The sequence below is a fragment of the Erithacus rubecula genome, assembly GCF_903797595.1.
Source record: "Erithacus rubecula genome assembly, chromosome: 3".
NCBI classification, from domain to species: Eukaryota; Metazoa; Chordata; class Aves; order Passeriformes; family Muscicapidae; genus Erithacus; species Erithacus rubecula.
Genome location: NC_136689.1, coordinates 161,115 through 228,817, shown reverse-complemented (window position 1 = coordinate 228,817; position 67,703 = coordinate 161,115). Strand labels below are relative to the sequence as shown.

The 67,703-nt window shown below is 54.2% G+C and overlaps 5 protein-coding genes across 8 annotated transcripts in view; 2 read left to right on the top strand and 3 right to left on the bottom strand.

Moving 5' to 3' along the window:
• The window catches only part of AGAP3 (ArfGAP with GTPase domain, ankyrin repeat and PH domain 3), a 115,031-nt gene extending 113,621 nt beyond the window's left edge, over positions 1–1,410 (top strand). Inside the window, exons 18-19 of the mRNA XM_079301195.1 lie at positions 1–75; positions 473–1,410. The exon at positions 1–75 is cut by the window's left edge and continues 173 nt beyond it. Coding sequence (XP_079157321.1) covers positions 1–49 — 49 coding nt within the window. The 3' untranslated portion in view covers positions 50–75; positions 473–1,410. The remainder of the gene's footprint in view (positions 76–472) is intronic.
• An 8,565-nt stretch (positions 1,411–9,975) lies between these two features.
• GBX1 (gastrulation brain homeobox 1) lies at positions 9,976–17,069 on the bottom strand. The gene is made up of 2 exons (XM_079302990.1): positions 16,210–17,069; positions 9,976–10,715 (listed from the first exon to the last, which is right to left on the bottom strand). Exons 1-2 carry the CDS (start codon positions 16,991–16,993, stop codon positions 10,192–10,194), a joined length of 1,308 nt encoding a protein of 435 aa, XP_079159116.1. The 5' UTR covers positions 16,994–17,069; the 3' UTR covers positions 9,976–10,191.
• Positions 17,070–29,799: 12,730 nt separating this feature from the next.
• Positions 29,800–37,929, bottom strand: ASB10 (ankyrin repeat and SOCS box containing 10). 3 transcript variants are annotated; one of them, XM_079302446.1, is made up of 5 exons: positions 37,512–37,928; positions 33,272–33,539; positions 32,349–32,853; positions 30,563–30,676; positions 29,800–30,339 (listed from the first exon to the last, which is right to left on the bottom strand). In XM_079302446.1, the coding sequence occupies exons 1-5, from the start codon at positions 37,792–37,794 to the stop codon at positions 30,154–30,156; spliced, it is 1,356 nt and encodes a 451-aa protein (XP_079158572.1). In that variant the 5' UTR covers positions 37,795–37,928; the 3' UTR covers positions 29,800–30,153. The 3 variants fall into 3 exon arrangements, with proteins under 3 accessions (XP_079158572.1, XP_079158574.1, XP_079158573.1); XM_079302448.1 differs by lacking the exon at positions 37,512–37,928 and adding an exon at positions 34,581–34,925; XM_079302447.1 differs by lacking the exons at positions 29,800–30,339; positions 30,563–30,676 and adding an exon at positions 30,716–30,973 and having other exon boundaries at positions 37,512–37,929.
• An 8,437-nt stretch (positions 37,930–46,366) lies between these two features.
• LOC306799751 (ATP-binding cassette sub-family F member 2) lies at positions 46,367–57,113 on the bottom strand. Its single transcript, XM_079301200.1, has 15 exons — positions 56,955–57,113; positions 56,549–56,716; positions 54,200–54,412; positions 53,118–53,300; positions 52,657–52,828; positions 52,412–52,507; positions 51,276–51,378; positions 50,619–50,714; positions 50,399–50,518; positions 49,741–49,830; positions 49,403–49,513; positions 49,085–49,147; positions 48,503–48,631; positions 47,493–47,696; positions 46,367–46,892 (listed from the first exon to the last, which is right to left on the bottom strand). The coding sequence occupies exons 2-15, from the start codon at positions 56,700–56,702 to the stop codon at positions 46,755–46,757; spliced, it is 1,872 nt and encodes a 623-aa protein (XP_079157326.1). The 5' UTR covers positions 56,703–56,716; positions 56,955–57,113; the 3' UTR covers positions 46,367–46,754.
• Positions 57,107–62,445, top strand: CHPF2 (chondroitin polymerizing factor 2). 2 transcript variants are annotated; one of them, XM_079301201.1, is made up of 4 exons: positions 57,107–57,733; positions 59,512–60,076; positions 60,500–60,682; positions 60,963–62,445. In XM_079301201.1, exons 1-4 carry the CDS (start codon positions 57,456–57,458, stop codon positions 62,223–62,225), a joined length of 2,289 nt encoding a protein of 762 aa, XP_079157327.1. In that variant the 5' UTR covers positions 57,107–57,455; the 3' UTR covers positions 62,226–62,445. The 2 variants fall into 2 exon arrangements, with proteins under 2 accessions (XP_079157327.1, XP_079157328.1); XM_079301202.1 differs by having other exon boundaries at positions 57,209–57,733; positions 59,478–60,076.
• Positions 62,446–67,703: the final 5,258 nt, after the last annotated feature.

Sequence of the window (67,703 nt, the reverse complement as noted above, 5' to 3'; positions counted from 1 at the left end):
CGCCTGCGCCGCGGCGCCGGAGCTCAGCGCCAGCCCCGGCACAGCCTAGCGCCGCCAGCCCTCCGGCCACTGCAGGCTGCTCTCTCACTGCAGGCTGCCCCTGGCCACTGCAGGCTGCCCTGGCCACTGCAGGCTGCTCTGTCACTGCAGGCTGCTATGGCCACTGCAGGCTGCCCTGGCCACTGCAGGCTGCTCTGTCACTGCAGGCTGCTATAGCCACTGCAGGCTGCTATGCCACTGCAGGCTGCCCCGGCCACTGCAGGCTGCTCTGGCCACTGTAGGCTGCCCCGGCCACTGTAGGCTGCTCTGGCCACTGTAGGCTGCTCTGGCCACTGCAGGCTGCTATGGTCACTGCAGGCTGCTATGGCCACTGCAGGCTGCCCTGGCCACTGCAGGCTGCCCCTGGCCACTGCAGGCTGCCATGGCCACTGCAGGCTGCCCTGGCCACCCCAGGCTGTTCTGGCCACTGCAGGCTGCCCAGCCCTGCCAGGACCAGGGCTGCAGGAAGGGCTCTGGAGCAGCACAGCAGGGTCCCACGCTGCTGGCCCTGCCAGACTCCCCTTGCAGCCAGGAGGGGGCTGGGAGCCGGCTGGGAGCCAGCATGCTGCCCCTCTGCGCTGGCTGCAGCCGCCTCCCCGTGCAGCTGTGCAGAGCTGGTGCTGGCAGCTGTGCAGGGGCTCCCACAGAGTCACTGGGGTGGCTGCAGTGCACCCCGTTCCCTGACCGGTACATGCATGGGGAGGCAGTTTCTCCTGCCCCCCCCCCATCTGTAGATAAAGCAGGGGCTGGGGGCAGCTCAGGTGTGCAGCCCCCTGCACAGCAGCACAGGGGGGCTGGTGGCTGCAGCTGCTCCCTCGGGCAGATCAGTTTGGGCACTTCTGCTCTCCCTGCGTGTTGCCTCAGCACAGCCCCAGAGCCGCGGTGAGGGGGCAGCAGGGGCTGCCTGTTCCTCCACTGCACCCCGTGCAGGAGGGGTGCTCGCACCAGTGCTGCTCCCCACGTGCTGATGCAAGGTGGCGTCTCCCCAGCGCAGCCCCTGGACAAAGGCCTCCCCAGCTCTGTCTGTCTGTCTGTCTGTAGAGTCACTGTCCTTCCAGGTTCAAGCTCCAAGCCATACACAGTGTCTCCATCAGAGCCTCCCGCTGCTGCCCAGGTGGGGCTGGTCTCCAGCTGAGCAAGAGGAGAGGAGAGGAGCATCTCTCTGCATTGGGGCCAAGCCTCTGGCTGAATGCTGGAACCTTCAGGCTTTGGACACTGCTATGGAATGTCTCTGTCACTTGTGTATAAAATGTACATTGGAAATATTTATATGGACACTCTGTATATACGGTTTCTTTTCCATGAGTTGCCCTGTGTGTGTTACCTGCAGCCAAGGAGATATAGGCCAATAAAGCAACCCACCTCCTGCCAGGCCAGAGTTTCAGTGTGCTGCCTTTGGGTTTTCCAATGCAGCTCTGGTTTGCAGCTGGATCTGGTGCCTCTCCAGCCCACACTGACAAATGTTCAGCCTCTTCTGTGGCTTGGGCTCTGATCAACAGCAATGCTGTGCTGAACTGTGCCCCTGGGGCATGGCAGAGTGCTGAGGTGTGGAGGGCAGATGTGCCAGCCCTGGGCACTGAGGGACTTTGCCAGACCATGGCCCCAGAGGAGTGCCCAGCTCTGGTGGGATGGGATCCCACAGCAGAGGGCTGTGCTGAGAGGGACATGCAGGGCAGGAGTGCTGGGCCAGCGAGTGTGCAGCTGGGGAGGGGAAGGCAGAGGTGGGCAGAGAGTGATGGGCTGTCACAGCAAGCCAGGAGCTTCGAGTCCCGAGGAGCAGCAGAGCCCTGAGCCCTGGAGGGGCCGTGTGTCTGCTGTAGCAGCCCTCATCTTCCTCACAGCTGTGGGTAGAGCAGGGCCAGGCTGGCAGTCCGGGGCTGGCTGCACCCCAGGCTGCCCCACAAACAGCACTCTGGGGCTGCAGCGTCTCCCTGTGCTGTGCTGGGCTGCAGGCTCTGCTGCATGGGCACAGCCCCTGGGCCCCAAGCCCCTGGCACTGCTGCGAGGAAGGAAGGGGCCAGGACAGCCCCAAAACTGCCACAGGCACTCTCAGATGTCCCTGTCAGAGCCCTGCTGCCTCCTGCTTGTGCCTCTCCCACGGCAGAGGGCTGCCTCGCTGGGGGCTGCAGATGGCCCCAGCCCCTCCGCTCCTTGATGTGTCCTGACTGTGTGTACCTGTGGCATCATCCTGCTCCTCATCCCGGTGCCGGTGCCGGTCCCGGTGCCGGTCCCGCACCCGTGTCACCCTTTCGGTGCCCTGGCGCTGCCCGTGGTGCCCCCGCAGCGCCCGGCCCCAAACCGGCGCTGGCTTTGGTTAATTTCCTGGCGACTGCATTAGCGGGAATGGAAGCCGAGGGACGGCAGCTCCTCTGGGGCCCATTAATCATCCCCCTCAGACAAGCTGCCTTGATTACAAGTGGCAAGAAATTCATTAGGGCTGCGGCTCTGACAACTTTTATCTGCGCGGCTGGATCTGACTCATTAGGCAGCCAAATTAAAGCCATGATGGGCCCTGATGAAATTCACTGCTTGTTTATCTTGTGCGATCTGATACATCTGCCCATACATCATCTCCCGCGCGGGATCCCGCCCCACCCAGCCCGGCGCCTCCCTTCCCATCCCAGCCCTGCCGGACCCGGCTGTGACCCCCGGACACTGTGCTGTCCCCTGACTGTGCCCCGGACACTGAGCTGTCCCCTGACTGTGCCCCGGACACTGAGCTGTCCCCTGACTATGCCCCGGACACTGCGCTGTCCCCTGCTGTCCCCCGGACACTGCGCTGTCCCCTGCTGTCCCCCGGACACTGCGCTGTCCCCTGACTGTGCCCCGGACACTGGGGTGTCCCCTGCCTGTTCCCTGGACACTGGGTGTCCCCTGCCTGTCCTCCGGACACTGTGCTGTCCCCTGCCTGTCCTCCGGACACTGCGCTGTCCCCTGCCTGTTCCCGGGACACTGCGCTGTCCCCTGACTGTGCCCCGGACACTGGGGTGTCCCCTGACTGTGCCCCGGACACTGGGGTGTCCCCTGCCTGTTCCCTGGACACTGGGTGTCCCCTGCCTGTCCTCCGGACACTGTGCTGTCCCCTGCCTGTCCTCCGGACACTGCGCTGTCCCCTGCCTGTTCCCGGGACACTGCGCTGTCCCCTGACTGTGCCCCGGACACTGGGGTGTCCCCTGCCTGTTCCCTGGACACTGGGGTGTCCCCTGCCTGTCCCCCGGACACTGCGCTGTCCCCTGACTGTGCCCCGGACACTGGGGTGTCCCCTGCCTGTTCCCGGGACACTGCGCTGTCCCCTGACTGTGCCCCGGACACTGGGGTGTCCCCTGCCTGTCCCCCGGACACTGCGGTGTCCCCTGCCTGTCCTCCGGACACTGTGCTGTCCCCTGCTGTCCCCTGGACACCGCGGTGTCCCCTGCTGTCCCCCCGACACTGCGCTGTCCCCTGTCTGTTCCCTGGACACTGGGGTGTCCCCTGCTGTCCCCACGCTCTGCCTGTGCCATCGGGGCTGGGGCAATGACTGTGCACCGGGAGCCGTGTGGGGACAGCTCTGGAATCAAACCTGTGCAATACCTTGGCTGGAAGGGACCCACGGAGATCATGAGTGTCCGTGGTGTGGGGCCACACAGCCCCACGCAGCCCCCTCAGGGCACCCAGAGCCCAGGCTCTGCTGGCAGTGGCCCTGCCGTGGGACAGCCCTGTGGGGACAAGCCCCATGCCCTGCTGCTGCCCACGGGCTACAAACAGCTGCCTGGGACCCCATTTGCTGTCCCCTGGGGACAGGGAATGCCACCAGATCCCTGCAGGCTCTGACACCGTCCCAAGGAGCCAAGAGTGGGCCAGAGCCCACAGGTGCAGCACTCGTGCCCTGCCTGGCCCCAGCCCAGCACACCTGGCTGCCAAGGGGAACAATGTGGCCTCAGGTGGCCCCGGGCCAGCACGGCAAGGGATGGAGCAGGAGCTCCATGTCCAGGGGAAGAGTGTGTGCCCATGTCAGGGGCAGGAGCTGTGTCTGTGTCAGGGGCAGGAGCTGTGTCTGCGTTTAGGGGCAGGAGCTGTGTGTGTGTTTAGGGGCAGGAGCAGTGTCTGTGTTTGGGGGCAGGAGCTGTGTCTGTGTTTAAGGGAAGGAGCTGTGTCTGTGTTTAGGGGCAGGAGCTGTGTCTGTGTTTGGGGCAGGAGCTGTGTCTGTGTTTAGGGGCAGGAGCTGTGTCTGTGTTTAGGGGCAGGAGCTGTGTCTTTGTCAGGGGCAGGAGCTGTGTGTGTGTTTAGGGGCAGGAGCTGTGTCTGTGTTTAGGGGCAGGAGCTGTGTCTGTGTTTAGGGGCAGGAGCTGTGTGTGTGTTTAGGGGCAGGAGCTGTGTGTGTGTTTGGGGGCAGGAGCTGTGTCTGTGTTTAAGGGAAGGAGCTGTGTCTGTGTCAGGGGCAGGAGCTGTGTCTGTGTTTAGGGGCAGGAGCTGTGTCTGTGTTTAAGGGAAGGAGCTGTGTCTGTGTCAGGGGCAGGAGCTGTGTCTGTGTTCGGGGGCAGGAGCTGTGTCTATGTTTAGGGGCAGGAGCTGTGTCTGTGTTTAAGGGGCAGGAGCTGTGTCTGTGTTTAAGGGAAGGAGCTGTGTCTGTGTCAGGGGCAGGAGCTGTGTCTGTGTTAGGGGCAGGAGCTGTGTCTGTGTTTAAGGGAAGGAGCTGTGTCTGTGTTTAGGGGAAGGAGCTGTGTCTGTGCTTAGGGGCAGGAGCTGTGTCTGTGTTTAAGGGAAGGAGCTGTGTCTGTGTCAGGGGCAGGAGCTGTGTCTGTGTTTAAGGGAAGGAGCTGTGTCTGTGTTTAGGGGAAGGAGCTGTGTCTGTGCTTAGGGGCAGGAGCTGTGTCTGTGTTTAAGGGAAGGAGCTGTGTCTGTGTCAGGGGCAGGAGCTGTGTCTGTGTTTAAGGGAAGGAGCTGTGTCTGTGTTTAGGGGCAGGAGCTGTGTCTGTGTCAGGGGCAGGAGCTGTGTCTGTGTTTAGGGGCAGGAGCTGTGTCTGTGTTTAGGGGCAGGAGCTGTGTCTGTGTTTGGGGGCAGGAGCTGTGTCTGTGTTTAGGGGCAGGAGCTGTGTCTGTGTCAGGGGCAGGAGCTGTGTGTGTGTTTAGGGGCAGGAGCTGTGTCTGTGTTTGGGGGCAGGAGCTGTGTCTGTGTTTAGGGGCAGGAGCTGTGTCTGTGTCAGGGGCAGGAGCTGTGTGTGTGTTTAGGGGCAGGAGCTGTGTCTGTGTTTGGGGGCAGGAGCTGTGTCTGTGTTTAGGGGCAGGAGCTGTGTCTGTGTCAGGGGCAGGAGCTGTGTGTGTGTTTAGGGGCAGGAGCTGTGTCTGTGTTTGGGGGCAGGAGCTGTGTCTGTGTTTAGGGGCAGGAGCTGTGTCTGTGTTTAGGGGCAGGAGCTGTGTCTGTGTTTGGGGGCAGGAGCTGTGTCTGTGTTTAGGGGCAGGAGCTGTGTCTGTGTCAGGGGCAGGAGCTGTGTGTGTGTTTGGGGGCAGGAGCTGTGTCTGTGTTTAAGGGAAGGAGCTGTGTCTGTGTTTAGGGGCAGGAGCTGTGTCTGTGTTTGGGGGCAGGAGCTGTGTCTGTGTCAGGGGCAGGAGCTTTGTCTGTGTTTGGGGGCAGGAGCTGTGTCTGTGTTTAGGGGCAGGAGCTGTGTCTGTGTCAGGGGCAGGAGCTGTGTCTGTGTTTGGGGGCAGGAGCTGTGTCTGTGTTTAAGGGAAGGAACTGTGTCTGTGTCAGGGGCAGGAGCTGTGTCTGTGTTTGGGGGCAGGAGCTGTGTCTGTGTTTAAGGGAAGGAACTGTGTCTGTGTCAGGGGCAGGAGCTGTGCCACAGGACAGGAGCCCTGGATGCAGCTTCAGCCTGGGAACCTCCCATAGCACAGGTTTGTAGCACTTGCCAGAGAGCCTGGGCACAGCCAGAAAAATCCCCACAGGGTACAGCTGACAGCTGAAGCCCCAGGAACCTTCTTGCAGCCCCAGCTGAGCAGCCTCGGGACCTGCAGGGGCACAGCAGGGTGTGGGCAGCACTGCCCACCCTGCAGGCTGGCATCACATGCTGAGCACATGCAGAGGTGCTCTCAGGAGAGCTGGCCAGAGCAGACCCCCTGCACAGGACCTGCTGTGCCTGCATGGCACAGCCAGCCTCGCCCCTGGGAGAAGGCTGTGGCAGTGTCCCAGCTGGGGATGCTGCCCTGGCTGCGCTCACCAAGGTGCAGCAGCAGCACACTCCACTGCCCCTGTGCCCCTCCCTGTGTCAGGCCTGCGGGTGGCTGCAGACACCCACAGCACAGGGGGCCACAGAGCCCTGAGGGAGCTCCAGCCTGGCTGGGGACACTGGACCAGCTGGCACAGGCTGCAGAGGAGGTGGGCAGTGGTCAGAGGCAGCTCACGACCCTTCCAACATGCCAGCCATTGGGACTTTGTTTCTCTCTTGCTCATTGTTTCTGTCCTGAGCTAGTCCTGGAGCTGCTGGCTAATGAACAGCACCAGCACCATATTGTGGGCCATCACATCTTCATACAAGCCCCTTGTCAGGGAGTGCTGAGGACCAGCTTTGTTGTGCTGAGTGAATAAATGCTCTGAGTAATCCCTGCTCCTTTCCCAGTTCTCTAACAGCCACCATACAGGTCAAGAAGTGAACAGGTCTGGGTAGGGAGAGTTCCCTTGAAAATGATGAAATTTACAGCATTAGGGCAAAATAAGTCTTGTTCAAATAAATGTGTGTGTATATATGTGTGTGTAAGCATATTTATATAAACAAACTCATGCCCATGTATATCCACACTCTATGTATTTATCTGTGTCTGCACTTGTATGCAGCTGTTACTCTATGTGTATGATGTGTGTCTGTGTACCTGTGCACATACACATGCACCAGTGCATGTGTGGGGTTCCTTCCTAAGCAGTTCAGACTCCAGGACACAGGGTAGCAGCCAGAAGCTCGTAGATGGGAAATTCCAAAGAGATGCAAGTGAAAAGACATACTAGGAGCTGGTTGGACACTGGTACAGAGGCCTGGAGAGGAGGGGCTGCCCACACTTGGAGATACTGGCACTCAGAGGGGCAAGGTCCTCAGCATCTTGGATGGACAAGCTTGGAGCTGGTGATGGAGCAGAGACCTGCCAAGGCTCCATCCAGCTCCATGGCTCAATAGCCAGGGTCTGTCTGTACTGCCCAGTTCCTCACTGTGGCTCTCCTTCTCCCACCAGCCCCAGTTTGACCCAGCACACAGAGCTCCAGCTCATGGGGGCCCCTACAGCTCTCCCAGCTGCTTTGGGTAGTGCAGGCAGTGCTGGACACCGTGCTCCCTGTGCAGTGTGGGCAGTGTGGGCAGTGCTGTGTGCTGTGCACTGTGCTCACTGTGCAGTGTGAGCAGTGTGGGCACTGTGGGCAGTGCTGGGCAGTGTGGGCAGTGTGGGCAGTGTGTGCAGTGTGTGCAGTGTAGGCAGTGCTGGGCACTGTGGGCACTGTGTGCAGTGTGTACAGTGTGTGCAGTGTGGGCAGTGTAGGCAGTGCTGGGCAGTGTGTGCAGTGTGTGCAGTGTGTGCAGTGTGGGCAGTGCTGGGCAGTGTGGGCAGTGCTGTGCACCATGTTCACTGTGCAGTGCTTTGCTCTCTGCTGTGCAGGAGGCACCAGGGCTGTCACAATGCTCGGGGTTCACAGGCAGCTCTGCTCTGCTCTGCTCAGTGCCAGGAACACTCTGCTGCTCTGCAGCTCTCTCCAGCAGCGCTGGTGACAGCATGAGTCTGTCACCTCCAGCAGCATTACACAGAGCTGCACCTCTGCAGCATTTGTGGGGATTTTAACATGGTTGTTTGTAGGGTTGCAGTGTGTATGGGCTCTGGGATTGGTCTAACACAAAAACGACAACAACAATATCTTCCATGCAGCTAAAATCTGTAGGTGTTGGAACCACCTCAGTGGCAGTCCATGGATGAGCATGCAGTGGAGCAGGAGTGCTCTGCACATGGATTTTGGGTGAGCAGTGGCCTCTATGGTGGGGGAGGTGGGTTAAAGACACAATAAACCAGTGCTGCCCCTGGGGCAGGACACATAAAGCCAGTGTCAGTTAGAAATGCCTGGTGGGAATAAGAGAGTTCGATGCTAAAATCTGACTCCTTTTAATGCCACTGCCCCAACCCTGGAGCTGTGGACACTTTGTGGAGTGTTGTGGTTAAATGCACTACTGTGTGCTGGCTACAGTGTCACAGACCCCTCATGTGGACACATTTATAGTGGCAGAGCCCCGTGTGTAGCTGCAGAATGGCTTTACCCTCCCACACAAGGTGAGTAGCAGCTCCTGTGCCAGAGCATTGCAGTGGCTGCAAACAGCTGAGTCCCCTTTGCAGCCATGGAGCTCAGCTCAGCTCAGCTCAGTCCTGTCTCAGGCCAACACCCACCTGAGGATGGAGAAGAGGTGCAGGTGCAGGCAGCTCCACCCCAGCCTGTTGAAAAGGGAGCTGAGTTTTCCTGAGGGAGGGCACTGGGGGCTGCTGCCAAAGCACATTTACTCCCCTGATCCAGAGGGAATGCCAGCAGGTGTTGCTACCTGAACAGGGCAAATCCATAGTGGGGATGCTGTGAGCAACACCAGGTCAGGTGTTTCCTGAGGATATTTTCTTGTTTCCAGGTAGGTGGTGCAGGGACAGAGGCAGGTGTCTCCTACAGTGGAAGCCAGCTGTGCTGAGAAACCAAATCCAGAAAAGATCCCACAGAACCCTCTCAGGACCTGCAGCAAGTATTTATGTGGAAAGAAGCACCCATCAAGAACATCTGGAATCCCAGCTTTGTCCAAATGATTGCTGTGATTTGAGCTGTGTCTGTTGGCCACAAAAGCCAGCTGGAGCCAACAGCCAAGGGGCAGGGACAGCCACCCCTCAGTGCTCCAAAACTCCAGGGCACTGCAGGAGCAATCACCTGTACAGGCTGAGCATGGACCCCCCACTGCAGGTGAAGAGAATGTACCTGCCAAAGAGGGAGGGGACATGGGGAGGGAGCTCCAGAGGCAGCAGAGGGATGGCCCAGCCCTTGCTATAGCATCAGGGAGGATGCTCAGGAAGGTGGAGTTAGCTCTGGCTGCCAGGAATATTTCCTGCTCTCCCAAGCTGTGTCTGCCAGGGAAGGTGACAGCAGCTGGCTGGACCATTTGTGACCCAAACTCCCTCTAAAAGCTGTGAACAATTGGTGCCCCAGCAAAGCCTTGGAGACAGCCTTCCATCTCTCCAGGAACCTCTGGCAGCATTGCAATGGGTGTTGCTACCACAGCACAGGCTCCCTTGCCCCGTGGACTCACTGATGTTTGTCAAACCAGAGCAGAGTTTCCTCAGGCTGGACACCCGGCTCTTGTGCTGTGGACTGGGCGTGCAGCTGTGCCCTGTGCAAAACTGGGTCTCCGTGTGTTTCTGGGGCTGGACCCAGTGTCTGAGATGGTTGGCTGTGAAAGCAGCACCCCGTGCCATGGCTCTCGAGCAGGGAATGACTGGCTGGATGTGAGAGCTCCTTCTGTTGCTGTGTGTCCCAGCAGCAGCAGCAGGGAGCGGCTGTCCCGGGCCAGGCAGGGGCCGCAGCCGTGCCGGGGGCCCGCAGCAGCGCACACATCGCCCCATGAGCCGAGGGGGTCCCGAACCAGCCCCGGCCCGGCGGACCTGGGGATGCTCCGGGCGCTTCCCGGTCCTGCTCCTTCTCCTCGCGTCACCGGCAGAGCAGCGGCTGCGATGGAGCCCGCACAGCTCGCCCAGCTCCGGCCCCGGCCCCGGCCGAGCGGCGGCTGAGCCCCCAGGCTCCCGCTCTCCCCGGCCGCTCTCGGGGGTCCCTGTCCCTGCTCTCATCCCTTTCCCGTCCCTGCTCTCCTCCTCTGCCCGCGCTGGCCGGGGCCGCGGTCCCCCGTCCCTGCAGCGAGGAAGAACCTGGTCTTGCTCCATAGAAAATAATTTATTGAAATCACAGCTATACATGGGCGGGCGCCGGCGGCAGCGCGTGCCCGGCCCGGCCCGGCCCGGCTCGGCCCGGCCCAGCGGGCGGCCAGGGCGCCAGGGCCAGGCGGCCGCACTGCCCTTGGCACGGACAGAAGGACACGCTGCCGTATGTACAGAGTTTACACGGAATAAATAAGGGACATGTACACAGGAGGGGCAGCGGGCGCTCGGCCCCCCGCCCCAGGGTCCTCAGGGCCGGGAGCTCTGCTCGATCTGCTGGTGCTGGCTGCGCACGGCGAAACGATTGACGTGCACCGGGATGGGCACCACGATTTTGGGGTTGCGGACGGGCTCTCCCGAGCGGTTGCTGACATTGCCAGCCTTGATGCGTTTCCACTTGGCGCGGCGGTTCTGGAACCAGATCTTCACCTGCACCTCGCTCAGCTTCAGGGCGTGCGCGATCTGCGAGCGCTCCGTCAGGCTCAGGTACTTCTTGCAGTGGAACTCCTTCTCCAGCTCCAGCAGCTGCTCGCTGGTGAAGGCCGTGCGGCGCCGGCGGCTCTTGCCGGCCCCGGAGCCCGGCGGGGGCTGCTCGGCGGCGGGGCCGCCCTTGCCCTTGCCCTTGGCTCCCAGCGCGGTGCCTGCGCTCGCCCCGTCCAGGAACGGCTCCTCCTCGCTCTCGCCCGCCGAGCTCTCCTCCTCCCGCTCGCTGCACGGCGTCGCCGCCGACTTCACCTCCAGCTTCTCCTCGTCTGAGCTGTACGCCTTGCCGTCTGCGGGGCACACAGCGTCCGTCAGTGTCTGCCGGGCCCCCGCCCGCCCCGCCGCGCTCCCGCCGCCCCCCGAGCGCCGCAGCCCCGGGGGGAGCTCTCCCCACTCCCCCGACGGGAGGCTGCGGCTCCTACCGCATCTCGGACCCCGGCACTGCCGCGTCCCGCAGCCCGGAGCGGCCCCTGCCCCGGCCCCGGAGCGGGCGAAGGAGCGGCCCCGGCCCCGACCCCAGCCCCGGCCCCGGAGCGGGCGAAGGAGCGGCCCCAGCCCCGGCCCTAGCCCCGGCCCTAGCCCCAGCCCCTGCTGCGGCAGCGCAGCCGCTCCACCCGCGGACCCCAGCGCCGTTCCCCAGCCTGCCCGGCTGCAAGGGGCAGCACCGACAGAGCCCGCGGCCACCCTGGCGTCTGTCGCCGCCAGCAGCTGCCCCGTCCCCATCCCGCGGCCCCGCCGCAGCAGCATCACGCTCTCAGTCCAGCGGGGAACACCTCAACGCTTCCAGGGCTGGTCTGGACCTTCACGGAGGAAGGAATGCCCGGACCTTGTCTCTCAGCTCAGCCCTCCCTGTCCCTTCCCAGTGCACCGGACCATCGATTCTGTTAGAAAGTAGCCGGCCAAGAGCTGAGGCACTGTCCTGGAAAGAGCATCCAGAGCCAGCCCCAGCCCAGCAAACCTCTGTGCGGGCTCTACAGGACACGGGGTACAGCCACTTCTGGCTCTCCCTCCCTAACCCAAGGATACACCACAGCAGACCATGCAGCCAGGGAACAAGGTGCTGAGGCAGCCGATGCTCAGGGCTCAGCTACGCCCAGCAGTGGGCAGAGGGGCAGGACAGAACCTGTCAACATCACACAACAGACAGCATCTTATCCCAGGCCACCAGGCAAATGCAGTGCTTGGGTCACCACAGTCACCTCTGTTAAGATGCCTGTGAGGATACTGATAGGGTACTGGGGTATGAATCCCTTTTTTGCAAGCTTCTTGTATCCCAAACTGCTGTCTGAATGGTTAAACAGCCATAGAGCAAGGGAGGACATGGTGGGAGACACGGAGGAAAGGGGTCTGAAAGAGTCACTTCCATAGTAAAAGGGCTTAAACAAAGTGAGAAGATGCTCTCAGCCACAGACAGGGGTCATGCAGGGAGGACCCACAGCTATGCACAAGCAGGTGAATAAGCTTTTATATCATGCTGAGACTAGAATAGACCAGAAAATTCTTCAAGTCTGACCCAAGAGCAATAGTCACTGCTGGAAGGAGTTATCCCAAAGCACTGCTGCTCTATATGAAACAACATGCACAAGGAGAAGCAGCAGCTCTCCAAACTTCTAAGTAGTGTCCAGCTACTGGCACATGCAACCTGGGCCACTGGATAATTGGCCACCTCACTTCATCTCAGTGGGAAAGGCAGAGCAGCCCTCAGAAGCCTGACAGTGCAGGGTTTAAAGACACAAATAGAACTGCAGGAGAGCACTTGAGCCCAGAAGACATTCCTGGTAGTCTGGTGACTGTGGAGCTCCCACAGCCCTTGTCAGTCCTGCAGCAAGCCCGTGCTTCCTGAGGGCAGGTGGGTGTCTTTGGAGATCCGGAATCTTCTCCCTGCTCTTCCTGCTTCTGACAGTGGAAAAGAGCACTCATCCCTGTATCTCTTCATCTCTATCCTGCTGCAGAGTGATTTCTTTCTCCCGGAGGGTCAGGGGAAGAGATTTCCCAAGTGCATAGAGGGCAAAGACCCAGAGAATTCCTGTTTGTGGCGCTGGGGACCAGCAGCAGGGAGCTTTGGCTGCCGTTGCACTGCCTCGTGCAAGCACTTTGCTGAAGAAAAGAGCTTTCACTCCTGTGTGCCACCCCTCTCTGGCAGAACATCGGGCCTGACACGGGAAGAGAGCTCTTAGGAGGAATTCAGTGTCTTCCCCAAGGGCTCTTTAGGTCCTGCCCTGATGCTGCCATTCCCCAGGATGGAGGATGCCATCCCAGCAGCCACACCAGCAAACAGTGCTGGTGGGGCAGTCTGCTCCTGTCAGCCCAGGCTGTGCCCAGGAGACTGCAATACTCTGGATACTCTCTTCTGAACCAGACTCCAAATTTTAAATGGAGCACTCTCACATTTGTGTCTCGTTGCAGCGAGGAAGTTGGAACGATTTGATGACAGCATCTAAATTAGATGTTTTCACAAACAAAATTGGTATATTGGTCTGTTAGTCACCTACTATGTCCCCAGAAAGGAAGGAATTAAGGTAGGGGATCCCACCCATGTGGTTGGGATATACTGAGACTTTCAAGGCCTTTGAAGTTGTCACAAAGAAAAGTATCATGATTGAAAAATCAACAAGAAGTAGTAGATGAAGAATAGTTTGTTTTTCACAAAGTCACAGCTGTTCATTGATCTTGTCAAAGACAGTGAAGAGAGTCCAAAGCATGTCACAAAAGTGCTCTGAGGGCTGGAACACGTCTGCTGTGAGGCCAGGCTGAGAGATTTGGGGTTGTTCAGTTTGGAGAAGAGAAGGTTTCAGGGATATCTTATTACAATCTTTCAGTACTTAAGGAGAGCTTATAAAATAGAAAAAAAGAGACTTTTAAGTCTCTTGTGATAGCACAAGGGGTGATGATTTTACCTGAAAGAGGGTCAATTAAATTAGTATAAGAAAGAATTACTCACAATGAGTGTGGTGAAACACTGGCCCAGACAAGTAGTGGATGCCACATCCCCAGCAACACTCAAAGCCAGGTCAGACAGGGCTCTGAGCAACCTGGTGCAGTTGGAGATGTCCCAGCCCATGGCAGGGGGTTTGGGCTAGGTGGCCTTTTAGGTTCCTGCAATCTCAAACCATTCCGTGATTCCAAGATTTCAGCTGTGGAAAGCATGTTGAAGAGAGTTGAGTGCCACAGGTGACAAAGCTGTTCAAGCAGCATCAGGAAGACTGGATCAGGAATGGGTGTTGTGACAAGCCCTGTGTGGGTAAGCATACGGGGGAACAACAGAAACTTTGTGCCTGACTGAATGTGCACTACACCAAACCAAGAAAGAGTCTCAGGCTGCTGCCTGGATCTTGGGAGGTCTGCACAGCTCAGAAACAAACCTCTCACGAGAGGGGTGGAGAGCTGGGGATGTTAAGTACCCCTACACCAGGGATAGTGCCTTTGTGGCAGCTGTAGAAATAAACCAGACTTCAAGCTCTGCTGCTTCTCACCACCAGTTTCCCTACACGCCCCTCCCTGCTCAAGAAGGGTGACAATTGCTGGAAGCAAGTTTCAAACCCAGTGGATGCAAAGAGAAGTCCTAAAATAGTGCATTGATTCCTTTGGCTGATCCAGGGAGCAACTGATCCTGTGTCCACAGACACCTGCATGATGGAGATTGTAAGAGAGCCTAGGGACAGAAGCAGTCTCTCCAGAGTATAAGTCACTAAATGTCAGCAAAACTATCAAAAGAGAGCATTTATTCTTCACAAGTTTCTTCTACACGTAAAAAATCTATGGAATGTCTTGCCATCTTGATGTGGCTGATGTCAAGGTTATCCCTCCTTTCTGGTGGACTCCAGGGGAGACTAGATAAGGCCACAGAAAACAAATTAATAGTTTACTACATATACAGGAACAACGTGGCACAGGAAGTCCCTAATGTGCAGGGTTGCACATTTTTACAGATGGTTGGATGTGAGGAAAGTATCATTTTAGAAATGACCATTGAATAGGTTGTGCTCTCTTGCTCTTCCCTGGACAATTGCTTTTGGCCAGGGCCAAAGGCTGGATGTGAGGGCAAACTGCATTATAGGTAGTTTTTGATGACTCCTGTTGAATCATCTTTCTATTCCTCAATACTGGAAAAAGCTCACAACAACCCTCCTGAGTTTCCCCTAAGATGTTTGTGAAACAAACCCCACTGTCCATCTCCAGTTTTGTCTGGTACAGCCAGGAGAAGCACTAGGTAAAGGAGAAGATGGGCACATTTGGGCTGAGAAATCCTCTTGGACCTGGGCAAAGCAGCCCATAGAACTGAGTCCACATGGGCTCAGCAGCCTGTGCAGTAGGACCAGCATCCTTCGTGCCTCCAGAGCAAACCCAGTGCTCAGAGGCAGCAGGGGATGAGCAGCAGTAGCAAGACATCTTCCCTTCCATATGATCCAGTTGCAACAGGAAAAGTCTTAGAGGTAGGATTTCATGGATTGAGAAGTGGCCACGGTCTGGGACAGTTCATCTGAGTCCCTTGGGAGGAGGGAACATATTTGGCTCAGTTATGGAGGAGCCATAGAGGGAGATCAAGCACAATGCAGTTCATCTGCTCACAGACTGGAAAGATGAGGTTGTAGAGACCTGGTTTTGGCCAGGGCAGTGCTGCCCCCGAGAAGACTTAAAAAAAAAGTAAGATTGCATTGGGCTTTTGACTCATCACAGAGGAGCACCCAGTAACCCACAAAGGCGAGGTGGAGGCAGAATGCACCTATTGTCTTACTTGGGGTGAGAAATCCTAAATAAGTGCACTGCTCTTCTGAGGGACGAATAAGACAAGGCAAGGAAGACACCTGGGCTTACCCAGGAGAGACTAAAGAGAGGATGGAGAACGAGCAGCCAAGCATTGCAGAGATTCTCAGCACACATCCATGCCAAGAAGCCTGTGAGACAAAGGTGGATCCCAGGAGTGGCCAGGAGAGACAGCTCAGGAGGCCACGCCGGAGAAGCAGCAGCTGGCTCGTCTGTGCCTTGCCGCGGGGACCCTCACGCCCCGTGCTGCAGGACCGAGGGAGAAGAGGTGAGTGCTGGACCTGGCCGAGAAACACGGAGCAACAAGTCTCTGAGGCTGGTCCGGCGCACTCGGGGAGCGGTCGCAGCGCACAAAGGCGAGACCCGACGAGAGCCATTCCCGGCCGCACCGGGGGTCCCGGGAGGGCACAGCCGCCTGCCCGCGCCCTCGGGCCGACGCGGGGCCGATCCGGCCGGAACGGAGGAGAGCGGGACCTGCTGCACCGCCACCCCTGCGGGGCGGCTCGGGGGAAACTTTAGAAAGGCGGTAGTCGCAGCACGGCGACACCGAGAGGCACCCGCCCGGGAGCAGCCCCCCCCGCACCAAACGGGACCGGGACGGGGACCGGGACCAAGATCGGTGCGGGCGGGGAGGGCTGCGGACCGAGGGACTCCCGCCACCTCCCGCCTCTCCCGGGCCGAGTGCCAGGACCTCGGAGAGCTCCGTGCGGCTGCTCCGGCCGCGGCCGCAGCCCCGCCGGGGCGTCCCCATGCCGGCCGCTCTCCCGTCCTCCTGCCCCGCGGCCCGGCCAAGCCAAGTTTGACTCCCACTCGCGAAAGCTGCGGACCGCGCCTAGGATGGAGGGGAATCGGTCCGGTCCTCCCGGCTCGGCCCGACGGGACCGAGGGCCGCTCCCGCCGGGCGCCCCGCGGTCACCCCGCCAGACCGCAGCCGGGACGGCGGAGAGAGCCCGGCAGGTCTGCCCCGGGCTGCGGAGGTCCGGCTGCTCCCGCCGGGCAGGACGGACGCGCCGCTCTCACCTGCGAGGCCGGGGAAGGGCTCCGGGAAGTGCAGCGGCGGCTCGGGCGGCCCCTTGTCGCGGCCCGGGGGCAGCTCCTCCGCCTCCAGCCCGTCGGCGCCGCGCCGGCAGCCGCCGTCGGGGGTGGCGCGCGGCGGGGGCAGCTCCTGAGGAGGGTAGAAGCCGTCGGGGGGCTCGGAGAAGCTGGGCAGGGCGGTGGTGAGCGCCACCATGGAGGGCACGGCCTGGCCCAGGCTGGCGCAGAAGGTGTTGGTGAGGCGGCCGGCGAAGGAAGCGAGCGGGGCCAGCGGCGGCAGCCCCGACTGCAGCGGGGCGTGGGACAGCGCCTGCGGGAGCACCAGCGGCCGGTACGGCATGAACATGGGGTACCCGGTGTAGAGCAGGTGCCCGGAGCGCGGCGGCGGCGTCCCAATGAGCGAGTCGATGGAGAAGGCGGTCCCCTGGCCGCCGGGTCTCTGCATGGCGAGCGGGCGCCTCCGGCTCAGCCGGCACCAACTTTCCGGCGAGCTCGGGCCGCCGCCAACTCGCCGCGATCCCGCCGCCGCCGCCGCCGGGCCCCGCCGCGGCCCCGGCCCCGGCCCGCGCCCTCCGCCGCCCGTGGGCTCCGGCGCCCGGCGAGAGCTGCCGCCCGCCCGCCCGCTCGCTGGCTCGGCGCGGCGGAGTGCAGCCGCGCTCGGAGCCGCCCGCCCGCCCGCCCCGCCGCGGGGGGGCCGGGCCGGGCCGCCGAGGGGAGGGGGAGAGGGGAGGGGAGGCGGGCGGGGGTGTCGCCCTCTGCTCTCATCCATCTTCCGCACATCACGGTCGAGTTCCTCCTTCAGCGCCCGCTCCGGCGGGGCAAGGCTCCCCGCTCCCCCGGCGCGGCCGGCCCCTGGGAAGGCACCTCCCCCTCCCGCCTCATCTGCTGTTAGTAATGGTGATTGATGATTAGCAATTACGGGGCCAGGACAAGGGTGCTTTTGTGGGGACGGGACGGGACGGGCCGGGGCCGCGCCGCTCCGCCCGGCGCTCTCCGGGCCCGGGCCACGGCCGGGGCGAGCCGGCTCCGCTCCGCCCGGCACCACCCCGGCTGCCGCCACCGGCTCCTGCCGGCCCTCGCGGGGCTCCTGACGGCCGAGCCCGCGGGGAGCGGCCGGGGGCGGCGGCGAAGGGCGGTCTGCAGCGCCCCGACGGACTGGAGCCGTGCCTGTGCCGTGCGGTGCCGTGCGGTGCAGTGCCTGTGGCCGTGCCGTGCCGTGCCGTGCCGTGCCTGTGCCATTAGGTGCCGTGCCCTGCCGTGCCTGTGCCATGCCCTGCCGTGCCGTGCCTGTGCCCGTGCTCGTCCCCGTGCCTGTGCCTGTGCCCGTGCCCTGCCCTGCCGTGCCCGCAGACCGCCCGAACAGGGCGCGGGGGGAGCAGCCATGGGGCAGGCTCGGGTCTGTCCCCTCTTGTGGGCTCGGAGCCGGGTCTCCGTGAGACCGGCGGGCTCCGGCGCCGCGGGGCCGGGGAGATCGCGGGCCCTCCCGCAGACGCGCTCGGTCGGGGTGCGAGGGGGGTGTGTGTCCTGAAATGGCCCCTCTCGCTGCTGGCCCGCGGCCCCGACACGGCTCTCCCGCCGCTCTCCGTGTGTCGGACTCGCCCCCGGGTGGCGGCCGGTGGCCCTGTGCTCATCGCTCCATCTGCGGAGCAGAGACCCGAGCGAGCCGAAAGCTCCCGAGCCGCGGCTGGAACTGCGCGGCCCCGCTGTGCTCTCTGTGTCCGGAGGAACATGGGGAGTCCCACGCTAAAACAGAGGACTTTCTTCCCCCAGATAGGCATTTGGGTTGTCGTCTGTCTATAGAGAGCTGCTCACCAGACCTGCAATAGATAAACTGAAGCCCTGCTTCAGAAGAGTATCAGGATTTTTAAAGTGCTTGGAAGCCAAGAAATGCAAGCTGCAGTTACATTTATGTGCGCTCCAACTGTAATTTCAGCGGCACCGTGACACTCCAGACCTCTAGCTCTCATCTAGGGCTATTTCTTTTCTCAAGTCCCCTGTGTGTTCCTGCCTGCATTCTCCCTTTGACCAGGGATGCAGCACTCCTGGCTGCTTGGCTCCCTGGTGGCATCCATATCTGTGTAAACACAAGGATTTCTCCACCACAGAGAAAACCTTCTGCTCTGTCCCTGAGCGGGTCTGGAACACCACTGTGAAGTGTGTGTTTTCTGTGGGACATGGCAGCTCAGCCATGGAGTTGGACATTTGGATCCTGTATGGAGCATTTAAGTGAAGCAAAATGGGCCCACAGTGCAGAAAGTGGGGACTCAGCCTTCCTCCACTAAACAGGCCCTGATATGGGGATTCAGATATCAGCAAGGTACGATATCTCACAGCCTTCTTTTTCTGTGGCACATCCTTGTGGTCCCAAAGAATTATCCCTCCTCAGCAAGAACAAGTGAGAAGAATGAGTGTGGAGAAGTCAATGGTAAAATGATCATCCGGACTCAAATATTGAATCAGGAAACTGAGGCCTGGCATAGGGGATCGCTGTCACCGCTCTGCTGCAGACACCTCCTGCCCTTGGATGGCTGTGAGAGTGAGAGATGCTCATCTTCGCAGGTCATTGACTGCCTGTGGCCCCTAGTCCAGGTTTAGGGCCCAGACTCCATGCTGGGAAGGAGCTTGGCAGTGTTTGGATTCATTTGGATGAATCCCACCACAGACACCAGTTGTGATACAATAAGGGACGTGGCTCCACATCTGCTGGTCAGCATCTGTGCTCTGTCTGTCCTTGTCCCAGCTCTCCTGTCTCATCCACCAGATGTCTGTGGTAAAGGAATCCTCAGATTGGAGTCACCTTCAATGCACATACCTTGGGTCCATTCCCTGCTATGAAAGCACCTTGGACCGTGGAGAAAGTGAAAGCACAGCCACGTGTTACTGGAGATCATGACTGCACCCAAAAGGACCCAGATCCAGACTGTGCAAGCAAATTTCTGACTCCTGAGCAAATACAATCTGATCACTTGTTCAATGAACCTTTTCTGTGTAACCAACCCACCCCTCACACCCACAGATAGGTTAGCAAGATATTTGAGAGCAGCAGGAAACTGCTTTGTCTGGTGACCTTGCTGGGCAGCTGAGCGGGCTGGGTGAGCTGTCTCCCTCGAGGAGGATGGCAGTCCGTGCCCACAGGCAGGTCCTGCCTGCAGGAAGCAGCACAAGCTCAACACTGCCCTCTGCACAGCTGCAGCTTGCACTCTGCAAGTCCCTGCTGATGTCTCCAGCACTAAGTTCTGCTTACCTGGCCATGCACTTGCATTACCTGCAGCTCCCCTCTCCCTTCGAACACTGAGTCTCTGTTCATGCTGGGAGCAGCAAGGAAAGGTTGCTTCCAGAGGGGTGGGAAGCCAGGCAGGAAGGGCTGAGCAAGGCTTCACTGACCAGGGTGCATTCCCACAGGACCTGAGGAAGGTGAGCAGAGCAGATCTGATGGCAGATGGCTGCATCCTATGAATTGGCCCTGACCCTGGAGAGACAAATCTCCAGGAGGGAGGAATCTCAGGCCCTCAACAATTTACTCCACTTTGGTTTACTTTGTCTCATTTACTTTGTAGTAGAGGTAGAATCTCAAGTGCAAATAGTAAAGCAAGTTTCAGAGAAGGATATGTTGAAAGACTGCAGAAAAAAAAAAAAGGGTTGTAAGAAAAATAAAGCAAAGATTGTGCTGCTATAGTCTCATGTGTACATCAAATGGGACAGAGCTCCCATATCTACCATCCTTACAGGGTGAGCCAACTTGGAATGAGGGTCCAGGTTGCACACCCACCCACTGGACTTCCTTGTGTTTTCCCAATTTCAGTTGTGTAACCTCTGTCTAATCTTCCACAGCTTCTTGCTGCCTTCTGAAATGCAGTTTCCATGGCTTCCACTTGAGGCTCCGACCTCCACTGCTCAGATGCTCCCTGGGCATCTTTCCCTCTGCACACACCTCTGCAGAGAGCCCCTCGATTCCAGTTTAAAGGGCTCCATCCCTCCCTCCCTCCCAAGGAGCCAGTTCCTTAACATGCCTGAAGATAGGCTGTCCAACATGCCAGGAAACGCAGAAATATTGATTTGTGTGCAATTTGTAAGGCCCTTGGTGTCTCTGCATTTCTCATTGCACTCTCAGCTGTTGACAGAGATCTCTCAGGACCTCACTAGGTACATTGTCAGACGCTGAGTTAAAAAACAGTCTCTGGATGAGACCTGCTGTCACCTGTTGTGGGGTCACTGTGTCATGGCTCGTGTGTTTCAGTCTCAGCAGGTTGTCCTGAGTCTCACCAAGCTGGGCCCTGGGTGCTGAATTCAAGTCCAATCTCTCCAAGCAGTGTCTTCAGCAATCACAGACCAGCTTGGCCCATCTCCTTCAACCTCAGTCTGCCTGTGCTTACCACCTCTCTTCTCTGTTTTCTGCATTAGAACTGCTCAAGCTTCCTCCTCCTCTTCTTCCTCCTCCTCTTCTCCATTCCTTTCTGCACACATGAACATGGCCAAGTCTCCTTTAGGAAAGCCTGGGAAGTGTCCTGCTCAACACTTGGGACAAGTGTCTGTACTGGAGGTGGGACACAACCTGTCTGGTCAGCACAGAGGACCCTGGGAGAAAACCATCAGCATCTTAAGATATTCTTGTTTGGAACATGCCAAGTGGGATCCTCAGAGGCTGTTAATTAAGGCAAATTTGATCCCATGCTACTGGGCAGAAAGAGAACCACCAGGGCCAGCTCTCCTCTTTGAGGCGGAGTCTGCAGTGTATTCCTGATGCACCAGCTGTTGGCCAAACACAGGACAGTTAATTTTTGCTGTGTCTGTAATGGGTAAAGTTCTGAGTAACACAGCACAGCAACCACAACTGCAACAGTTAAAGTGTAATGACAGACTGGGAAATGAAAGCAGGTCTTCCTAATGGAAACTGCTATGCAGTCTTAACTTTATGCCTCTACCTGCTCCACTTACTATCTCTGCATGGAATCTAGCACAACAGGACTAAATCTAGTCATAGCCTCTAGGCATTCCTGCAATATAGCTGCTAAACATATTAAAAGCAAGAGTAACGTTGTAAAATTATTTACTCGAAGTTTGAGAAGTCTGGAGAGCAGGCTGGCTGTGGCCATGACGTTGTTTGACCGAAGGTGGGCTCCCTCCGGGCACAGATTCTGCTGCTGGGTGTGCCCGTGATGCGCTTCAGGCTCTGCAGCCACGCCCTGCCCGAGGTGAAGAGCAGCTCGTGTGCAAGGGCACCCAGGACATCCCACTGGCCTCTGCAGTCCCACAGGCTGTCCCCAACTGCAGAGCTGCCCCATGTACTTCTGTCTTCATCTTCTGACAGAAACCCGGCTGCCTGCTCATGCCTGGGACAGGTACTTCAGAGCTAGAGCTGGCAGAGCCATAGCTAGAGCAATGACAGACCAGGATCCTCTTTAACACTACAAGAGCATTCCCAGGTGCATGGGTTTGCTGTTGACAAACCCTCAGACCGGTAATTTTTGTTTCTGGAGTCCTGGACAAGGTTCACATATTCCTTTCACATACTTCTTTGAGGATTGCTCTGCTTAGGAGAGCCAAGCCCTCCCTGCCTCCTGTGTTTGGATCCTGCTCAGGGAGAATGATGTTAGCCAAATTGTTCAGATAATTTATGGGGCTTCTAAGGCACAGGGCTGGTGCCTCCTGCATGTACAGCCCAGAAGCAGCTCTCTCCAAGTGCCCTGCTCTGCCCCAGCAGTTACATGAGCGTGGCACTCGGAACCTTTCACTCAGAAGACGCCAATCATCTGCTGGTCACTATATGGGCATGCATCCCATATAGGCAAAGCTGGTGTTCTCAGAGTGCAGGATGCAGGATTCAGAGCCAAATGGGTTATGCAATGCTGTGCACAATATGGGCTGGCACGTGAACATCGTTTCTCCAGCTGGGAGCACGATCCAGTCAAAGGCACCACTGAAACCAGCCCGACTCCATTGCCTTTGTGCCCTCCCTGTGGAAAAATCAGCTATTTAGCCACACTGATGACATCCCCTGGCTCCTTCCCTTCTCCAGGCTGAACAGTTCCAGCTCCCTCATCCTTTCCTCATAGGAGGGGTGCTCAGATAATTTTTCCATGTTAAGATATTTTTTTTGTCACTGCTCAGGTTTCTCCAGCTCCAGGTCCTTGAAGTGGCTTTTGTTGGTCATTTCCTTGTCCTCTGACCCTTCTTGTTGTCTTCTGCTACCACTTCAAGGTTATTGCAAACCTGCTTTTGTTGATACCTTTGCTGCTGATTCTTTTAGGACCCTGGAGCAGCCGGCCCTGGTCAGCAGGTGCAGGTGATGCTGCTGACACGTGGCAATGAGCAGAGAACGGAGCGGGGCTGGCAGCCCAAAGAGCAGCAGTGCAGACGGGGTCTACTCCCCCCAGCTGTGGACACGGCACCTCAGGAGCACCAGCGTCTGCTGCAGCACCTCTGCATGGAAACACAAGTGCAGGAGGATTTGGAGTCGTGCTCCTCACGAAGAGGAGGGACCAGAAGCCCTGGGCAGTGGCAGAGCAAGCTCAGGGGGGCTGTGTGCTGTGGGGTCACAGCTTGGGGTGGACACTGAGGCTCCTACTGCCCCGAGTCCGGGCACCTTGCCCTGTCTCCTCGGGGGAATCGCAGCCGGGGCTGTCGGGCTGAGGCTCTCTTGTGCTGGGGAAAGGATGAGGTTTGCCTTTGGAGATCCTTCGGATCTCCTGGCCACTGTCCATCCCACTCGAGTGAAACATGCTCGGAGCTGTCAAACAGTTGAGATGTCAAAGCTAAAGCTTGTGAGAGAAGCGGTGTAAGAGCAAATATTTAAATAACTTAATAAAAGCAGAATCCCCATTTATTTCAGAATGTCTTTCTCAGAAACCAGGGCAGGCAGCACGTTCAGAGCAAGGAAGGTGATAGGACCGATACAGACCAGTGGGGTCACAGTGAAGGGAACTCAGGTAAGTCAGAGCTGTAATGAGATGTGAATGGAGTTAGCAGCGCTGGGAAGAGAAACTGGAACTTATCCTGGGGCCAAACACAGTCTCGGTGGTGACAGCAGCTTGTGGCAGCCCGGTGAAGGTTCACATATCTGTAATTAATCAGCCTGATCTCTTTGGGACTGGGCTGAGCACCATGCAGATGAACCTTGGTCTGGGCTAGGGCAGATCCCCATGTGATTTAAAAATAACCCGAGATAAGAAATCTACATCCACCATGATACCCTGTTCTAAGACACAATTAACTAGCAGAGTAATTGCCCTGGCTATTAAAAATTCCTAATTTCCAATATGTGTTTGCACAGCTTCAATTTGCAGCCACTGGATCTGGTTTTACCTCCAAGTGCCACTCGGAGTGCCTGACAGTGCTGAATGAACCCTGCAGGGAGGCTGAGCAAGAAGTCACAGCAGGGTCCTGCCGTGGCTGTCAGGGGACAATGAAGGATCCCTGGCACTCTTTGGGAGGGGCTCTCAGCCCCTCCTGCAAAGTGAACGCTAAACTGGAGAACAGGAACCCACAGCTGCACACAGGACTAGGAGGAGCAGCCTGGAGTGTCCCACCCCTCATCCCCACTGCTCCCACTGCCAGCAGCCACTGCAGCCCAGCAGCCTCTGCTGCTGCTCTGACCCCCTCTGCTTGCTCCAGCGCTCTGAAACATCCACCCCAGAGCTGCACAGGAGCCCAGAGCTGCACAGGAACCCAGAGCTGCACAGGAGACCAAAGCTGGAACAGGAGCCCAGAGCTGCACAGGAACCCAGAGCTGCACAGGAGCCCAGAGCTGCACAGGAACCCAGAGCTGCACAGGAGACCAAAGCTGGAACAGGAGCCCAGAGCTGGAGCAGGAATCCAGAGCTGCACAGGAGCCCAGAGCTGCACAGGAGCCCAGAGCTGCACAGGAGACCAGAGCTGCACAGGGAACCCAGAGCTGCACAGGGAACCCAGAGCTGGAACAGGAGCCCAGAGCTGCACAGGGAACCCAGAGCTGCACAGGAGCCCAGAGCTGCACAGGAACCCAGAGCTGGAACAGGAACCCAGAGCTGCACAGGAGCCCAGAGCTGCACAGGAACCCAGAGCTGGAACAGGAACCCAGAGCTGCACAGGAGCCCAGAGCTGGAACAGGAGCCCAGAGCTGGAACAGGAGCCCAGAGCTGCACAGGAACCCAGAGCTGTACAGGAGCCCAGAGCTGCACAGGAGCCCAGAGCTGCACAGGAGCCCAGAGCTGTACAGGATCCCAGAGCTGGAACAGGAGCCCAGAGCTGGAACAGGAGCCCAGAGCTGCACAGGAGACCAGAGCTGCACAGGAGACCAGAGCTGCACAGGAACCCAGAGCTGGAACAGGAACCCAGAGCTGCACAGGAACCAGAGCTGCACAGGGAGCCCAGAGCTGTACAGGAGCCCAGAGCTGCACAGGAGCCCAGAGCTGTACAGGATCCCAGAGCTGCACAGGAAACCCAGAGCTGCACAGGAGCCCAGAGCTGCACAGGAACCCAGAGCTGTACAGGAGACCAGAGCTGGAACAGGAACCCAGAGCTGCACAGGAGACCAGAGCTGCACAGGAACCCAGAGCTGCACAGGAACCCAGAGCTGGAACAGGAGCCCAGAGCTGCACAGGAACCAGAGCTGGAACAGGAACCCAGAGCTGGAACAGGAGCCCAGAGCTGCACAGGAGCCCAGAGCTGCACAGGAACCCAGAGCTGCACAGGAACCAGAGCTGGAACAGGAACCCAGAGCTGGAACAGGAGCCCAGAGCTGGAACAGGAGCCCAGAGCTGCACAGGAACCCAGAGCTGCACAGGAACCAGAGCTGGAACAGGAACCCAGAGCTGGAACAGGAGCCCAGAGCTGGAACAGGAGCCCAGAGCTGCACAGGAGCCCAGAGCTGCACAGGGAGCCCAGAGTTGCACAGGGAACCAGAGCTGGAACAGGAACCCAGAGCTGGAACAGGAGCCCAGAGCTGCACAGGAACCAGAGCTGGAACAGGAGCCCAGAGCTGCACAGGAGCCCAGAGCTGCACAGGGAGCCCAGAGCTGCACAGGAGCCCAGAGCTGCACAGGAACCAGAGCTGCACAGGGAACCCAGAGCTGCACAGGAGCCCAGAGCTGCACAGGAACCAGAGCTGGAACAGGAGCCCAGAGCTGCACAGGGAGCCCAGAGCTGCACAGGGAACCCAGAGCTGCAGGCACTGGGCACTGCCCCAGGCGTCCGTGTGCAGCACATTCTGCATAACGAAAACCACTCACTAAATATTTCTACTCTGCATTTGAAACAACTTTGTACAATATTCATATTTTACAGTGGTAATGAATTACTTTCTATTCCATCAGTAATTAAGGAAGATGCTAAACTGTGTAAGTAACAATTTTTATAATGTGCAGGAGAAGAGCTTACATCCAAGAGTATTTAATTGGCTAATGAGTTCACTGAACCTTTTTTTTTTTTCTTTATAACAAGTTATAGCACACCGGGGAACTTAAGATTACTAGGGGGAAAAATACCAATGTCTTGTCAGTATTTAAATGTGTTCATATGGATATCCACAGTAGTTAGTTCAACATACCTCCCAAGCAATCACAGACAAACAGTCAAAGGCTCTCCTGGGTAAGTTGGTAAAAACTAGAACCCAGTTTAATGCAGTTTGAAAGAAGTATTTTCAAATGATTATATGTAACTTTTTCATAAGTTGACAAGTTTGCTAGAGCTAATGAGAGAAACTGGCCATGCTTAGAAACCTGTAAGTAATTTCTCTAAGTTCTGCATGGCATTCTAATAAGAAAAATCAGCTGTGTGCTGCTGTTAGTGTCCTCAGTATTAACAGATCCAAAAGAGCTTGGTGACTGAGGAGACTTATCTTAGCCATTTGACAGGTGTATTTTTAGCTTTATTCTCTTCACATATCAATGCTATATGCTATTAGCAATCAGGGAGAAATAAAGAACAATTGCTGATACAATTACTGGAACGGACTGTTGGGATGGCAAAAGGTGACACTTGCTCAAGACAACCAGATCTGGGTCCTGGAAACACCAGGTTCATGACCAGCCTGGTGATTGCATTGAAGCATAAGATGCAATGTATAAAAAGAATGGGGCTTCATTTAACTCAGGGACTGCATCATGGATGTGACAAATCTGAAAAATATTTGAAGTTGTAACGTGTGCCATGGGAGCACAGAGCACAAGGACTGGAGGGCACGGCTGCCCAGGCCTCCTTCTGGCCTCTGCAAACAGTCACATCACATCACATATGAACCCAGGGCTCCTCAGCATTCGTGTGGATCTCAGTGCACAGCAGAGCAGCCCCCACAGCATGACAGCACAGCCCCATTCCCAGTGCTGTCCTCCCTCCACCCCCAGGGATGCACTGCAGCAGGTGAAGGGGATCCCTGCCTATGGAGCCAAGCTGGGTGACAGCTCCCACGCAGGAACAGCACAGCTGAACACATTCCAGCCCAAAGAAGGAGAGAAATTGCACAGATCTGTATAGTTTTAAATTATATGATGAAGAGAAACAATCGTTGCCCATATATTCTTGCATGGCATCCAATGAAACATGACAGCAAAAAGATAAAGAAAGAGAGGGAGGAGGTCAACACAATGTGCAATTCTTCTCTCCTTGCCACAAGGGCATCAGAATGCTCAAATATAAACATGTCCAAAAAGTGACTGGTCGAATTTATGGCAGAAAAAAAAATCTCTCTCCACAATCAAAAAATACAACAATGCTTTTTTGACTCAAAACTACCTAAGAAACAGGTTACAACTCAGGGTGGGGACAGACCTGGGAAAGAGCTTTTTTCTACTTGCTTTGCCTGTAAGTATCTTACTGTTAACCCCCATGATGGCCTCTCATGCTTTCTACTGAGGAACAGGGAAAATCTAGTGAGAGTCCAGCAGGTGATGGGAAGCCTGCAGAGAGTGCTGATGTGTCACAAGGGGATACCAGGGCAGGGCTTTGGCTGCACAGGGAGGGACAAAGCAGGACCCAGTGCCTGCAGCTGGGATGGAACCTTCTGTCCAGGACTGGGATGACACTTTCCCAGAGCACTGAAATGCAGCAGTGCACTCGCACCTCCCCATGCTCAGGGTGCATCTTGCCACAGCCACTCTGCTGACAAACCCAGCTGGAGCTACAGCCTGACACATTCCGAGCAAAGCCAGGACACAGGAGTGACCAGCAGCTGCTGTGCCTGCAGCAGCTGATAAAAGCACACCAGAACCGTGTACCTCTGTGCTGACAACCCCCGTGTTCTCAGTGGAGACCACTGCCCTCCCACCCAGGATGGTTAAATTTCCCTGGCAAAATTGTCCTCACAAGTACATCCAAAGCTGCATTAGGAATTTCCCCTTCAGAAGCCTGAGAAAAATAGCAAAGCTTGTTAAATTGCCAGAATGTGCTCTGGAACATTAAATCTTTTAAAATCTGTTCTTGTAAATGTTTTTGAAAATCAATTGCTAATCAATTAGCATAACTGAGTTGAAGTCAGAATATTTGCACTCAGCCTGCATCTTAGCCTGAACTTTTCTGATTGTTTCTGTTTGCCAAAGTGCTGGAGCTCCCAGAAGCTTTTCTGGTGGATTGGTTTGATTTTGTTTAGTTTTTTCCCCCATCGTTTGCCTTGGTTATGCTGTAAAGGGTTCTCCCTTTTTTCTACCAGCCTCACATTCCTTGAATACACTTACCCAGTGGTATCCTTATGCATAATGAACTCATGCCCTTTCAGTTTTGGTAGGAGCACAGGCAAAATTCAGGTTCTGAAGATGTGTGCCCAGAGATGGCCTGTTCCTCTCAGCCACCCACCTGACCAGGTACATTAGGATGCTCTGTCTGCAAATCTGGTGGCTGTGAGAGGAGCCCTGGAAATGTACCTGCAGCCCCACCACTGGCCTTTGCTGCAGCAGGTGCCTCTCTGGGCCACACCACCTTTGTCCAGGAAGGACTAGGATGTGCCAGAGCTCCATCTGTTCCTACATTTGCAGAAACCAGATGCTGTGGATTCACCTCTTCCCACTGGAAGAGCTGGAGCTGCCCCATCAGCCAGTGCAGAGCAGCCCTAGAGCTGGCAAAAGCCACCAGCAAGACCCAGGAAACAGATAAAAGCCTAACAGTGGCAAGTAACAACTACAGAATAAAGCTATTCAATTCAACCCTTCCCTGTTTAAAGGAGGTATTGTTATGGCTGAGCATGCATTACTGAGCACAGGTTACTGCAAGCATAGGGGCAATGTTGGAGAGAAGGATGGTCCAGGTGTGCTGCTCTGCACAGACCAGGTCAGGCTAATCCCAGGTTGTGCTGCACCAAACAGGGCAGAACTTCCACTTCTTCCTTCAATCACAGACATCATCTGGCTAAAAATGAACTCTTCACTGTGGTGCTTAGACTCTGGGCACAAGATCACTGGCCCTGATCACATAAACAGATCCCCTGAGCAGACAAGCCAGTTCAGCCAGCAGGAAGGAGGTAACTTCAGACTCCATTCCTACACTGGTGCAAGAGAAATGCACTGCTGGTCCATGGTGAGAGGGCAGGCCATTGTCCATGTATTTTAAAAACTTTGGCTTCCCTGTATGCTTCATCCCAGTTTTGCAGGTCGTTGGGTCGCCTCAAGCCAACCCCTCACCTGTCTGCCCCTGTGTGCCATAAAGCACATAGTCAAACCTTCCTGAGGTACACCATCTCTGTATGCAACAGGACCTACACAAAGGCAGGCACAAGTGCTTTCCAGGCACCTTGTGTCCCCTGTACCACATAAACACATCCCTGGAACCCTGGCACATCCTGCTGTGGCACAGCAGCAGTGCAGGCACATTAGGAACAATCAGCCTCTCAGGGTGGTTTTGGGCTCAGCTCCTCAGAGCAGCAGGGCATGGCAATAACCGAGGGCACAGAGCTGTGCTCAGAGAGGCAGGAGCAGGCAGCATCACGGGTCTGTCAGACAGTTCTGCCCCCAGAGCTGCCCCTTGCACAGTGCTGCTGCTGCCATGCTGTGGAGAGAGGCTGGGCAGAATGAGTGCAGAGAGGAGGGAGCCAGAGTCTGCTGCCTGGTACCCCTGCCAGACTCAGCTGGGGCACTCAGGGTACTCTTTCAGCCAGAAGCAGTGTGAAGTTTGCTTACAGCGATCAGTAAAGGATGGATAGCCTTTCCTTTTCTTTACAGGATAAAACATTTCCCTTTACCTTGTCAAGAGCGGGGTGCAGCCCAGGCTGCAGTGGGGCCCTGCACAGAGCTCTGGGGGTGGCTGCCCCTGCCCAGGGCAGCAGCATTCCCAGGGCTCGTCCCTGCTCAGCCAGTGACAGGGCACCTCCAGAGCTGCACAGGCACGGCCACCCTGCCCGAGCTCGGGTTCCCACACACAGAACCTTTGGGAAAGGCACTTGGTTGAACACCTGCCACACATTTCCCTCTGAGAAGCAGGTGGGTGCACAGCTGGGTGCACGTGCCACCACCCATGGCATCTCCGGCGAGCTGTCAGGACAGTCTCCAAAGAAATGTAGAAATGGCGCTCAGGCAGGCATAAAGAACAGGATTTATTCCAAACACCTTTGGGTACAGAGTAAGCAACTGACTAAAGGCAGGATCACAGCAATCATCCAGGGCACCAGCTGCCTAGTACAGGCTAGAGTATTTGGATTTGGGATAGGGAAGCTGATATCCTACTACTAATCCTGTGACCCATGCAATGTCTTCGCTCCTTGTACCACAAAATGCCCTAATTCCCATACCTCCTTTTGTTAGTCTGGAGTCTGTCTGGACTAGTATGGACCAACAGAATGCTCCAAAAGAGGTGCATGATGCAGAGCACAAGGCTGGTTGGGACTGGGACACAGCAACCGGCTTGGCACAGGGGCTGACATGGCCAGGCATGAGTGGGGTGAGGGGAATGGGGTGGCTGGGGAAGCACAGACTGCACGGGCAGGGATGGAACATCTGCCCAGGAGGCACAGCTGGGCTGGAACTGCCACCCCTAGTAGAGAATGTCCTCAAAGTCGAGCAGCAGGAACCGGTGCAGGGCCCTTGGCAGATGCAGCTGGGACAGGACCAGCAGCAGCCGCCCCTCCAGCAGGGTCCTGAGAGTGCAGCGAGCCAGGTGCTGCAAGGAGCGAGGGCCGTGCCCCAGGGAGAACAGCGACTGGTAGAAACACGGGTATTTCTGCAGAGACAGAAAGGACCGGAGGCATGCAAAGCTGAGGAGGCCCCTGGGACCAGAGATCCACTTGCCTCACTGTGGAGCATCCTCCCTGTCCCCAGCAGCACCGTCCCTGTGTCCTGCCACCCCAACGGCCAGTCCGGCTCTGCCCGACCCCCTCCAGGCCCAGCTGCCCCTGGCAGCCCATCAGAACCCGGCCAGGTGTTCTCCATGTGCTCTCCCTCACCTGCACAACCTCTGCTGGCACTGCTGCCTGCCAGTCCTCGGAGACGTGCACGTGGCTGTAGCTGTTCAGCAGGGCCTCCACGGCGCGCGGGCACGAGTGGCAGGAGCGCAGCACCTGCAGAGAGAGGTGCCTTCAGAGGCTCTCAGCTTCAAGGAATAAAGCAGGCATTCATTAAAAGGCCTTCACAGGATGCACCTCGGGCAGTACAAGAGCCTGGCCGCGGCTCCACCCAAGATGGACCCTGGGTCATGAATTTTCACATTTTTATAAGGTTTGGTCCATCTACATTTTGGGTTAATTGTCCAATTCCAGCTCCAGGTTCTGCAGTCCCATCCTCCCAGATTCTCTCCTCAATTTGCTGCTGTTTGCACTTTTTGGGGCTGAAGCTGCAGCGTGTCCTTGGTTCTGGGGCTGGAAAAGGATTGTTTTGTGTGACTGAGCTGTGTAGAGAACTTGCTGATGCTTTATATGGAGTTCAGAGTCACACAGCAATGCAGTACAGAGTCTGAAAGATACGAAAGCTAAAACTTAAGACATCAAGAGCAGGTGATCATCATCACTGAGCAAGATCCTGCAAGCCCCCCTGTCACCTCCTGAAGTACTGCTCAATCCAGATGTGGTGAATCTGGTGAACTCCTGTCCTTCTCTCGTGCTGACCCAGGAGAGAAAAGCCACTACAGATATGAATCACCAGAGCATTCTTCTTTGTAAAGAGCACCTGAGCCACCACTCAACATGCACCACATGGCTGCCTTCTGCACAGCCAGGTCCCCAGAGCTTCTCAGACATGGGGACCATGGTACATGGCTGGGGTGATGATCTCCATCAGCTTCACTGCCACGAGCAGCTCACAAACACCAACACTCTGCTTTACACCAGGCTCCTTTCCTCACATTTCAGTACTTAGAGCCATTCCAGGGCGGGGACTGGTACTCATTTTGTGATCAGCCAGAGCACAGCACACTATGCCTCTGTTAGGGGCCACGCCAGGGTCTCAGGGATGCAGGATTGTGCCTGTTTGGTGCAGGGTTGCAGAGACATCTGTAGCTGTGTCTAAAGCAGTGCTGTGCCCATGTCAAGGGCAGTGCAGAGCACCAGAGGACTTCACACATATTTGTACAACATCTCTGGTGCATCCCACATTCAGGTAGGTGCAGGTCACACACCAGTGCCGTGTACCCAGCAACAGGGCAGCCTTTGGAGCACAGCCCACCCGGCAAAGCTGCTCAGAGGCAGATTTCCCTGGCTCCGGGCTGCCACTCCCCATGGCCCAGGCCAGCAGTAGCTGTCAGAGTCTATTCTGGCTGTACCAGTGATCCTCATTATCTGGCGTTAATAGGAGATTAATTAGTGTTAATTGTTGATTTTCCTGTATTTTCCCAAAGGGGAGAGCAATCTGCTGATCTCCGGGCTGGGTAATTATTGCACTGCTCAGGAATTAAGACAGGAAATTAACCCTTTGTCTGCTGGTGTCTTGCAGAGACAGCAGGAGCTGGAGGGTGTGCCCCTAAGAAAAAAACACCTCCAGAGGAAAAGAACCAAGAGCAAGTAATTATGGAAACTGGGTGAGTACTGCCACCCACCTTAGCAGACAGAAGCAGGAGAGTCCTACAGAAAAACACACCCCAGGAGGAAACAGCAGGGATTCCCATAGCAATAATGCCAGTTCTCCCTTGCCAGGCCCTGGGCAGAGCAGGGCAGGAGTGCGAGCGGGCTGCCACGGAACAAGCCCTGCTGTGACGATGCTCACAGCCTTCCCCTCCCTGCACACTCCCGGCGGCCTCACCTTGAGCAGGGAGCCCGGCCAGACGCGCACGGCGCCGTGGTTGAGCAGCGCTCGCACCACGAGCTCGGGGCGATGCTCCAGCCTGTAGGCGGCCACTTGCAGGATGTTGTGCAGGGCTGTGCTGCCACCATAGTTCATGACGTTGACGTTGGCACCCCGGGCCAGCAGCAACTCTGCGATTTGGGCATTGGCATTCTTGCAGGCCAGGTGGAGGGGGTGCTGCTGCTCCCGGTCCGCGGCGTTGACGCTGGCCCCGCTCTCCACCAGCAGCTGGCAGACGCGGTAGTAGCGGTCCATGTCCTGGGGCTGGTGCTGCTGAGCGCAGGCAGCGTTCAGCGGCGTTTGCCCCTCCTTGTTCTTCACCTCCAATTCAGCCCCGTGGTGCAGAAGCAGCTGGACGTGCTCTACGAGGCCGAGCCGTGATGCCACATGCAGTGCTGTGTCGTTCTCCTCCTCTGTCTGACAGTTCACACTGGCACCATGCTGCAGCAGCTCCTGGACACACCTGTGTGGCCCAAGGTGACTTGGTGACCATTTCTCATCTCCAACTCCCATTCTACCTCTCAACCCCCACATCTGTACCATCCCGCAGCTTTTCCCCAGAGTCCCAAATACCCCTGCTCCTCATGCCCTGGAGCAGTGGTTTTAAGCCAGGACGACTGCTGAGTAGAAATACTGGCACCCTAATTTCAGCTAACTCCACACACACCTTTTAAAGCAGTGTGACCACTGGCTCCTCAGCTGCATCTGCCAAGGACACGAGCTTGCAGTCACCCGTCCGACCTCAGAGGTGATCCTGGTCCGGGAACAGGCACCAAGACTACCTCCGTTCTGCACCCACCGCCCCACCTTCAGAGGTGAGGAGGGACCCCTCCCGCCCGGGACAAGGCTTGAGCGGGGGGAGGCGCCCAGGCAGAACTCACTCGATGGAGTCGGCGCTCCGGCAGAGGTGCAGGGGCCGGTAGCCATCCTCGGAGAGCGCCTCGGGGTCGGCCCCGGCGCGGAGCAGCAGGCGCGCACAGGCGGCGCGGGCGGCGGCGGCGGCGGCGTGCAGCGCGGTGCGCCCGCCCGGAGCCAGATCCACGGCAGCGCCGCGCTGCAGCAGCAGCCGCAGGCAGCCCGTGTGCCCGCGGCTGGCCGTGATGTGCAGCGGCGTGGTCAGCTCCTGCTCGTAGCTCAGCGACCACAGCCCTGGGGGGAGACAGAGATCAGGGAGACGCGGTGCTCAAGGACCTGATTGATGTACGTCCCCCCGAGAGACTTGCGTTTCCCCTCGAGGGACTTCGGGTCCCTTCCCTGCAAGGTGGCCGTGCTTGGGCTGGCCTGCCAAAGGCCCTGCAGGGCTCTCAGGGCACACTGCCTTGCAGGCTGGGAGTTCCAGGCAGTGGCAGCTGGGCACTGTGCCCTTCACCTGCGGCCCAGGTGGGTACGGGGGGGCTTCTGTTGTTAGGGGCGCAGCAGGTGAAGGGTCTGGGGCACGAGCAGGGCTGATGGCAACGAGGTGGATGGGCCAAACACCCCGTGTGAAGTACCACAAGCACAAGGAGCTGGACAGTAGAGAGGTGTCATAGCCAACGGCCACACGCATACATGAGGACTCAAACAAACCCTGAGCAGGGTGCAGACAATGGGCTACAGCAGACATGGACATCTAGGACCTAGGAGACAGCAAGGGGCTGAAATGTGCCAGCTCTCAAAGATGCTGCTGACCAAGCACAAACCGTCACTGAGCTGGTGCAGTCTAACAGCAGATGCTAGAGGGAAAAAAGCTCCTTAAACTCCTACCCAGAGGGAGCTGGAGTACATCCCACACTGACTGCATGGTGTGTTTCATGCTACATCCTCTCAGCTCCTTCTTGCAAAGGCACAATGTGGTCATCTGTGTTTTCCAGGGCCAGGTTCAAACTGAACCACCTCAAAAATCTAACTCCTGTTGTGAAAGTCTGGCACAACCCGCAGTGACAGCTGGCAGAGCAGTGCAGGCTGCACACTGGGCAGTTCCCAACCACTTAAGACAATCCCTGTAAGAGGACCCAGGTTTCCTGGATGCACCCTGTGCTCTCAGAAACAGCATCCCCCTTCCACAAGGAACACAGGAGAGCATGACCACATCCCCATGGCCTTTTTCCCATTGCCACTCCTCTGCAGCCCAAGTAGCAGCCACAGCACAAGCCCAGCAAGAGCCATGCCCCCCAGCACACCCCAAGGCCTGTGCCCCACCGCTCCCCATACTCAGCCCGCGGGGGTTGAAGCGATAGTTCTTCCACTCTTCCAGGTCACTGGTGTCAAACACAGCACTGGGGCTCAGGCTGTTCCCAGGATCTCTGAGGATCTTGGCTATGGTTGGCTGGTCCCCAGCCAGCAGGGCCTGCCAGAACACCTGGGCAGGGCCGTGGGCCTGCCGGGTGCGGATGGGCTCCTGGCTCTCATCTCCTCCCCCTGTGCTGCTGCCCATAACCAGCCAGACCCTCCTCAGAGACCTGGGCAGGACCTGCTGGAGCACCCCAGCCAGGCTCTGAGGCTCAGCCCCACCAGCAGCCTGCCTGCCAGCCCAGGGTGTGCCACGGGGGGGAACATCACACCCCCTCTTTGGCTCAGGCTGGGCACAGCTCAAGTCTCAGCTGTTCTATTCTGGGAAACCTTGTGACCAAACACTGGGGCCAAGAGGCTGATAAAGGCTCTCCACTCAGGCAGCAGTGCCTCAGCAGTGCCCTGCTGTGAAGGGAAAGTCCTCGGGGAGGGTAGGAGAGTCTGAAGGGCAGAAATGGGACAGGACATCACTAAGACAATGGAGAGGGAAATGGTTTCACGTCTACTCAGTGTGTTTCCCAGTGCTGCTCAGATCACAACAGCATGACCTCAGCAGCTCCACACACATCTCCATGCCTTTGTTCACCCCTTGGCTCCACACACATCTCCAGCACTGCACATCCATTTACCAGTTGCACCCAAACCAATGGCACCAGGAAGGTTTTTAAACAAGCTGCAGGATTAGCTCCTTTTAATCAAAGCCAAACAAGTGGTAGAAATAGGTACAAGGATGGGAAAAATTTGAGGTAATTATCCTTTAGACTCTCCCCACTTTCTTTCTTTCTTGATATCCTGCCTCGCACAGAGGCCCTGCCCAGCTTTAGTGCTCCCTTTCAGTCCTCAGACACTCTCCTGGCTGGGTTGCTCACAGCAGTCCTGTCACCTGAGCTGGTGTTTTCCTCTGGCCCCGCTTGGCTGCAGCCAGCCAGCCCACTGTCACACCAGAGCGTGCCTTGCTCACGTGCCATTAGCACTGTGTACAGATTCTCCACACCATGTGATCCAGGGAACATGTCAAACTGCATGGAAGGCAGGTAGAGTTCAGTCTAATTTTGTGTCATGGAACTACTCAGATCACGCAGCTAAACACCAGTTAAGTGACCCCAATAGACCACCAAGCAACAATTACCAGGGGACCAGAGCAGAGTGTAAGACAGTGAACTTTACCCTCCTCAGTAATGAGAATAAATGAGCAAGTTCTGTCCTGACAGTACCCGGATTGCTCTGTGTGTGCAGACCTCACCTTGTCTGTCTAAAATGTAGCCTGCAAAAGAGTAAAGAAAGGGAAGCCCCTAGCAGATGTTCTCACCTGACAGGACCCTCTATTTGCCCAAGGATATAAGCAGGTACCCCACGAGAGCTTGAGGTTCCCAGTCATGCACCAGGGAGGCAGAAAGCTGTAAGTGACACCAGGCAGTTTACAGTTCCTCTGGGCACCTTAAAATACCAACGAGATGATGTGGGAAAGACAAGGTCACTGGAACCTGCTGTTAAGATCACTGAGCCAGTTTGAAGAACCTGTCCCTACACAGCCAGTGAGATACAGAGACAAGCCTCAGGTAGCAAGAAGGTTTGTTTTGGTTTTCATTCTGTATTCTTATCTGATAAATTTGGCAGCACAATTTTGCTCTGTGCTTGATGAATGATCCTGTTTGGTTGGGTTTTTAATGTCTTGAAACTTTGTTGATTGGAGAAATTCCAGCATGACGTTGTTTTACATTGTCTGTTCCATTTTCTCTGGGGCACAAACCTTTACAAGAGACTGGCTGCTCCAGTGTCAGCCAGCCTAGCATAGCACAGCTGTTACAACACCCAATTTGTATTTTACTAGCAAATGGTCTCAGTTACACGAAGGGTAATACCTTTAGTGATTTAATTCCTAAGTAGACTGTAACAACTCAAAACCTGCGTCATACAAATCTCGCAACTCAATAAATGATCTTCACCACTCACAAGTAGCAGCATGTGCATCTGCAAGCCCACATACCCTGCTTGTCTCCTGCTGCAGTGGATCCCCACAAAACACTGACTAAGCACTTGGACACTTGGCCCTCTCCTCTGGGAAAGCAGTTCCATCAACAGCTCTTCCATTCTGGTAGGGGTGGGTTTGCCACCAGCCTTCTGTAGAGGAGGGTGGTACAATGAAGGGCCTTCCTCACTTGACACTCAGATTCTGGGAGCCTGCCTGCACCACATCTCTATTAGACAGCAGCAAGAACAAGGGCACATCCAGGCTGCCCAGCACACCTCTCCCAGAGCAGCCTGCACTGCTTAGTGAGGAGCACACAGGTACTGTGGATGAGAAGGTAAGCAAAAGGAACCAGAGTGTGGACACATGTGGTAGCCCCAAGATGTGCCTGGACAAGGTACAGCGAGATGTACAGATGGAAAGAGACACCAAGAATGATCAGCTCCTACCTCCTGTCGCTGAGGAAAGTTTGTTTCCAACATCCTTCTCACAGACTGGATTTCTGCACCCCTTGTCTAATCTCTCTCATGGAACCCAACAGCATTCTGATTCCCTTCCGCCCATGCACGCTCCCTACCTCACATGTACCCACATGCATCCCAGCAATCTCTAACAAGACAATGTGCTTCTCCAGCAACTCTTCCAGTGGCCTTATTATTTCCCAGTAGATCTGCCTCATGCCACCTTCAACAAGCCTGCTACTATTTGTTGTTCAGCCTTGGAAACTTCCTCATGCTAAAGCTGCTCTTCCCAAGCCCTTCTTCCCTCACACTTTTCCACCTCTGAGGATTCCTTTCAATGTATTTCTCAGGTGCCTGAGCCCTCTCTTTGGACCCCATCCTGACCATATTTTATCCCCTGAGGTCCCAGTCCTTCATACCCACCACGTTTGCTGCTGGTCCAGCGCAGCACATCGCCCCTGGTCTCAATGATGAGGTTGATGGCTGAGCCCTTGGTGAAGTACTTCTGCACCATGTCCAGGTCTCCAGTGAAGAGTGCATTCTGGACCAGCAGATCCCGGCACTCCAGTGGCTCCAGGCGGCCGTGCAGGTGTCCTGAGCCATCTGGGCTCGGGCTGTGCTGGCTGTGGTGGGAGCCCACACTGTGGGAATCCTTGCACCGAGCCGGAGGCAGCGTGGAAGAGCGGAGAGGGAGGGTGCAGTCCATCACAGGAGCTACCCTGGGAACTCTGAGCCACTCAGGGAATGAGCTATTGCAGCAGAGAGCCTCTTGTTCAAGGTTTATCCTTTGCAGGTTGCTCCTGGGTTCCAGCTCCCCTGCATCTGGCTGGACTCAGGCACAGGCCTGAATCACCCAGTATAAATAGCCTGGCTTGGCAATTCCTCATCACCACCTCCCCTCCTTCCAAGAGCTTATTTTCAGCTGCTGGGTGCAATCACCAGCACAGACTAGGTACAGCACAGGGGTGGCAGGCAGCCTGGAAACTCTCCCTTGGTGCTTGCTGTCTCTGCAAAGAGCCCCCACTCCACACAGCAGTCCCACCAGAAAGGGGCAGAGCAAGGGGGGCAGCCGTGGCAGGGAGGTGGGTGGGTGAGGGGGAGCTTGGGAAAGGCCTGAATCAGACTCAGTGCCAGAAGTCATAAAGGACTAAGGACAGAGCTCTTCCTCACAGGGAACAAAAGACCCCCACAAGTACCACACACTGCTCTGGGATCAACCCCTTCCCTAGGGCTGCCCACAGGGCTGAGCAGGATGCAGAAGGGCAGAGAGGAGAGCCTGAGCCCTGAGAAAAGCAGCTTGTACAACACACATTATCCTGTCACATTGGTCCTAAACTGTGATAAAGTTCTTTGTGGTGTGGCTGGAGATGCTGATCAAACAGGAAGCCAGATTTTGCTTATGTTCCTTTTGGCAGCTGTTTCCAGAGCAAAGAAAACATTTATGTAAGAACCTTGAAGCTGAAGAGGGTCCATGAGCCAGTCCCAGGACTGGGATTGTGCCAAACATTCCCACAGGCACTGCACAGATGCTCTGTGCCAGTGAGCACCTGCAGCATCCCACTGGTGTTGGACTGGGAGCACATTGTTCTCCTGAAGGATGCAGTGGCTGCATCTCCAGCTCCACCGTGGAATCCACATCCAAGCTTCACAGAGTCTCCTCCAGACAGCTGAGGGGCTCAGAGCAACAGCCCTGACTTGGGGATCTTTGAGTACAGGCACTCTGGGTTCCCTAAGAGATGAGGAAAAGGAGAAATTAAGAACCCTTAGTTCCTTTCCAACCTGTCTTTACAACTTGTGCTGTTCCTACCACTGGAACCAATGTCATCATTATCCCCCAGCTGTGGGCTTGGGAGCAGAATCCCAAACTAACCCCTCCCCCTCAGCACTATTCGTGTGCCCAAGACCATCCAGGAAAGGACCCTGAGAGGAGCACCCTGACTGCAGGTTTTCCTGGGGTAAACTACAGTTTACCCACCCCATTACCCCCTGCATGATGGCTGAGGGCAGGCAGGGTCTTCACACTCAGCATTTCCCAGACCTGGGTCTGCACATTCCTGACTGCACCAGCAACCCTCGACATTTTCTTGCATTCTCATGGCTAACAACAAAAAAAATCCCTCAAACTGCTTCAGGCAAACCAACTGACTCAAAACTACAAATAAAAAAAACATTAGGAAAATTAAAAAAATAAAAATACCCCAAACCCACAAAAGACAAGCAGCCACCTCCAGCATCTCCAACCCAGCACCCAGAGGTGACAAGTAGGAAATTCCACAGGGACATGAAGGGCACTGAGAGCCCTCAGGTGCAGGCAGAAAAAGGATGTCAGAGTGATCTGTTTCCTATCCAGAAGAGCAGCCAGCTGGGTCACGGAGCAAAAGACAGAAATGTCAGAGTCCCACATGTCCTTAAGTACACCTGGGGCTTTTGTCCTCACCCCACTGATGTTTGGTCGCAAGGTAGCACTGAGGAAAACCACAGCTGGGACCCTGGCTAGGAGGGCCTGAACATGATCAGGAAGAAGAGGATAAGGGCTGAATCCTGCCTTGTCCTCCCGTACAGGATTTGTGTCTTGCATGGCTTGAGGGGACACACAGCAGCCCACACAGCAGCCAGAGAGGAGCAGAAACAGAAAGAGCAGCAAGGCCACTCTCCCAGCCAGCCAATAACCAGCACCCACAGAAGCACTGCTGAGACTGCTGCTGCTCCATCAGCTCTGTCATACCTGGTCTCTCCAGCTCCTGCATCTCCCACGGACATCCAGGTGCACAGGCTTGTCCTCAGCTCCAGAGCCAGCCTAGGATAGCTGAGAACTCCTCCAACAGTGCCCAGAGCACAGCAGCTGAAAGCCCTGGGACTGCAGGGTGAGGAACCTGCAGGGACACGAGTCCAAGGGCTGGTGAGAAAGTGACCACAGGTGAAGGCCAGGGCACCTGAACAGCAGTTCCACCACCTGGCGTGCCCCTCACACTTCTGTTCCCATGGACAGCTGCCATGGCCTGGCCGTGCCTTGTCTCTCACCCCAGAGCACACCGTGTCTGTCTTGTCGAGTCAATGTCTGCATAGGGCAGGCCCTGCAGCCATGGGGGGGGAGATGCATTCAGAACCTCAGAAGAAGGCAGTGGGGAGGGGGCAGCATGCGTGGAAACAGCCTGTAACGAGTTTGGAATATGCATGTGTGGCACGGCCTGCGCAGCGTCATCACAATGGCACAAGCACTTTCCTGCCTCATTGCCTCCCAAATGGATTTTAAATATCATTCCGAGGACACAATTATTTAAAACGCTGAACTAAACACTCACTAATGGGAAAACGGCGTGTGGCCTGCAGCAGCCATTCCTCATGGGGCCACTCTGCCCGTGCCATCCTCTTCTCCAGCCCCACACCCTGCATGGGGCCACATGGAAACATCCTCCTCCTCCTCTTCCTTGGAAACCAAACAGGGCACCTCTGGTACCTGTCTTGGGCCCAGGCTGATGCACGTTGCCCATGTGAGAACACACCTTCTGTCCCCATCCCAGTGACCTCCAGCCCAGGCACAGGGCACTGCGAGTCAGCCCCCAGGGCTCCACGTCAGGGAGCACCTCACCAGACAGCAGGTCTTTCTGTCTCTGCCCAGTTTGGCATCAGGGCTACACAGGAAGAGGACAAGGATGAGGACAAGGATGCCTCTTGACCCCCTTCATATAGCCCTAGCAGTTATAGTTGTAACGTAAGACTTACTTTTTCTCTGAATACCTCCCACACCCTCAAGCACAATCCTGAGCAGGGGAGATGAAGAAAGCAGAATTATTGTTGATTGCATCCAAGAATCCAGAACAAACAGAGCATGAAAATAGATAAAAAACCCAAGGAAACAAACTATTTGTAGCAACCCTTGCTGGGGAGAAGACAGCTCCAAGGATGCTGTGGGTGCTTGGCCCCATTACAGCACTGGCAGGGACAGGGATGGCAACAGTGCATCTGCTGATGGGGGAGTGCCTGCCTGACCTCTGATCATCACCCCTCTCCTTCCCTCCATGCAGGGATTCTAAGGCCGCCACGAGCTGCCAGCGCTCAGCGGCAGCAGACAACCTCAGAGTAAACAGAAGAGAAGTGACACAGAGCAGCACCATCCCCACACACTGGCAGTGGGGCACAGAGAGGATGAGAGCCCATTGCTGGAGCCCCAGCTGTACACGAGAGGTTCATATTTTAACAGCTTTGGCAGCACCAGGGCTATCCATCACCAGCTCATTTCCTTCTATGTGCTGACCTGCCCCGACTCTGCTGTTTGGAACGGTGTCTAATGAGGCACCGGAGCAGCCACCTGGCAGCACGAGGAACATGTGGCACAAGGGATGCACACAGGTCTGCACACTGTGCCAGCTCTGCAGCCCAAAAACACATCCCCTCAAAACACATCTCAGGGATGCTCTGCCTCCTGGTCCTCCCGCGTGTCAGAGAAAGAGCGCACACTCTCAAGCCATTGCTCTTACAGAAAGGAAAACAGGACACAGGCATTGGTGATGTTTTCATGAATGCTCATTCACCGTAAAGTGATCTTTTTGAGTGGTTGAAGAAAGGACCAAAAAAATTAATTGTTTCTAGCTCACAGACATGCACAGCTTAGTCAGAATATAGACATGGGGCCAGGAACATGCAACATGACAATGACGCAGTGCTGCAGCACTAAAGAGTTGCTGTGAGACTCGTGAAGACACAGGCACACCCAAAGGCAGGCTTGCATGGAGCAAGGCAGGTCCAAGACACTTTGGAAGAGACCCTGCACAGGCTCCAAGTTTTGCTTTTAGTGTCACCTGAGCACTTCTGAGTTGTTCTCATAGTGACCACTCACTGTGAATCCCCAGTGGGTGGCAAAGCATAAAAGCAACTTCTCCCCGATCTCACTGGAGCCACAATCCCAGTGTGAAAGCAGCTGAGCTGATCATGGTCCTCACAAAGCTCATCAACTAAACACAGAGTGCACCTCGGGAAAAGACAACCGTGTGTGACATCCTGAGCAGGTACTCCTGGCAGATGCAGCAGGACTTTGGGGAAATGAGCAGCAGGATCCTTGCACGGCCAGAGATGAGCCCACCCCCATGGGGGAAATGGGAGAGGGACAGCTGGGCTGGTTCCGTGTGGAACCCCCTTATCCCCAGAGCAGCCTCCTCCTGCTGCCTCTCAGCCTTAGCGCACCTGCACTGCCTGCCGCATCTCCCAGGACATGCAGGGATGGAGGAGGAGGAACGTGAGGCCGATCTCCAACTCCATTCTTCAAGCCTTAGCGGGGAAGGGAAATGGGAGGGCGACACGAAGCAGGTTGCAAAAGTGGAGTATTGGAGAATCCAGCACCTTTAAAGGCTTACTCGGCTGGGGCTCCCCCGACATCTCCCGGACACAGCCGGTCCCTCCCCGGTCACTCCCCGGTCACTCCCCGGTCACTCCCCGGTCCCTCGCCGGTCTCCCCCCGGTCCCTCCCCGGTCTCTCCCCGGTCCCTCCCCGGTCCCTCCCCCGTAGATCGGCAGCTCCAGGCGGAGCCCGCTGCCGGCCGGGGCGGCTGCACGGCCCCAGGGAGCCAGGGGCTCCGCCGGCGCCGCAGCAATGGATCTGCGCTCGGGCGGTCAGAGACACCCATCTCCAGGGCAGGAGCAGAACTGCAGCTCCAGGGGCTGCTCGGCATCCCGAGAGCAGTGCAGCCCGGGCTGCCGAGGGGAGCGAGCCGCAATGGCACAGCCAAAGTGAGGAACGTTCCTCCGTCGCCTCCTCAAAGATAAAGGTCTGTACCAGCAAAGAACAGAGACTGCTTTGTTTTAGAAAATGAGGCACCCTCTTTGAAGGCCATTAAAAGAGCTTCTAGGTGATACATCAGGCAACAGAGTAATAAACTTTTGATACATCAGGGAAACTTGGCCAGATGCTAAGGAGCAGCCAGTGAAATTGTAGCAGGCAAAGACGATCTCCGCACGGTGCTGTGCCAGGACGTGGCTGCGAGTCTCCACTTTCACCGCCCTCAGTAACCACGCACCTAACTTGCCACAGCGACTGCAAAATCTACAAAATGTCGATGTCTTTTCTGTCCTTAACTGTCCTGGCTGCTGCTAGGAGGCTTTCCATGCCCCACCCTGCTGGCCTGGCTGCCGTGGCTCTACTCCCTATCTGGCTTGCTTGCCAGTCCTCAGAAGGACTTCCCCAGGGAAGAACCAGCACACCCTACACAGATCTCCCCCCTTGCACTCTACAGGCCAGCTCTGGACTCGTGGCGCTGGTCACCCCTTTCCTGTGCTTTGCATAATTATTCTTGTCATTTTCCTTCTTTTCTATTTTCTTTGCTTTTCTCCTTTATGAAGAATTAAAAAAAAAAAAAAAAAAAAAGTCGAATTATTGCTTTTCATTCCAACGTCCAACATCATTTATGTTTTAATCTCACTTTCAGTCTCCTGTTCAGGTACACACGCCACACTGGCACATCCCGAGCAAATCACACCTTCCAAAGAGTGAGCTTGGGAGACCTTTTCATCAGTCAACGATTCTGCTAGTGCTTGTGCAGCCCACAGTGTTTCACTGCATTGTTTTATTCTCAGCCTGTCCTCATGGGGAGGCACCTGATCACCCTCCCCTCGTGCAAATAACTGTGGCAAACAAGGTCATTGCTCCCAGAAGCTGAAACATCAGTGAAGAGGCAGTACAGGCTGGAATGGTCACGTCAGCGCATTTGTGAAGGAGAATGGGCTAGTGAAGATAATGGTAGTGGGACTCTCTCAAAACAGGGGTGACTAACATTGGGAGTGAGGAGCAGGAGACATCACCACTTGTGCTTTGTAAGGGGCTGTGCACTGTCAAGGAGCAGTACAAGGCTCCCCACTCTCAGGGACATGCCACCACCCCCCTTGCAATGGGAGCTGAGCTACCTTGGTCTCAGGTCCCAGCACACAGGGAGGGGCTCTTGTGCTGAAGGAGCTGGGGGCTGTTGTGTCCCTCCCCAGCTGCCCCCCCGTTCGTGATGCACAGAATTGCACAGTGAAAAGCACACAGCTGTCTTGGCTAAAATAACCCCATTTAGTTGGAAGGGAGCCTGCAGGTGGAGGAGCAGCAATTGGACACTCAGCATGAGGCGCAGGGAGCCTTCACACACCAAGGATGGAGGCTCATCCACTGAGCAGTACAGTCAGCTGGGAACTCTCTGCTTTGGAGAATTGCCATCAGCTTCCCTGGACTGCATGTGCTGGAGGCTGCCGTGCCCTGGGCCTGGCTCATGCTGCTGCTGGTGTGGTGTATGGATCTACTTGCAGCACACACAAAGGGGAATCAATCCCACAAGACTGCACCTGCTACTTCTGCCTGTGGCTGTGTTAGAGCCAACATTTCTTTTGGATAACAGGCAAGTGTGACTGTGCAGGCACCGGGTCACTTCCTTTACAGAAATGACCATCCTAGCAACTAAGGAGCAATTCCTGGAATTTATTGATAGTTTTGCTTTTCTGCAAAATCAGAAAATTCTCAGCTGAAACAGTTTGAAGTGGCACTGCCCCAGCTTGTGACTGTCTCTGAGATCAGTGGTCCTGAGCATCTGTTGACTGCAGCTGCTTCAGCACAGCCCAACAAACTGTCACCACAGAACAAATCGAGGTTAAATCAAGGCTGACAAAGCATATTTACAGATTCCATTTTACAAGTCTTGGCCTACTGTGACCCCTAGTGCAGCTACAGCTGCTTTTGCTTTAAACATGTATCTGCCATCCTTGTCTATAGTCAGAGACCTGTCAGCATCTGAGAATTCCTCTCTTTGCAGCAGCAGCAGCAGCAAGCTAACAGTGCCCTTCTGGTTCCATGAGCCACAACGATGCTCCAGCCCATCATGCTGGCTGTCACCAGTGTCCCCAGGCCATTCTCAGGACTTACCACCTCTAAAGAACTCAGTGCAAGATTGTATCCTGCATTTATTATCCCACATCTGAAATGTAGTGAAACAAATTGTTGCCAAATCTTTGGTAAGGAAAAGCACAGGACAAACAGCTCTTAGTTCAGTCAGGGCTCTTTGACATCACCATTCTCAGAGCTACTTCACAACCTTTTCCACCTCACCAACACTTCCTACAACCTAGAGAACAGAACAAAGGGACGTACATAAACAGACGTGCAATTTTAATTGTTTAACTTGTGACATATCAATCTTTTGAGTAATCACTTCCCTGGGAGTTTTCATTCCCTCGCTCTACCTGATAACTTCCAAGTCCTCCACTGTGAGATACTCATCCAAGTCACATTTACTGCCATCTAGATCTTTCTGCAGAACTTGGAAGCACTTATACTAATTTGCATTATTTTCCCAGAATACATATTTTTCTCCTCTCAGATCATTGCTTGAACTGGTGAAAAATCTGAAGGTGCTATTTTATCTACTGGAAGAAGCTTGCATTGTGACATTTGTCCTATAAATGACACTCTGTGCTTCCACAACAGCAGTCACAACTTGGATGGACCCTTTGAGAAAAAAAAAATAAGGAAATACCCTATTCAAAAAGCCAAAGCCAGTCAGCTGGCACCAAAGAATGCACTGCATGGGAGCACAGCTCCTTTGTTTGTCCTGTCCTTCCACTCACCCAGCCACTTGTGTGCTGGATGGGCTGCTGGGCTACATGAACCTTTCCTGTGACCGGTGCTGCCACTATTGCGTCAGAGGTCATTAAAACTCATGATCAAAAAAAGCTATGAGGTTCAGTTTGCTACTCTTCTCTTTAGTACCCTTTAATAATAAATGAAAAATGTGTTTTATTCAAGCTTATGTGGCTCAGGGTGAGGTTTGAACAACTTTTCCAAAAATCTGTAACTGAGAACAAAAATAAAAGTAAAGTTCAGTTGATTAGTCTTTAGTGAAAGCTGCAAGGAAAAAATTGCTACGTTATTGAATCTCATTATTGGAAAATTCAAGGTGAAGCAAAATTCCAAACCACTGAGCCACTGTGCTGGTGAGAACACATTCCCTAGATCCCCGCTGTCTCTAACACTGATCCTTCTGAACACTTCCAAGTTGTGTCTGTCACTGTCACAGCAGAAGCTCCGTGGCTTGTGGTGTTCAGCCTGGCTGAGCAGAGGTGCCCCAGGTGGGAGGACCCTGCTCACGGCATCACAGCTCACTGCTCACCACTTCACCTCGCCCCAAGTTCTGGCCACTGCTTTGGTTGCACTGAGGAAATGAGTATTTAGCAGGAAGGGCTCATCTCACTCAAAGCTCAGCCCTTGCTGACTCATCCCAACACACCCCAACTACCACGGCTCACAAAACAAGACAAGATTGCTTTTCTTTCTTTATTGACTCATGGATTCTCGGGCAGATCTGTTAATTACACTGTTAAATAATAGTTAAAAACAAACCAAGGCCGGAGGAGTTTGAAGTATCTAACTGAAGCAGAAATTGGGAAGGAAAAGGCAGGAGAAGCTGGGCTGGGGTCTCCACTTGTGTATCACTGCAGCTCGGACACCCCGACGGCCACTGCTGTGACCCCAAGCAAGATTCCAAGGCCTGGCTCAGACGGGACGCCTCTAAATAAGGAAACAGTTGCCCAAAGGTAGCCAGCCCAGGAGAGAACAGCTCTGTCCGGACACAGAGGTGCAAGGCAGGTGGAGGGGAAGCAGCACTGCAGCAATCCTAGAAGGCGGGCGGCGCGCGGCCGGCCCCGCGCTCACACGTTGTGGGTCCGCTTGGTGAGCTGCGGGTCCTCGTCCACCAGCTTCGACTTGAGGTGCTCCTTGTAGGCCAGGATGTCCCCCTGCCACTTGGTGATTGTCTGCTTCTCACAGACCCAGATCTCCTGTGCCACCTGCGAGCAAACACACCCGAGCCACAGGAGAGACGTGTGCAGCACACAACATTACAATCTTACCAAAACTGGGAAGTTAACTGAAAACTACTCTCAGGAGTCTGGCAAGGAAGGTTCAATAACTTTTACACTTAGACTACCAAAGAAAAGTATCTACAGAGAAACAGATTCCCTGGTGTTTTCTGCATAATTTAGACAAGATTTTAGAAATTAAAATTCTAGGCCCCTTTATATTTATTTTGTCCATGGATTAAGATGAAAAGCCTTTCTTGCTAAATTGGTAATTGAAACATAAGTAGATCTTGACCTGAACTACTTGGATCTATCACAGTGAAAAATAAAATCATACCTGAACTTGCAGCCAAAGCTACAGTTGATAGATCAGCATTTGACATTTGTGGTGGCTTTTATTTTATTTTAAGTACTTGATGTGATCCTGGGCTAGCTCAGTAATTATTTAACATGAACACAGAGAATCTTTTTTTTTTTTTCATTCACCCATCTTTTTGGGATGTGTAAGAGCCAGTCAGTTAAAAACACTTTGTTTTAATTACTAAAATGCTAGAAACGTGCTTTGATGAAACTCACAACTGTCCTTACCTGTTGGATGAGTCTGAAGTCATGGCTGACAAGCATCATTCCTCCTTCAAACTCATTGATGGCATCTGCCAGTGCATCTATGGTTTCTATGTCCAGGTGGTTGGTGGGCTCGTCCAGGAAGAGCATGTGAGGGTTCTGCCAGGCCAGCCAGGCAAAGCACACACGGCACTTCTGCCCATCAGAGAGGTTCCTGATGGGGCTCACCTGCCCAACACACACATGGCTCACAGCTCTGCAGTGACCTGACAGCCTGCCACTCCCACCCAAACTACTGGGGTCTCACTGTGGGCTCCCAGCAGCTCCACGACACAACAAGACAAATGTTCAGTCAGCCTTATACCTGCACTAACCTTCTCCCAGCCAGGGAAGAAGGGAATTCCAGGGGCTTCTGAAGGACTGTACACACAGCCCAGCTTGTGCCAAGGTGTCTAAGGAGTGGTCGGACTGGTATTCACTGACACAACAATCAAACTAAACTTCTGCAGTGACAAATGGGCTAAACCAAGGTAAAAATCAATGCTGAATTGCAGCCATGTGGACAACTGCCACACACAGGATGTGTCATGTACAGGAGCATGTCATGCCTGGACTTAGAGCACCATAGGTGAGCACACTCTCTTGTCTGAGCCAAGTGGACCCTACAAACAGCTAAGAACCTTCTAGCACTTCTGCCTGGTATTAATCTCAGAAATAAGAGAGAAGCAAGACAGTTTAAATTAAAATTAAAACATGCTCAGGTCGAGCACCATACCAGAACTTGCTTTGTTTTCACCTGGAATCTGAAGGGCTCACCCCTTCCAATTCAAACATTACTGTGATCCAAACAAAGTTCCCATGAGCCATGAGTTATTTTTTTCCTCCAATTTCAAAGACAGAGAAGGAAATAGCATTTTGATGTGGTGTGCCATGCTGCACACTGTATCACACTGACAGGTATCAGTAGAGTAACAAAACACAGAACCTCTACTCCCCTAATAAACAAAAAGCAAACCTCAACATCTCAGACTCACCTGCTGCTTCCCCGTCAGACCATATCTGCCAATGATTTTCCTCATCTCCTCTTTCTCCTTGATCTCTGGGTAGCATTTCAGCATGTACTCCAGAGGTGAGAGGTCTAAGTCCAACTGCTCTTGCAAGTGCTATAGAGAAGAAAAGTCAGCTTCAGGCTGTGCAGGCTAACCACTTCATGGCCCTAAGCACTACCCCCTTTGCACCCCTCTGGTACCAGATGAGCAGCAGAACACAGGAGCCAGTAACCTCACCCACAGGACAGCCTCTGTGCCAAACTACTAGGGAGTAATTTCCATTTCAGGAACAGGAGTGCTGCTTCAGAATAGGAGGCTTGTCCACCACCCAACACAAGGCAAGCAGCTGTACCATGGCAGGTGGGAGAATGAACCCCAGCTCGCCTCTTTGCAGGGTAAGAACACGAGCTGAGACCGTTCCATGGAACAGTTCCTTCTCCCATCTCCAGACAAAGAGAGGCAGCAGTGGGAGAAGCCTGAGAAGCAGAACTAGAGGGGCAAGGTTCCTCATTCCTGACAGGTTTCTCCTCAGCATTCCCTGTCCCTGGAGGCTGCTGTAGGGAGTACCTGGTGGTATCTACCGATCTTCACATGTGAGTGCTTGCGAATCATCCCATCTGTGGGCAGCAGCTAGAAGGGAAAAATAAAATAATTTCACCAGGAAATCTCTCCTCTTGCAGTATGCCAGAAATACAGAATCCAGCCATCTCCAGTCTGGCAGAGGGGAGGCAGTCTGAACAGCAATATGAAAGGAAAAGCCCTATGTTTCAACAAGACCATAGGACTTATAAGACCTGGACCAGGGTGTTCTAGCAAACAAGTGCACTTTGTTGAAGACTACCCCAAAAGTAAATGCCCAGAGCAGGGTAAATGTGTGGAACAAACCTCTCCTGTGAGCAGCTTCAGCAGCGTTGACTTTCCAGCACCATTGGGTCCAACAAGAGCTACACGAGTATCCAAGTCAATCCCAAACTCCAGGTTATTATAGATCCATGGCTGCAAACCACAAAAACCATAAAACATTGCATCTTTTCAGTACTCTCCAGAACTTCCCTGCTGCACCTGTAATGCTCTGTCTGCAGCAGGTCCAGCATCAATACTGCCAAGAACTTTGCTCCACAAGTCATACACTGCAGCCCCCTCAGGAAGCTCAGCCAAAAGTCTCCCACTTCCCAACAAGGCAGGAATACAAGTGACCTCTGTATGCATACTCCCATACTCACCCCATCCTTGGTGTATCTGAAGCTGACATTCTGCACCATGATGACAGGAGGGGGAATTTTCCCACAGGGTGGAAAGTAGAATGATAAAGTCTGTTAACACAGAACACCCACCTGTGAGACACCCTGAAACACAGGACAGCCCAGCCATTCTGCTATAACCATGCTGTACTATCAACATCAGCTGTAGACCAAGGCACCAGAATGTGACTTTTTATAAGCCACTCTTGCAACTCACTCAGATTTATTCTGATGAGCTGCTTGCAAGCTCATCTGCTGGCTAACAAATTCCAATTCCATTCACTTTGAACCAAATGTTTGTACTTTTTACACAAATTTGTACTCTTTACAGAAGTAAAAGCTGCACTGAGCATCCTCTCCTATCTCCTATAGCCTTAGGCACTCTTTTCTGATTTCTGTACCTGCAAAATAGCCTTATTGGTATAACAACTCCATCTCCCTCCCCTAGGAAACTCCTCCTCTCTTCTCACTGCTCAGCATTACTCCATGCTGAGCACAGGGATCCTTGGCATCAGGAAGGGTATCTCATTCTTGCTACCAGCTCTGTCAGTCATTCCTACTGTCAGCTGAAGACCCTTCTACTCCTGTAGTCCATGTTTCAAATACAGATCTCTAGATGCAATCCCATGTCTGATCCTACCTTATCATTCACAACTCTCTCTGTCAAGCCAGAGGCCATCATTTTTTGAAGGGTCTTCTCCTTGCTCTGAGCTTGCCTGGCCAGCTTCGCACTACCATGGCCAAATCGTGCAATGTAATTCTGCAGAACAAGAGTTGGCCAAAAGCCACGGTGAAGTTTGGCAAGGGGCAGGGATGCCCACTGAAAGGGCAGGAGGGTGCTCATGCAGCTGGGCAGGTACCTTCATATGAGCAATCTGATCTTGCTCCCAGTGGAATCGCTTCATTTGATTTTCTTCTAGTTCTAAGCGAGTCTTTACATACTGATCATAATTTCCCTGCAAGAGAGCATGGAGCATCAGGTGTGCAGTGCAGAGAGCAGCCCTGGCTCTGCAGGCTCCTCGGGGTGCAGAGAGCAGCCCCGTCTCTGCAGGCTCCATGGGGTGCAGAGAGCAGCCCCGTCTCTGCAGGCTCCTCGGGGTGCAGAGAGCAGCCCCGTCTCTGCAGGCTCCTCGGGGTGCAGAGAGCAGCCCTGGCTCTGCAGGCTCCTCGGGGTGCAGAGAGCAGCCCTGGCTCTGCAGGCTCCTCGGGGTGCAGAGAGCAGCCCCGTCTCTGCAGGCTCCTCGGGGTGCAGAGAGCAGCCCTGGCTCTGCAGGCTCCTCGGGGTGCAGAGAGCAGCCCTGGCTCTGCAGGCTCCTCGGGGTGCAGAGAGCAGCCCCGTCTCTGCAGGCTCCTCGGGGTGCAGAGAGCAGCCCTGGCTCTGCAGGCTCCTCGGGGTGCAGAGAGCAGCCCCGTCTCTGCAGGCTCCTCGGGGTGCAGAGAGCAGCCCCGTCTCTGCAGGCTCCTCGGGGTGCAGAGAGCAGCCCCATCTCTGCAGGCTCCTCGGGGTGTTTACTCACTGTGTAGTACTTCAGTTTGCGGTTGTGCATGTGGATGATGTTGGTGCAGACGCCATTCAGGAAGTCCTGGGAGTGGGATATCAGCACAAGGATCCGCTTGAACCTGTGGCAACACGTATGTTATTAGAAACAAAATTAGGAAAAGAAATCCTGTTTGTTGGCCCTGATGGTGACAAAGGCTTCACATGAGAGCTCTGGGAAATCACCAGTAAAGCAGCTACAATCAGCTGCAGTGAGTAAACCCTGCCAACAGTTTTCACTGTAGTAAAGCACCCTGCACCATTACATAGTCTTTGCCTATTATCACAAAAAGCCCAGAGCTGGCTGTCTATGTGGCAGCTGACTCCACTGGCATCACATTTCTAAGAAGTTTCAACCTTTACTGCTTACTTTCTCTCAGTAAAGACTCCCATCCATAATTCACACTGCATCTGGCTCTGCTCCAAATCTGGACAACGAGGGGTTAAGCCTCCCAAAAAGAGGTTCAAAGCTTTTTTCTAAAGCACCTCACTTCTAAAGCAAGGATACAAAAGGTTCAGTTGACAGAGGTGATGGATAAACCTGTGCAAAGGCAAAGCCTTCACACAATACAGTTCTTTTAATGCACATCCCATAATCTGAGCTTCCTAACTGTTTCTAAGCTTTCTGCCTTACACCCTAACATTTTACCTTTGTTACAAAAACCAATCACTGCACACACTAGCAAAAGATGAAACCAACACACTCAGATACTACAGTTTGTGAAAATAGAGAAATGGTGGGCAGGAAGATGAGCTGAGAGCCAGGTCTGGAAAGCTCATGCTACTGGTACAGTACACAATGCTGGCACACAGGCTCCAAGGCCTGCTCCTGGCTTTCAAGGAAGCATCTTTAACCTGGGAGTACAAACCAGAATTTACCATTTCTTCAGTGGCAGCAAGACTGGGAAATGAACTGAATTCTTTGCCCTTGCATCAAAGAATCTCACACAGCAGCAGGCAGAAGGTGTCACTGGTACTGCAACACACTTATTCACCCACAAGAACTATACAGTTACTCCTGCAGAACTTGCTTACGTGCTGACAAGATGTTCATGCTCACATGCTGAGAAGGAGAAAAGCACAACCCACAGAGGCAGCAAGCTCCTCCATGCTTACGTTTTCAACTCTTCCTCCAACCACACACAGGCATCCAGGTCGAGGTGGTTTGTGGGCTCATCGAGCAGCAGCATGAAAGGCCGAATGAAGAGCGCTCTGCAAGGACAGGGGAGATGCCAGCACAGGCTAAGTGCAGGTAACCAAAGCCTCTCAGCTCTGCTCTGAGTTCTTAGAACTGTCTGTGGCTCTGCACTCATGAGCAGGCACGCATTCTCATGGGAGACAGGTGGCACTATTCCACTCACCTGGCAAGAGCCACCCTCATTCGCCAGCCACCACTAAAGTCCTTCAGCTTCTTCCTCTGCATGGCTGGTGTGAACCCCAAGCCATGAAGGATACGTGAGGCCCGTGCTTCCGCCTTATCAGCATCCAGCTCCTCCAGGCGCTCGTATAACTCCAAGAGTTTCTCACATTCCGCTGAAAGAGAGCCTGCTGGTCAGCACCTCTGCCTGCAAAGGGCTCCCAGCTGCACTGCTGCACAGCTGGGAAACCTCACAGTCCCTCTGCTTTACCCCTATCTAGCCCTCTCCATATCCGAGCCTGACACATTTCAGATGCTGCACAAAATAATTCATCCAAAGAAGTGCAATCCATCCCCATTAGTACAGGGCAGCTGGGGGAAACAGGTGCCACAACATGTGAAAACTTCCCCAAGGAACCCAGATTTTCTTTGGTAGGGAAGGAAATGGAGGAAGCATCCCTGTACCGTCTTCATGAGCTAAGCGTTCCGCCTCTCGCTCCAGCATGGCCCTCTCCGTATCCACCTCCATCACACACTGCAGAGGGGTCTTGTCACTGGGAGGCATCTCTCGGGTCAGGTGATAGATGTCAATGTGCTCTGGGATGGGCACTTCTCGCTTCCCAATAGCTGACAAAAGCATCGATTTCCCTGTGTGCAGAAAATCACAATTAACTGCTGCATTCAGTGAGATATACAGTCACAGTGAAACAGACGAGATTCACTCAGATCCCACTGTGACTCCTTCCCTTTCCAACCTCAGAAAATCCTGGGGAATTTTTTTTCCCAAGAAGCCAGAAGAACTGGAAGCACAGCAGAGCCCACTGCCTCACTAGGACAGGCCTCCTAGCTAAGGCTTACAACCCCAAGGACAGGACTAAGAAACTGAGAAGCTTTTTTGAAACCACTGCACTTCAGCCCTTGCCCAGATTTGAGGAACTTTCTCTTTGTTGTACTTTCTGCTTTCTAACCAGGTCTGACAGCTGGTATCAGGATCCCAGACTCCAAAGACTTCTAACATAGAGGAAAGTAATGCACTCATTCCTAAACAACCTGGGTTTTCCTGAAACTTAAACCAAATGGTCACTCTTACCAGCACCTCTCCAATCACACCCATATTGTGCATCTCTCAGTGTAGCAACACTTTCTCCAAGGACTGCACAGTTGTTTTCCTAGTCAGGTCAAACCACACATCTTCTACTCCTCCACAAAGTACAAGTTCTTTGACCAACACCATCAGCACTGGATTTACTGGCTCTACTAAGCTAATCAGGCAAACAGGAATTGGGCAGATTAACAAATCTGAGATATCTCACCCAATTCTCCACAGAAAAAAGATCAAAAGCACAGCTGAAATCCAGAATGCAATCTCAGTAATTCCCCTTCCTGGGTGGAGACAGGGAAGAACAGAAACTGCTGGGTCCCTGCCATGTCTGTCTAACAGTCGTCCTTCTGGTTCCCAGCACCTCCCACCTGCACCTGCCCAGCTTCTCAGCAGCATGACACCTTTACATGGCTCCAGGGAGCCATGCTGCTTCCCCTCAGCTTACCAATCCCATTGAGCCCAATCAGGCCATAGCGTCTCCCAGAGTTCAGCTCCAGTTTGGTGTCACTCAGCAGCTCCTGGCCATGAAAGGTCAGTGAGAGGTTGATGATATGCACATCAGTGCTGTTGGGGTGGGACGCCAGCACTCCTGTCACGGCTCGGGCAGCAGCTTTCTTTAATTCAAAGTCCTCCAGCTCCTTTGTAAGAGCATCCACCTCTGTATGTAGAGAAGACCAAAGGTTTTACTGGTTTACAGACCTAAGGGAAGTCTTAAGCCCCTGTACCAAAAGGCCAAGGACCACAAAAGCAACTTCTAGTTCTACAGAAGAGTTTAGGAGACCCATATGCAATGACACTCAGCTTTTCAGTTTAGCAGGAGGATATTTATGGTCTAGCAGGAACTTCCACCAGCTAAATATCTAAATGTCATCTAAACCATCAGAAGTAGGTGAGCAGCTAGAACAGTGAGCCGTTTTCTGACTAACACCCCTGCAGGAAGGACTAGACTAGGAAAGGCGTATATGAAATATTGCCTGCAAGTATAAGAAAAGGCTTGGCCAGGAAACAAATTGGCTAGAAAATAAAAGAAGGGAAAGCTGAGAATAGAGAAGCAGCAGAATGATTGGAACAGCCCCTAGTAATTTTCTGAGAAGCTATGATGTCCATCTGCATATGCCCCTCTTCCTTTCCTCCTACAGTAAAAGCAAATAATAGAATCCCAGAATCCTAAAACAGTTTGGGTTACATCTTCTAGAGCATTTAATTCTAAACCTGCTGCCATGGGCAGGGACAACTTCCACTACAGCAGGTTGCTCCAAGCCCCATCCAGCCTCAGACACTTCTAGGAGTGGGGCAGCCACAGCTTCAGCCACCTGTGCCAGAGACTCACCACCATCCTTCCTGTAATGCTGACCTTCTGTCACAGGCCAATTTCACTCCTGAGTGACAGATGCTGCCCTTTGAAGCAGCCAGCGGCACTGAGGATCTTGGCAGGCAGACCAGATTGTGCCAGTGTGGAGTGACACCCTGGCTGTCAGCATCCAGCACTCCTGACAAAATCACTGGTAACACCATGGCAAATGCGCCTTAGCCGAGGAGCAAAAAACGTCACTGGCATTGACATGGGACGCCTCTGGACAATGCCATAGAGCAGTGACGACAAAGAATTAAGTGGGTGAGCAAAAATGGGGAAGCGAGTGTTATTACCCCGATGCACAAATAGCTCAGTAAGAAATATGCTGGTATCCACCCACATAGAACCACGTGATCCAAGTCGGAAGGGATCCGCTGGGACCATGGAGTCGAAGTCCCCGCACAGACACCCCAGCCCTTGCCCCCCGTGCCCGAGCACTGTCCGAAGGCTCCGAGTTCCGCGGGGACCGCGCCCGTTCCCTCCGGAGCGCGCCCGGTGCTACCCCCGCGGGAAGCCCCGCCCGCCCCCAGGGCCGCACCAATGGGGAGGCGCTATGCAAACGAGGCCCGGCGGAGAACGGCGATTGGCAGGCTGGGGTCGGGCTGCCCCGCGCGCCGGCGGCTCGGAGCGCACCGGGCCCGGAGCCCCCGGCCGGCCCCGGCACCGCGCCGGGCACCCCCGACCCTGGCACCGACACCGCGCCGGGCACCCCGGCACCGCACACCCCGGCACCGACACCGCGCCGGGCACCCCCAGCCGACCCCGGGGCTCCGTGCCACACACCCACTGCCTCTCGGCACGGCGCGCTGCGGCTGAGCTTAAAGAACCTTGCGGGCTGCTAGATGATGTAAAGGAAGGCCCAAAAAGAAACTATCCCTCTGTAAGCGTTACCTGCCCTATTTAATCCTTTAGGACTAACAGCTCCTTGTGGCAAAGCCTCTGTGTTTAACAGGCACAAAACCTCTTTTAGAGTCAGGCTCTTAGTTTCTGCAAATCAGGAATGTCTCAGAGAAACAGGTGAGCGGAGAGTCAGAGCAAATTGCAGTAAGAAGAGAATTAATTCAGACGCTTAAGTGGTTTCTGCAGGAAGAAAGAAAACTCCAAACGAAACGAAAACCCAAAAAATCCCAAAGAGGTCTGGGCATCAAGAAGCAGAAGATGCGTCTGTCTGAGAGGGGGAGAACACCATCAGCCCCCTCCACCTTCACACTGCCATGCGCCAAACGAGGGCCACGGGCATCCTTCACACACACGGCCCGTGCGGAGCCCCAGCGCCCGCGGGTGCTCAGGGCAGAGCGGTCCCGACGGCAGCTACCGCAGCCGCGCGGCTCCGCGCAACCCATGCCCAGGGTGTTCCAGGGACACAGCCGAGCGCACGCTGTCCGGAGCGGCTCCGCCAGGCCCCCGCCCCGGGCGGGCAAGGACCGGCCACCCTCTCACCTGGCAGCACTGTCCCGTTGGCCTCCGGGGGCCGGACTTCCTGCGGCTCCGTCCCGGCATCACCGTTCTCGTCCGGGACCCGGCGCGGCCGCTGCCGGGCCTTGGCCGCCTCCTTCTTCTTGGCCGCCTTCTTCTTGGCCAGGTCGGAGGGCATGGCGCGGGTGGGAGCTGCGCCAGAGGGGGCGACAGGCGCCGTTAGGCCGCGCCGCTCCGGCCCGGCCCGGGTCGCCCCGCCTCTGTTCCCCGCCCCGGCGGCCCCGCGGGCCGTCCGCACCGGCCCGGAGCACACGGCGGCGCCGGCTCCTGCCGAGGGTTCCCGCCCGCCTGCTGGGCTGCCCGCGCCGCGCCGCCCGCCCCGGCCCTGCCCCGCTGCTCCCCGCTCTCGGCTCCCCGGGCCCGCCCGCACCGGCCGCTCGCGCTTTCCTTCTGTCGCAACAGCCCCCGCCGCGACCGCGTGCGCGCGCCCCGCCCCCTCGGCGCCCCGGCCAATGGCAGCGCGGACCGTCACGGGCGCCGGGCGGCGCGCGGCCCCAGGAGCGCGGTCTGCACGGCCGCCGTGCCTCCCGGCATGCCGCGCGCCGGCCCGGCCCCGCCCCGCAGATACCATAGAGGCGCCGGTGGCGGCGGCCAGAGCGGCCGCCAGGCACCATCGAGAGGGGGGCGGAAGCGGAAGCGCGCGGGGCGATGCGGCAGGTGAGGTGGCAGCGGCGGAGTGCGGCCGGGCTGGAGCCGCCGTCACTCCCCGCGCCCCCGGCTCGGAACTCCGGGTCGCCCTCCGTCCTGTCACTATCCTGCGGGTAACAGAGCCCCGGGGCCGCCATCCCGCGGGGCCGCCGCTCCCCGAGCGCCCCGCGCCCGCCATGTCCTGCGGCTTCCCCGTGAGCTCGGCCCGGCCGTAGCTGCCGCGATGCGCCTGGGTGCGGTGCTGAGCGCGCTGCGGCCCGCGCTGCCTCTCTTGCTCGGGCTGTCCCTGGGCTGCAGCCTGAGCCTCCTGCGCGCCTCCTGGAGCCACGGCGCGGCTGAGGAGCGCTGCCTGGTACCGGGCCCGCTGGCGCCGCCCGCCCCTGGCGCTCCGCCCGAGGCAGCGGAGGGGAGGCCGGGCCCAGGCCAGGGCCACGAGGACTTCAGGCCCCGCATTGTGCCGTATTACAGAGACCCTAACAAGCCTTACAAAAAAGTGCTCAGGTAAGTTATGTTTTTTCTGGCCTGGATTTCCTTCAAGCAAAATATTCTCGTGGGAAGTTCTCAATCTTTGTGTAAGTGAACAGGTTCAAGGTGAAATTTGCTGTTTGAAATAGGTTCTGTAGTAAGAGCGTAGTGCAGCAAGGCAACGGCCAAGATTGTTACCTTAAGGGGTGTAAGAGACGTGTTCAGGAAATTAACCTGAGAGGAAAAAAGACAGCAAAGTTGCCCTTGAAGAGTGAGGATATTTCTTCTCAGTACTGGGAGGGTGATTCTGCCCCACTCAGATGAGACTCCACCTCCAATGCCGCACCCAGCCCTGGGATCCCCAACATAAAACGGACATCAGCTTGTTGGAGTGAATCCAGAGGAAGCCACCAAGATGACTAGAGGGGTGAAGGAAAGGCTGAGAGAACTTGAGTTGTTCAGTCTGAAGAAGTTTCACAGTGATCTAGCTGTACCCTTACAGTACTGGAAATGGAGCAGCCAAGAAAGGTGGAGAGAGACTGCTTAACAAGGACATGGAGTGATGGGAAAAGGGGAATGGCTTCAAACTGAAGTGGTTTAGATTAGATATTAGGAAGAAAGTCTTTCCTGTGAGGATAGCAAAGCACTGGCACAGGTTACCTAGAGGAGTTGTGGCTGCCTTGTCCCTGGAAGTGTCCAGAGCTGGGTTAGACAGGGTTTGGAGCACCCTGGTCTAGGGGAAGATCTCTCTGCCTGTGGCAGGGTGTTGGAACTAGATAATGTTGAAGGTCTCTTCCATCCCAGACCATTCTGGATTCTGTGGTTGTTTTGTTGCTCATGTTTAATAGAACATGTTCAATTATTTTTCAAAACTTGTTTTAACTGGTCTGCTTATTGAGAAAATTTTGATCACTTAATCGTAGCATATGTGTTAAAGAAGTTTTCCTGCCTGACCATGCAGGAGCCACTCTGGGCATCACACTGGCACTGCCTGGGCTGTCACTGCAGGGACCGAGGCTCCTTTGCAGCCACAGCTGGAGTGACCCAGCAGGTGCCGTGCTCAGCTCCTTCCACACCCTGTTCTCCTACTGCCAGACGAGTTTCCGTGGCCCCAGGTTTCCTGTAGTAGAGTCCCTTTGGTTTCTCTAAGTATTTGACTTGTGGTGCAGCAACATCATAACAGCTGAGGGCAGTGCCTCTGCAGAGCGACCCTGAACAAAGGGACTGCTGGGCTTTTGTACACTCGCAGTCTCTGTGTGTGCTCTTCATATGTTTCCTCACATTCCTTGTGGTGCAGTGGTAGTTTTTGGTGTGAAGTCTTCCCATTGTTCACTAGGTGCTGCAGGGCTTTGTGCCATTTGTGAGACCAAAGACCACTACCCATTGCTGGCTCGTGGCCTGGGGCTTCAGTGATCTCCCAGCACCCAGGACCCCAGCTGCTGCACCCCAGCACACCTCAGCCACCAGCACTAGAGACTACTCAACAATCATTCCTGTGTTTTTATTGAGCATACCTGCTAAGCTGTACCTTGTACTAAGCTCCAAGTGGTTAGCTCTGTGGTATTTTAATTTTAATCACACCAGCACAGTTTTCTAGCTCAGATAATAGAGATTGTAGCTGCCTTGAAGGAAGCAAGTGTTTTTACAAAATGGGATTTTTATTAGTGAGTCTTCTGTTTAAGCTCTTTGACTTGGCTTTTTCAGCCTGGGAAGATTCCAGCAGTTGAAGACTTATCCCAAGTTACCATCATTCTTTGATTTTTTTTTTTTTCTCCTCCAGCTGTTTGTCATGTAGGTATGTACTTCCTTTACAGAACTCGCTACATCCAGACAGAATTGGGATTCCATGAGAGACTGTTTGTGGCTGTGCTGACCTCCAAGGCCACACTGAACACACTGGCAGTGGCAGTGAACAAGACAGTGGCCCACCACTTCCCACGCCTGCTGTACTTCACTGGGCTGCGCAGTGCCAAGGTGCCCCATGGCATGGTGCTGGTGGCCCATGGTGACGAGAGGCCCATTTGGCTCATGTATGAGACCATGAACTATATCCATCAACATTTTGGTTCTGACTATGACTGGTTCTACATCATGCAGGATGACACCTATGCCCAAGCTGAACAGGTCAAGGCTCTGGTGACACACCTGAGTATTAACCAAGATGTGTACCTGGGGCGAGCAGAGGAATTCATCGGGGGAGATGAGCAGGCCCGTTACTGCCACGGGGGCTTTGGCTACCTGCTGTCCCGTAGCCTCTTGCTTAAGCTCCACCCACACCTGGACAGCTGTCGCAATGAGATCCTCAGTGTGCGCCCAGATGAGTGGCTGGGTCGTTGCATCATTGATTTCCTTGGCATCACTTGTGTTTCCCAGCTCCAGGTACTACCTCTCTGCTCAGGTTTTGTGTTAAGCTGAGCCTGACAAAGCCCAGAATTGTGGTGGTTCTCTACTGCATAGCCAGGTGACTTTTTTGTGAGTTGCAGATGGCTCTGTGCTATGGCAGGCTTGGGGGAGGGGGCCCAGAATCAGAGATGGGATATTGAGGGAGAGAGCACACTCAAGATTTAATTTTCAACCTTACTAGCATGGCTTATTCACAGGTTTTTTGAAGGCAGGATAAGGGTTATGTTGGTACTCAGAAGCAAGTGGGAATGCAGTGCAGGGTGGGAGGGACAACTTATCCCTTTTTTCTGGGTACTGCAGTCAGTATGGAAAGAGCAGCAGATGTGTGTCTGCGGTGAGGAAAAGCTGCTCTGTGAACTCAAGCTCCATGCCAGTCTTTCTGGCTTTTTTCTGCTTCAGGGCCAGCATTATCACACTTACGAACTGGCCAAGAATACTGAGCCAGAGAAGGAGGAAGAAGAGGAGTTCCAAGCAGCTCTTGCAGTGCACCCTGTGTCTGACATGACCCTGATGTACCGGCTGCACAAGCAGTTCAGCAGGATCCAGTTGGACAGAGTCTATCAGGAGATTGAGGACCTCCAGGTATGTAGTGAGGGTTACCTGCAAAAACTCCTTGACCAAACAGATTTCCTTCATTTTCAGCACATTGGAGGAGGATCGTTGCTTCTGTTTGTGGGCAACTGTCAGTCAGACCCAGGCTATAGTCTCTTGTATCAGAAACAGCACTTCTGATACCATGCTACCAAAACTTGCTGCAACACTACCCATGTACAGATGTCGGTGGTGAGATGGGCCTGGGGAGGAGCTGGCCTAGACCTCTTTGAGAACATAGTGGTGATCAGTTTGTGCTCTCTTTGCACAGATGCAGATCAGGAACCTGACAGCACTGACCCCTGCAGGTGAGGCAGGTGTGACCTGGCCTGTGGGCATTAATGCCCCATTCCTTCCAAAGTCCCGTTTTGAGGTGATCAGCTGGGACTACTTCACAGAACAGCACCTCTTCTCCTGTGCTGATGGCTCCCCGAAGTGTGAGCTCTCTGGAGCCAGTAAGGCAGACGTCAGTGAGATCATCGAGTGTGCGGTGGAGCAGCTGAACCGCCTGTACCAGCCCCTGCTCCGCTTCAGCAAGCGGCAGCTGCTGAACGGCTACCGGCGCTTCGACCCCACGCGCGGCATGGAGTACACCCTGGACCTGCTCCTGGAGGCCGCCACCCAGAAGGGTCACAGCCATGTTCTGGCCAAGCGAGTCAGCTTGGTACGACCCTTAAGTAAGGTGGAAATTATTCCCATGCCGTATGTGACAGAGGCCACACGCGTGCAATTGGTGCTTCCCTTGACAGTGCAGGACCTAGATTTTGTAGCCAACTTCCTGGATATGTTTGCTATGAACACACTGGACACACACGATAATGCCTTGCTGACTTTGCTCTTTATCTACCATCCCTATGATGCCCAGAGAGTTGGTCAGGTGGATGTTTTTGCTGGAGTCAAAGCCATGGTAGGAGAGCTAGAGAAACGCTACGCAGAAGTTAAAATCCCGTGGATTAGTGTTAAAACAGAGGTGCCGTCGCAAGTGAAGCTCATGGATATAGTCTCAAAGAAGCACCCTGTGGACACACTGTTTTTCTTGGCCAGCGTCTGGACAGAAATCAACATGGAGTTTCTGAACCGCTGCCGCATGAATACCATCAGCAACTGGCAGGTCTTTTTCCCTGTGCATTTCCAGGAGTTCAACCCCACGCTGGTGTACCGTGGTGAGCAGACAGCATCCTCCAACACCGACTTCCTGAGAGATGGGCATTTTGACAGACATTCCTTTGCTGAGGCCTGCTTTTATAATTCTGACTATATGACAGCACGTACCAAGCTCGCAGCCGATATCTTGGACCGAGATGAGGTGCTGGAGAGCATGGAGGTATTTGATGTGTTCCTCCACTACTCTGGCCTGCACCTGTTCAGGGCTGTGGAGCCGGGGCTGGTGCAGAAATACACACTGAGGAGCTGCAACCCCCGGCTCAGTGAGGAGCTGTACCACCGCTGTGTGCTCAGTAACTTGGAAGGACTTGCATCCCGCTCACATTTAGCCATGGCCCTCTTTGAGCAGGAACAGGCCAACAGCACTTGAGAGATGAGAAACATCAAGAGCTTCTCAGCACCTTAACACTTGGCACTTTCCATCCCCTTCCCAGCCTTGCCATGGGTGAAGGGTATGTAAGGTCAAGGGAGGAGGAAGACTTTCCCAGACCTACTCTGAGGCACATGGGCTGTGGAATGAGGCTGTTTCAGTAGAGGGGGTTTTGTTGGTTTTTGTTTGTTTGGTTTTTTAAAATAAATTTAATTTTCTTTCCAGGCAGAATAATGTCATCACTTGTAAACTTTGCAGCCTCTGGGATGAGGGAGGTAAACAAGCTGTAGAATGGACCTTACTTAAGGCTATGTAATTCTGCTGAGCAGTGCAGGGAGAGAGTGAGTATGAGCTGTGTACTGGACTAAGTTACCTTGATTGTGCTACCCTCAGGGCTGTTGCTGCACCCTCCTCTGTGTGTTTACACATTTCACTTTTTCAAGAGGCATAAATGCAGCTTGTCTGGTTTATCTGGACAAAGCTATTCAACCACTTTCACTTTTGTGGTTTTGGCTCTTGCACAGCTGCAGAGTGTTTAAATGTCTTGGGGATATTTATCCACGCTGCAGAATGTTTAAATATCTAGGGGATGGATACTCCATAGTTCCTCCCAGCAGAATGTTTCTGTGGATAGTAACTTTTACAGTTCAAAACTTCTTTCTCCTGTTTAAATGAAATTCCTTGCATTTCAGTTTGTGCCCGTTGCTTCTCTCAGCATCACTGGACATCACTGAGTAGCAGCTGTTTGTTTCTTCCTTACAGTTTGCAATTACCGACACACAAATGGATGAGATTGCCCTGAGCCTGTTCTCCAGATGAAACAGTCCCAGCTCTTGCAATCTCACTGTTAGTTCAAACTCTGATTACTTGACGTTTCCACATTCCTTTAGTGGACCAACTCCAGTATGTCCATGTCTGTTTTGAATTGGGAAGCCCAGACTAAACACAGCACTCATGAGTAATGAGAGGACCATGTTTCACTTGTGCTAAGGAGACAGTCACTGTCCTTGACTGCTGGCCACATTCTTCTGCTGCAGCCCAGGTGCTATTGGCCACCTTTGTTCTGAGGGGATGCTTATGCTGGCTTAATGTTTAGCTTGGTATCCACCAGGACATCACTAACACTTCTGCTTTTTCAGCTTTCCAGCGCATCTCTCCAGCCAACATCCCAGAAATCAAAGCCCAAAACCCTGATGTGAGCTTGTGAATTTATGTGATAAGCCAGCAAGTGTGACTGACCCTGTTCATCGCTGCAGGTCACTGCTGAAGGAGAGAGGTTGTATTTGCTACACTCATCTCATGTCATGAGGTGAGAGAGGTGAAGGTCTGGTGTTGGCATCAAAAGAGATACTGAAAAACTAGAAAAACTTAAAAGTAGTTTTTAAAGTCAGGAGCATTGGTTCAAATTGGATAGAAATCTCAGATTTGCTTATTTAATAAGTAAAGCATGTTTCAGTTGCATTTATATGGGAAGAACACAGATCTCTGCAGTGCCACATATGGGGATATGTGTTTGTTGCTAAGTGCACGAAGCAGAGCAATGCAGAGTCCCCAGACAGGTGTAAAGGAGAGCCCTTTATTGCAAAAAACAGGCCTTTCTAAGCTGTTAGCAGTTACACTCCATTCTAGCATAACAAATGTAATTCAACTAACTCCCATTCACCATGATGTGAGCCTGTAATGGTTGTATATCTTGTTTTTTCCACCTCCAATTCGGATGAGTCTCTTTCCCATAGTCCTCTTCTACTTAGCCAAAGTAGCAGGCCTGAGCCATGATTTTACAAGGTTAACAAGGCCCTTATTTTATAAAGCTTTGCCTATATGCAACATCTAAGCACACATTCACAGAGTGAGGACAAGGGCAATTACCTGGGAAACCTTTTATTATTATGACGGTTGTTCTGCACGAGGAAGTCCTGATCCATTATGATCTGAGAAGGAAAAGATTCAGGCTGTGCAGGGTGCTATTTAAAATATAATGTGTTAGAGCTAACATGATAGAATAGTGTACATCATCTCACATCCTTTAGATGTGGGGAACCCCAAGGGGACTGCTGATCCACACCCAGCATGCCCTGCAGACCACACCATTGGTGCTGGTTCTCCCTTTTTTGCCATTCAAGCCATTATAAGAGTGCAAGAAAATGATTCTTTGTCTTTCCTGCTGTCAGACAGAAAGGATGTTTGCATGAGAATTTCTTGCCTCGCTGTTAGACAAAAGCCAGGCTGTATGACTGACAGAATGGCTGGGCATGACCAAGAGCTGTGCACAGGCCTTTCTGTATGATGAGTTGGCTGTAGCTGTGTGGTGGGCAGGGATCTGTGCAGCAAACCCAGGTGTGACTGCTGCCCCATGAGCAGCACAGGCCTGTGTGTGCTCAGGTTAGCAGCTCCTGGGGATGCAGCGACTGCCAGGGGGGATCATGTGCCACAGCAGAGATGGACAGAGTGAAAACTGCAGTGTTGCTCACCTTGGGGGTGGTGTGCTCATCTTGAATGCAAAAAAGATTCTGGTGCATGAAAAAGAACATCCTGGTGTCATTGAGGATGCAGAGCTTGTAATTGCAGGTTTCAGTACAGCCTAATATCCAAGGAGAATTCCTTGCATCATTGTTCTACATAACACATCTGGAAGCACTTGGTGCTTTAAGAAACTAAGCAAGCAGCAGAACTTCTACACAGGGAAGATCTTGTCATGCCACCAAGCTGAGCATTAACCTGGGAGAGATGCAGGAACTGGCTGTCAGGAATTGCTGACTGGGAGCTGTAGGGGATGTGATAGGTGGGGATGTCCGGGATGTAAAAGAAGCTGCTGAAGGAAAGGGTTTGAAATTACATAGGGCAAGAATCATTAGTGAGTCTTAGAGAAGAAAGAATCATGGCAAACAGAGTAGTGGATGTAAACCAACAGCCAGGAATGTTCCCAACTTCTTGACAAGTCCCTGCTTGTGTCAGGGCATGTCAGATAATGATGCAACAGTACACAGAACTTAAAATTCTTAAGAGCCTCTTATATCTTGGGAGAAAACTGAGGGAAGATGGAAGCTGATTCTTCTATTTTTTACAACCCAGCTCTGTGGGAAAGGCAGGAAATACTGCCAGCAAATTGCCCAGTCTATAAGCTAGGGATTCTGTTTTTTACCTGAGGGACAATTCTCCAGCCAATGTCATTTGCACTCAATTGATTATTTGGAAGCATATATAAGATCTCTACAAATAAAATTAGCACGTTATGTAAAAATAAGCAAAAAAGTCACGAAGAGAAAATAATAGTGAAGTTGAGTGTGTAGCAGAGTAATGCTCTTCACACAGACTTTTGTCTTAGAACAGTCAAATGCAAACTTAAGTGCTTGAGAAAGCAAGGTGTATCACTCCTCCAGAGAGGACTGCATATTAAAAAAAGGTAAGTCTGTAAAGAAATTTACTGTATTAAAGTGCAAGCAGCTTCATTTTTCTTGGAGCCACTGTTTAGACACTAAAATCCAGGCTCTGTCCTAGCCCTGTAGAGGAAGGATTTAAGATAGGGAATAACAGATCTTTACAGGTATACAGTATGAGGGAAACATGCTGTTCATGTGAGACAGCAAGAAGGGCTGTGGTGGCGTAGCACACAGCCTATTTTTAAGGCTTCTAGGGAACAGAGAAAAGAAGAAAAATGTCTGAGGTTCACAAAACTTACCTGAAGATTGTAAGAAGTATTTTACAGTGTGAGATGAAGAATTCTTGTAAGACAAGGGGTAGTGGCTTTAAACTGGGTTTAATGGTTTTAAACTAGAAGGGGGTAGATGCAGACTAGGTCCAAGAGAGACCATTCTTAAAATAAGGCTGGAAAGCACTGGCACAGGTTGCCCAAAGAATCTCATCCATGGAAGTCTCCAAGGCCAGGTTGAATGGGATTTGGAGTGACCTTATTATGAGTTGGAGATGTCCCCATCAGTGGCAGGGTGGGACTAGATGGCCTTGAAATGTCCCTCCCAACCCAAGCCTTCCTCTGATTCTGTGAACTCTTAGAAGGTTGTGAGTGATCTGATTAGGGTGTGTGAGTACGTGTACTAAGTGCAAAGCAGTTTTTAGTTGTCCATGGGTAAGGCATGACTCCAGCAGATTAATTCCAAAGGAGAACAGGCACATGCTTTCAGTGCTGAAAGTGAGTAGCTAGTGGAATTACAGTGGTAACTTTTCCAGTGTGCTAAAATTTACTTTGTTTGTATAAGATGTTGTTGGAGGCAAGTGTGAAATTACTTGTCAAATGTAAGTAGGTAGAGTAAGTCCTTCATGGCCTTACATTTCATGACTGTCACTATATAGTGGATGAAACTTGCAAAAGAGAAGTCTGTCGAAGGCTGTTAAACACACAGCCAAAACCTCTGGCAAAGCAGGTCTGTCTGAATTACAAATCTGTAAGAGCTAGGAGAGCTGTCAGGGAGGGAGAATTCTTCATCTACCCTATTTTTGTGATTTTTTTCTAGGCAGACAATGTTGGCCACTGTCAGGGACAGGGTAAATTAGTCAGGTGTGCTTATGATTTGACTCTGTGCCATCATTTTTGTCTCTTGTGCTAAAAAAGACTAGATCTTTTTCATGGCTGCACTTTAGTTCAGCCAGAAATTATGAGCTATGTGAGGATCATGATACAGAGTCTGTACTACAGTGGGGTCATGTACTGGTGAGGAAGACAAATTACCATGAATGTCATGTGTGATCTTGTAGCCCTGAAGAAATGCACACCCTTATGTGGTGTCTCTGCTCTCTCCAACATACACTGGGTGTGTTTACTTTTGTGTGTACTTCACTTTTGGGGTCCACAGCAATGGATATTTTTCTTCCTTTCTTAAGATGTGATGATAATTTCATCCACTGCATGTTTTAGACTGGCTGACATATCCTGTTGGAATAATCTGTTGATCCTAGAGAAGGATGTGTGGTGTATGTTACAATGACAAGAAGCTTCTGTCCCAGCTGCATTTTTAGCTTCAAGAAACAGGTAAAAATAGACTCTCCACTTTCTCATCTGTGACAGAGCTGCTACTCTATCCCAAATTAATAAGTACACTTAAAAAAGCCAAAACAAACCCAGATGCTGTGAACTCAGGTACTGAGGTTGATGGTGTCCATCAGTCTGCTCCAAGACTGGAATATAAATTATGTGCCTCTGCCCTGTGCCTGGACGAGTGGCCCATCCCCCCTGGAGCACCTGCCCAGGGGGCCTCCCCTCTGCTCCCTGGGGCACACCTGGCCAGCAGCTCAGGTCTACCCGGGCAGGTCCTTCACTCAGTCACAGCTCACAAGCTGCTTCACCCCAAAGTGCTGCAGAGCCAATTCCCAGCACTGGAGAGTGCAGCCCCGATCTTGCAGATGGTCTGAGCTGCTCCACAGTGATTCTGGAGTTGCTGTTGGTCACTTGAGATGAGCAGACAGAGGACAGGATGCTCTCATTAACACGTGCATTTTCCCAGCTACAGCAGGGTGTTCTTGCTC

Coding starts and splice junctions, on each gene's coding strand:
- GBX1 (XM_079302990.1), bottom strand. CDS start 16,993: ATGGATGAGAGCAGAGGGCGACACCCCCGCCCGCCTCCCCTCCCCTCT. Junction 10,716..16,209: donor GCCCTTCCCCGGCCTCGCAG/GTGAGAGCGGCG, acceptor TGTGCCCCGCAG/ACGGCAAGGCGTACAGCTCA.
- ASB10 (XM_079302446.1), bottom strand. CDS start 37,794: ATGGACTGCACCCTCCCTCTCCGCTCTTCCACGCTGCCTCCGGCTCGG. Junction 33,540..37,511: donor CTGGACCAGCAGCAAACGTG/GTGGGTATGAAG, acceptor GTCTCCCCCCAG/GGCTGTGGTCGCTGAGCTAC. Junction 30,340..30,562: donor TGCCAGCAGAGGTTGTGCAG/GTGAGGGAGAGC, acceptor CTGTCTCTGCAG/AAATACCCGTGTTTCTACCA.
- LOC306799751 (XM_079301200.1), bottom strand. CDS start 56,702: ATGCCCTCCGACCTGGCCAAGAAGAAGGCGGCCAAGAAGAAGGAGGCG. Junction 49,148..49,402: donor TGAAGCTGCTCACAGGAGAG/GTTTGTTCCACA, acceptor TTTCCCTTCTAG/CTGCTGCCCACAGATGGGAT. Junction 46,893..47,492: donor ACTTCAGACTCATCCAACAG/GTAAGGACAGTT, acceptor GTTTGCTCGCAG/GTGGCACAGGAGATCTGGGT.
- CHPF2 (XM_079301201.1), top strand. CDS start 57,456: ATGCGCCTGGGTGCGGTGCTGAGCGCGCTGCGGCCCGCGCTGCCTCTC. Junction 57,734..59,511: donor CCTTACAAAAAAGTGCTCAG/GTAAGTTATGTT, acceptor CTTCCTTTACAG/AACTCGCTACATCCAGACAG. Junction 60,683..60,962: donor AGGAGATTGAGGACCTCCAG/GTATGTAGTGAG, acceptor CTCTTTGCACAG/ATGCAGATCAGGAACCTGAC.